The following is a 69,520-nucleotide window of genomic DNA, read 5'->3' as shown; positions in this document are numbered from 1 at the left end:
GAATTTTTCTGGAGGAATTGTAGTGAGAGTAGCAAATTTTAGTCATTTGACTGAATTTGTAATGTTGAGATCGAACTACAAGAGCCATTGACACCTGAAACTTCAAAGTAACTCCTTAAGCAGGTTCGTGGGAAGCCATTTTCCTGTACTTTACCATGTCTGGATTAGCTGCGCTCCCAGGTCGAGTATACATTTCATTCCAAAAAAAGAAAGGAATGTGCATTGGGCGGAGTGTGAGGGAACGCACCCACTCTCATCACAAGTGGAATTTTGATTGATAGAGTAATTTCTGGCATTAATGACTTAGCAGGAGCAGAGTTGGATATAGACAATGATGGCTAAAGATAGAACTATTGATACTCTCCACGTTCCCAAATAAATTAATTCCTAAAATCTATACAACTTAAATCATTTTAAGTTTGACTAACTTTACAAGAAAAAGTAAACAACATCTATAATATAAAATAAGCATATTTATGAAAATAATATATTTTATGGTATATATTAATTATACTAATTTAATGTCATAAATTTTAATGTGTTTTTTTTAGAAATTTGACTAAGATAACCCTAAGAATCTATTTATTTATGAACACAGGTTCTTTTTTATACAAAGCTAGAGGCTCTAATTTTATCTCATGTCTAATGAAATAAGTAGTTGTTATGACAGAAAAAATTCTAGCTATCCACGACCAATTTTAATTGGACCTAGGGGAACAGGAGAGGAGTCAAAATCGAGCGGTCTATGGCTCTACGCTTGAAGTTTTTTGAAACAGTCTATGCTTGAAGTTGGAAGCCTTAGGTCTTGTTTAATTTCCACCTACAAACTTTTTATCGGATCCCATCAAATGTTCAGACATATGCACGGAGCATTAAATATAGATAAAAAATAAGTAATTATACACTTTGCGTGTATTTTGCAAGATGAATGTTTTAAGTCTAATTGGACATTAATTGTTATAGTTACAAATATGCTACAGTACCTGATTTTTTTCCCCACGAACTAAACAAGGCCTTAGATGAAAGATTATAAACTCTATTACTGCAAAATAAAGTTTATGAACTTTTGTAGAGAAGGTAGAGGGAGGTTCCTTATGAAAGTGCATTTAAGTCCTAATAACACGTAATGCTAAGTGTACACAGGTCACATATGAAATATCATACGTGTTTGCCATTCAATTATAGCTTTAATTCATAGTGCTTTACTCAATAATCCATATCATAAATGTACATGATAGTAGCAATACCTGCTCTACACTTATTGCAAGAATATATTTGAAAGATGATGGGCTTACCACGACTTAGCAAATATGGTAGCCATTTAGTTGTGTTTCCATTTCAATTCACCAAAACCACTAAAATAGCTAATGCACTTTCCATTTACATAGAAAGTCAAGTTTTTTTAGTTGTGAGGTACAAAGTATTTTTCATATAAGTCATTTTTTTAATTTCACATGCACGTCAAATGAAATAGGCATAGATGGTACATAATTTTCATCAAGGTATTAATGTTTGTTAACCTGATAAACCCCCCGTCGGACACATAGGAAGGCATGATGCCGATTTAATCAAGCCGGCCACGGTTGAATTTGATTTTTCTACTATACAGGAACAGACACACGCAAATAAACATGTATACTCACATTATATGAACACAAACATAAAACTATCTCTATGAGCATTCTAAAAAGAGTCTCTAGGTCTTGAAGTTGACGAAATTTTTAGATCAAAGGTTATGTTTTTATAATGTAGATACTCCCTCTATCATGTAATGTACCACATTCGAACTTCAAAATTCGCAGTGAAGTATAATGAATTCTAGGAGAAAAACAATTTTACATTGAGCACTTTTTGTTTTATTAATTAATTACTATTAACAATGCTGAGATGACATCTGATTAGGAAATAAAGTGAAGAGGCTTGCATCTTTTATGTTCTCTATTAATATGTCATAATTTTTTTAGAATGCACTGTAAATATTATAGATATAGAATAGATGGAGTATTTTTTTCTACAATCTCACAAGGATGAGTACTTATTGGACCATCCTAGGTATCAATGGCCTACGATACTCTTCATTATCAAATCTTCTCTTTAATGAAAATAATCAATATGAGCAGCGTTATTGCATGACCTAGGAGCACGCGAAGCACGTGACGGTAAAGTCTTCATTATAAAATGGTTTCTTTGTTGAAAGTAATCAATACTGATAGAGTTATTGTGCGCTTTGGGAGCACGTGAAGCGCGTGACTTGGCTCCACGCGTCTTCTCCTTTGTGACGTGTCTTCTTCCACCGTCTGACACTTCCTGCCTCCATCTCCTTCTTTGTTACCGTCTCCTCCTTTCTCATCGTTGACTTTGGTTGCCTCGCCACCGGCCACATCGTGCACCCCACGTCCCCACCCTCCTTTGTCACCATCTCCTCCTTTATCATCGTTGACTTCGGCTGCCTCGCCACCGACCACACCGCGCACCCCACCCTCATTTGTCACCGCCTCCTCCTTTATCATCGTTGACTCTGGCTGCCTCGCCACCGACCCCCCCCCACACCTCATCCTCTCCTGACCTCTGCCACGACCTTCCTCGGGCGTGTCCCTGCCCTCCATACCTACTACCGATGGCCGTGGGTATGCCACCTCGCCGTGCCACCCGCAACCCGTCCCCCGTCCACCCTAATTACAACACCTTGCCACTACCGTGACACTCACCCTAACAGCCCCGTCCATCCGGCTGTCCTCCGCTGCCTTGCTCGCCGTCCTTCGATATGCCACCACCATCGTGTCCCGACCGTCGTTTGTGTCTGCGTATCATTATTCCAATCAATTTGGGTGAGTGGATACGGGGCGGGGGGCACACGGCCACGGCCACGGCCACGGCCAGCCCGCTGGACACACGGCATAGAAAAAGCGTTGGAAAATTTGTTCCGTTTCGCGGCATCAAATGCTGCTGCGCCCCCACTCTCCAGCCCGCTGGTCACGGTTCCCGACGGCTGAGGTGCCGAGCCGAATCAGCCGCCGTAACCCACGCCTCCCCCTTCCACTTCCACCCCACCCCGTCTGCCAGGTAGGTCCACCCAGCAGGTTTCCCCACTACTCAGTGGGCCAGTCACGCAGGTGCGCGCACCACCCTTCGTCACCTGCTCACCGCGCCTCTCCTTTTGTGACCGAGCACCGGTGCGCCTCGGCCTCGGCTGACCCGTCGTCCCTCTCCCTTCCACGGCCTCCGCCTCCCCTGTCCCCTCCCCTCTCTCTCTCTCACACACACACACACACACGCGCGCGCGCACAGTGTCCGTCTCCTCCTCGTGTTCTCCGAGGCGGAGCAAAAACCCTCCCTCCCCCACGCGCGCGCTAGGGTTTTAGCGCGGCCGCGACGGGGAGCGTCACGGCGGCCAAGGAGACGACCGAGACAGGGGGGGTGGGTCGTCGCCGGTGCGTACTGGTAAGTGGCGGGTTTGATTGGGCCCACGGAAAAAAAGGGCTGCGGCCGTGTCCGTGCAATGCGGGTGGGGCTCCGGGTTCCGGTGATCGGGGATTGACGCGAGCCGTCCGTCCCTGGGAATGGGGGTTCTGGTGGCGCCGCGGGCCGCGGTGGTGTGGCTTTTGCCCCCCTTTGTCGAGGGTTTTCATGGGTTTTTTTTTCTCGGGGGGAAAATGATTATCTAGGGCGGTGCAGCGCATGTTTGTGGCGCTGGGAGATTGATCGCTTTGATCTGAAGGCGTTTCGCCTGAGTTTAGTGGGACGCTTCCTTTGTTTGATTATTTATCGATTTGTGTGACCGCAGCTGTGAATACTATCAGCCCTTTCTACTACAACCGCATAATCCTGCACCGGGAGCAGCTCTTTGCCGGCAAGCGCCACGCTTGCCCCGCCTGATCTCCCGCTCGCGGCGGGTCCAGGGAGGAGGCCGGGAGATGGCGGGATCCGCGTGACGAGACCCCGCTTGATTTCCAGCTCGGGTTGGCTCAGGAGCGGGGAGCGAGAGTTTTGTGCATCCGGCGAGGTCAGTTGTGCTGATAAGTGATAACCTCCTGCACCTCCTGGCACAAGCGATTTGTGTGTTTAGTAGTCGTCTTGTTGTTTGAATGACAGTACAGTGCCACTCATTGTGAAGTTTCATTTGTGTGTGTAGCATCTCAACGTCAATAGGTCTCAATACACCGGGTTTTGCTGGATGTGCCTTGGCACTGGTTTATCTTGGCAGTCAATGCCTATTTGTGTGTATACATGTGCATGCTCAATCCGTGGTTGCTTTGCCTGTTTGTTTTCTCCATGACTGTGATTTATGATTTCTCTTAGTACACTGTTATTGTGGCTTTTAGGTAAGTAAGTATACTTACTGTTTGTGTATAGAGTACGGAGTAGCAGAGATAGACTGGACTCACCCTCTGAAGAGGCTCTTAGTTTTTATGTTTATTTCTGCTTAAACCAAATGAATCTGCCATACTCTGTTATATACAGTCAGCTGTTACAACATTGATTAACAAATTGCTATTTCTTCTCAACTTAAACAATGAGATCAAACAAACTTGAACAAACTCTCAACTAGGACAAGGTTCGCCACTGGTGGGCGCCTGCTATTGCTTCTTGTGATGTGAGTAGATCTTGCCGATGATGTTGTAACCAACATATAAATTATCCATGCCAGTTGTTATTGTATAGCATAAGCTCCAAAGGACCTGACAAATCACTTTGTAGCAATGACTACATTAACTTGAAAAGATGTGAAGTGATTGATACTCGACTTCCATGTCAAGTCCTTTGAAATCAAATTTAGTGTCTTGTTACATGCTATCAGGTTCAGCTAACACCAATTTCAGTACTCTTACATCTCATGTGAATGTGATATGTTTTGTTTTTTCCTTTATGTTTTAATCTCTTGTACACTCATCCTCTAAAATAGCCAGCTGGTTGTTTGACTGTCTTTCTTTTCACCCTATCTCGTGAAGTCACCTCATTCTCTTACATAACTGAGTAACCTTAAGCGCTGTTTTCTTGTAAAAGAGAGCTTTGGTATTACATGGAAGCCTGTGACTGAAAGTCTAGCATACTTATTTAGTTTTGGGCTTTTGGCATCTCACAGGACATTCCTGATAGCAGTCTTGATAAACAGGTTGTAGATGTCATTTAATTTTCTTGGTTTTATATCTCAAAATGTTGTCTTTGAAATCATGCACCTTTGAATTTACAATACTTTCCATTCCATGCATATGCTACATAGATAGGTTAGTTATGAGTATTTTTGCAGTTTATTATGTGTTTCTCAGCAAATTGTTTGGAGAATGTTAGTTGTGAGCTAATGCTTTATTTACAATTTAAGGCTTTAGGGTATTCATATGACTCTTTGTAAGTAGAGAAGTGAGCATCTTTACTTTGAACTGTATGGTAAACATCACTTCTGTGTTTATGCCTTCATGTTTGTTGGGTATACTATACTTGTTTTACAATATATTCTCCCAAGAGCAGTGAAATGGGTCATCTGTCATATCATTTTACTTCACTGTCTTTGTTTTTAATTGTTTACCCTCATGTATGCAGTACTAGATCATATGCATGACATTATTTAAGTTAGCAGATGAGCTTTAAGAGTCACTGCCCTCAAAAGAAAATATTTAAGAACCACTATGGTACATGGTTGGCCAGCACTTTTTTTGTACCTGCTCCTCAGCCCTGGGGAGGAGCATGGAGGTGGTGGGTTTCGCACGGGAGGCGTCTGTGGCGGCGAGGGAGGTGGCTATGTGGTGACTGCTGAGGGAGTGAGGGAGCTCGGGTATAGGAGCGGCGAGGGAGCGAGGATCTGGGAGCAGCGGAAAGTTGCCGAACAACAGAGAATAGGGGGAATACAACGAATGGTGGTTTGAGAAAGAGGGTACAAAGGTCTTTTTACACTTAAAATCAACATAATAATCCGGATTGCCAAACACTTTGATTTTATGTACTGTAGATTTTTTTGGACCGCAGATTATCTGAAATTTAGATTAGATTTTAATCAATTTTATATAAGCGGTTCCAAACAGGCTGTTACCTGTTAGTTTGTTCATTTGTTGGTATTCTTGCTACCTTTTTCTCTCACGAACAGTGTACCTGATACCTTTTCTCCATTCGTTGGTTGCAGAGAAATGGAGGAGGATCACTCAGCGACACTAGTCTCTGAAGGTGCTATTAAAAGCATCAAACTTAGCCTCTCTACCGGAGAAGAAGTAGTAAGTTCTACAAATCTGATGCTTTTACCAGTAATTCTAGCATACTGAGATGCTGTTTGTCTAATGATGACTCTTTTTTTGGTTTCTGAAGTGCACTTACTCCGTAAATGAGTGCCCAGTGACCCACCCTAGCCAGCTTGGAAATCCATTCCTTGGGTTGCCCCTTGAAGCTGGGAAATGTGAATCATGTGGGGCGTCTGAAAATGACAAATGCGAAGGTACATGCTGTTTTTTTGTTCGTAACACTTTCATACATTGTGCTCTAGAGAGCAACTTGGCGAGGACACCTTTTTCCTTTGTTAACAATTAAGTTTCTCTGCATATGTAGGGCATTTTGGGTACATTGAGCTACCTGTACCCATATTCCATCCCTGCCATGTCAGTGAACTGAGGCAACTATTGAGCTTGATATGTCTGAAATGCCTTCGAATCAAGAAAGGGAAGGTACTTGTAAACCAGAACTGCATAACCTTACTTTGTTGTTTTCCTATACTGGTTTTCCTGAACCTTATGTGTTTATATATTGATGCTTCACCTTGGGTTACTAGTTATGAAATCTTTTTTACCTTTGCAGGTGAAGCAAAGTAATGGAAAAGGAAATTTGTCAGCAACATTGTGCTCTTATTGCCGGGTACATGCTAGCATTCTTCTTTTTTCTTCTGGCTTGAAGAGTAGATAGATACATTGGACTATTTACTGGTATATGTAGGGATATGGAAGTAAAGCTAAAATAAAGTATACCAGTTTTTCAAATTCAACCACCTTCCTCTGCTGTCTGAATGATTCATGAGTTGTTATTTAAGAGAAGACATAACAGGATATACTAAGTCAGTGCTTTAGGGAGGTGTCATTTCACACTGAAATTTATTGAAATGCAGCTAATCTATATCCTTCATAAGTGACTTCAATATAGCTGACAAATATAGCATTAGCATTGAAGTCAGTCATATGCCCTTGTTGGCGCCTAGGCGGACACCCTCTGACTAGAGACTAGTCGCGCCTAAGGCGTCGCCATTTTGAACCTTGGGTTAGTGGATGACTTCCTAATTTCCAACCTTGCTTGCTGCTGGTCTGGTGACAGTGCTGACACTAAACCTGTGTTGGCTAGATGAGTGTCCGCTCATGTTTCCTGATCATCCCAGAACTTGTTGTTTATAGGATATTCCAGCTCTGTCTGTCAAGGAAGTCAAGACAGCAGATGGTGCGATTCGATTAGAGTTGAGCGCACCTCATAAGAGACACATGACAGAACGTTCATGGAACTTTCTTGATAAATATGGATTTCATCATGGTGGATGTTCTCAATTTAGGTCACTGCTTCCAGAAGAGGTGATATTCTCACGAGTCATTAGTTATGTTTTCAAGAGATTTGTTTTGGTAGCTTTGATGAATTCCAGGTTGTTTGAATAACCTACGGATTCCTTCCTTCATTATTTATTAGGCTCTGAATATATTGAAGAAGGTTCCTGATGATACTAGGAGAAAGCTAGCTGCACGTGGATACATTGTTCAGACTGGGTATGTGATGAAGTACCTTCCAGTACCTCCGAACTGTCTATATATTCCAGAGTTCACCGACGGGCAGAGCATCATGTCATATGTGAGTTTTCTAGTACACGTATCTGGTAGTTTCTTCTACTTCTTGTTGGGTCCTATCTGATGTCCGGATTTACTTGCTTCTCATATCAGGACATTTCAATAGCTTTGTTGAAGAAGGTTCTTCAGAAAATAGAACAAATCAAAAGATCAAGATCTGGTTCACCAAACTTCGATTCACATGATGCTGAATCATGCGATTTGCAGCTTGCGATTGGCCAGTACATACGTCTAAGGGGCACTACAAGGGTATGTGGAAAACTAGATAATTTAAACCTGTTTACATGGTGCACGGAAAACACAGTCACAATTTGTTTAAAACCACTAGAATTACTGGAATCCCTGCACCTCTGCAGTACCTTATTGTGCTTTATTCTGTTTTATAGTGCACACTGGCATTTATTTCTGATCAACCTTTTTATTTCTAACTGAATTTTTGTATTCTCCACGATAACTTTTGCATCTTATTTTGAAGGGCCCTCAAGACAACACCAAGCGGTTTACTGTTGGCAGTGCTGATTCAGCTGCATTGTCAACAAAACAGTGGTTAGAAAAGATGCGGACACTGTTTATCAGCAAAGGGTCAGGTTTTTCATCTCGCAGCGTTCTGACAGGTGACCCATACATTGGGTTAGGTGTAGTAGGGCTTCCTTCTGAAGTAGCTAAGCGGATGACCTTTGAAGAACAGGTCACGGACATAAACATTAACAGACTGCAGGAGGTGGTAGACAAGGGACTCTGCTTGACCTACAGAGATGGTCAAGCAACTTATGCTATAACTGTTGGATCAAAAGGGCACACAACACTTAAAGTTGGTCAAACTATCAGTAGGAGAATTGTTGATGGGGATGTTGTGTTCCTCAATAGGCCGCCCAGCACACATAAGCATTCTCTTCAAGCTTTCTACGCATATGTGCATGATGATCATACAGTAAAAATCAATCCTCTCATGTGCGGCCCCTTTTCTGCTGACTTCGATGGTGATTGTGTGCATATATATTATCCGCAATCGCTTGCTGCAAAAGCTGAAGCCTTGGAGCTTTTTAGTGTTGAAAGACAACTAATCAGTTCCCACAGTGGGAAGGTTAACCTCCAGCTAGGTAACGACTGTTTGGTAGCTATGAAGGCTATGTCTGACAGAACAGTGTTACACAAGGAACTAGCAAACCAGCTGGCAATGTTTGTGCCATTCTCACTTCTGGCCCCTGCTGTAATGAAGCCAATTCCGTCTTGGACAATCACACAGATAGTGCAAGGTGCATTACCAGCTAAATTGACTTGCCAAGGGGACACACACTTGGTTAGGGACAGCACAATCATAAAGCTGGATCTTGACAAAGAATCTGTTCAGGACTCATTCCCAGATTTGGTGTCCTCCATCCTTCGTGAGAAGGGTCCAAGAGAGGCTCTGCAATTTCTGAATGTGCTGGAGCCATTGTTGATGGAGTTTTTAGTTCTCGGCGGTTTGAGTATAAGTCTGCGGGATTTTAATGTTCCCAAGGCTCTATTGGAGGAAGCACAAAAGAACATTCAGAATCAGTCCCTTGTTCTTGAGCAGTCAAGGTGTTCTACGAGTCAATTCGTAGAATTACGAGTCGAAAACAATTTAAAAAGTGTCAAACAGCAGATTTCAGATTATGTTGGGAAATTCTCTGGCCTTGGGTTGCTTATTGATCCAAAAAAGGAAGCCTCAATGGCAAAAGTAGTACAACAAGTTGGTTTTGTTGGCTTGCAACTGTACCGTGAAGGTAAATTGTACTCGAGGCGCTTGGTAGAGGACTGCTTTTCAAGCTTTGTGAATAAACACTCAGCCATTGGAGATGAGTATTCACCAGAAGCTTTTGGTCTGGTGCAAAGTTCATATTTTCATGGTCTGAATCCGTATGAAGAACTGGTGCATGCTATATGTACTAGAGAAACTATGATCCGCTCCTCTAGAGGGCTGTCAGAACCTGGAACTTTGTTTAAGAATTTAATGGCCATCTTGAGGGATGTAGTTATATGTTATGATGGAACTGTGAGAAACATTTGTAGCAATTCCATCATTCAACTTAAGTATGGGGAAGATGATGAAGCTGATTCTTCAAGTGCTGTACCTCCTGGTGAACCTGTGGGTGTCTTAGCTGCCACAGCTATCTCAAACCCTGCATACAAGGCCGTCTTGGATTCCTCCCAAAGTAACAATGCTTCTTGGGAGTCAATGAAGGTAGTAAAGTTATAAATATTTCTTGGCATTTAATCTAGGGGCCTTATTGTTACTGTTTAACAAGTTTATTTTATTATTACCATAACAGGAAATTCTTCAGACAAGAACTTCATATAAAAATGATGCAAAAGATAGGAAAGTTGTCCTGTTCCTGAGTGACTGCTCTTGTGCTAAGAAGTTCTGCAAGGAAAGGGCTGCACTTGCAGTACAGAGTTGTCTTAAGAGAGTCACACTTGGGGATTGTGCTACTGATATCTGCATTGAGTAAGTTACCATAAACGAAATCCTCAAATATCGCTGCTACCTTGCCCCCTTCTTTTTGTGGATTGCTCTGAGATCCCGTCTTAAGGCTAGTAAAAGCCAGTTAACCAGTTTTTCTCTACATAAACTCTGACCATTCTTAAATGCATGGCCTGACCATTCTTAAAGTGAGAATAGATGCAGGATGCTTTTGTGCAAATCTTGTTCTTATTTCTTTGGGGTTAACCACAAATATGTTGTTTGCATTTTCAGGCATCAGAAGCAAATAAATTTAGATGGAACATCTGAAGCTGCCCCAACTCTTGTAGGCCATATTCATCTGGACAAGGTATAATGGATTAATGGTATATGATTTATACTGCCTTTTTTTGCATAAACTGTTTCTGTAAAAAAATATGCGTTACTTTTTTTTGCAGGGACAATTAGAAAGAATAAACATTAGTATTCAAGACATTCTCCAAAAATGCCAAGAAGTTTCTGGGAGATATGGAAAGAAGAAAGGACACCTTTGCCACCTCTTAAAAAAAATTACTTTTGCTACTTGGTAACCTTTTCTTAGTTTCCTACTATAATCCTGTGAGCTTTCATTTGTTCAACCCTAAATGTCACATACATGATTTGTTTAGATATGCCTCCGGTTATAGTGTTAGTACCAGGCTACCTGCTATCGATGTTGGCTATGCTGCACAGCTGCAGTGCTACCAAATTTTGTCAGATTAATCTTCTGGGAAAACTTTTTAGTCCATGAAACCCATTGGGGGTATCATAGTCAAGGGTCCTGAGTTGGGGAGGGAGGGAGTGGATATGTTCTTGATGAGAGGTGTGATCCTACTTCAGATTTGTTACTATGTCCCACATGAAGGCCTAAATTCAAAATTTTGGTGTTGTAGAATGGAGATATAATCAAAAGCTAGAAAGGTATGCTGTTATAGTACACGAGATAAAAATAATTTCAGGTTGCCTTGAAAACTAGAGCCATCTCATTTTTGGACAAGCTGACAAAGAAGATCAAAACTCCAATGGATTTGCTAGACTACAGCTGACATGAAAGAAAGGGGAAGTGATACAATAGCAACTTAGTGTTAGCAGCATGAAAATTGGACATTTCCTTTGCCTTTTGTTAGTTGGGTGTGAGTTTGTCCATTTAGCATTACAAGGGCATGCTTAACAGCTTAAGTTATGCTTAAATTTGGAAGGGATCATCTTTTGCTAGTTGCATTATATGTTTTCTAATGTTATTTGCTTCCTAATACGTTTAATGAGTGGGTTTGATGTTGTTTGTATCAAAGAGTTAATACTAAGAAGCGAGGCAGTGTTAGTTAATGTATTGTCAGGGTTTTTGTCTGAATGTCTGGGGACATGTGCATTGAGAATCAATATATTTTTATATCTATAAGTATTACTGTCTTTTCACTGTAATTTTTTTTGTGACTCATTGCTGTTTATCTGACATGGTCCTTACATTATTAACATTAGTTATAGTTGATCTAAAAGGTTTCAATTTAATCCTTTGCAGTGATTGTTCATTCACTCAGATGCCAATCAGTGGAAAGCTACATAAGGTTCCATGTGTGCAGTTCTCTTTCTCCGATGAAAGCACTGTATTATCTGAGTCTGTTGAGAGAGCGGTGAATGTGATAGCTGACTCTGTCTGCTCAGTGCTATTAGATACAATTATTAAAGGTATAGTGAGCTGTACAAACTAAATTTATTTCTTTATAATTTCATTTACTGGATAGTTTCAAATTTCACTTAATCCATTCAAATAAAAGTTACTGTTCCTATCTTATTGAGAGGACTGCTGTGGGCCTATTTTTTATTTCACAATAGTGGCACATATGTGAGTAGAGATGTTGTACAGCGGATACTGGATACCTGTGATGGCAAGACATTAAGCTTATCTTGGTTGAATTCATCATTCCCAATGGACCATGGTTCCTTATTTCTGCTGATGCTGGATCATTGGTGGAACATCAGCTTGGTCTTGTATCTCCATAAATAACTATCTTGGCTGAAGGGAAATTGTTTCCAATAGATAGGATCTTTATTTCTATTCCTGTGGCCCCGATTTCTATCGTTTAGAACTTTGGCTTTTATCCTTAGTCCCAGTTCAGGTTTATGACTTATGGGGTATACAGGCAGCAGGCAGAATCAACAAACTGGACAGAATTTGTCTAGAGTATTATGCAGCAGAAACACTTGTTTTTTCTTGTCCGAACGTAGTACTATGAGTTCTGATCTCAGCAGAACTTTGGCTTCTGATGCCTACTCTGTATCTATCAACTCAGGTGCAGTAACATACTTCAGTATTCTTATGAGATATATATGCACCCATCTACCAAATAGATGTTTTCCATTTTGCTGATATAATAGTTAATCTTTCTCTATGTGAAAATTAATATAGTGAATGTGGATGATACACATTTGGACTTATATCAAAATATGTACTTCCTGGCACCTTCGAGTTTAACAGGAAAAATATTACATTCACTATCTGCAATGCTAGCTGTGACTAAAATGTTACACTATTCTGGTTTTACTATTTTTACGCTTGAGGTCATACGTGTTCTTTTGTCAACTCATGGATGATCCTAAATTCACCATTAGGTGTTCCCTAATGAAGGGAATTGACCTTCATCTTAATGGTTTGGTGTTCATTATCATTTGTTCTGCAGGTGATCCTCGAATTCAAGCGGCAAAAGTTATCTGGGTTGAATCAGATGCAACCGCTTGGGTAAAGAACACACGGAAGGTATCAAAGGGTGAGCCGGCGTTGGAAATCATTGTTGAAAAAGATCATGCTGTTAGCAATGGTGATGCCTGGAGAACAACAATTGATGCCTGCTTACCTGTACTTGACCTCATTGACACGCGGAGGTCTATTCCATATGGCATTCAGCAAGTGAAGGAACTTATTGGCATCTCATGTGCCTTCGATCAAGTTGTGCAGGTTTGTCAACCAAGCATGTTTTAATGTTAATGGTTAAGTCAGCAGTTTTGACTGCAGCAACACTAGGGATGAAAACAGATCGGATACGGACGGATATCACCGATATCATATTTGTTTTCATATTTTTGGTCGGATTCGAATTCGAATACGGATAATATCAACCATGTCGGATAAAATATGATTGGATGTCGACATCATAAATATATGATTTAAGTATTCGGATACGGTATCGGATGTTAAATATTCGGACTCGAATACAGACAGATCTGAACCTCTCTAAACGAATTCGGTCTCGAATACGGTCGGAAAATATCCGTACCGTTTTCATCCCTAAGCAACACCACAGGGACATTTATTCCCCACCCAAGGACTTCTGGGGATTGGTAGATCTTGCCTTGTTTAGATCAGTTGGCTTGTGTTGTATAATACTTATTATAGTGAGAGCACTTATCCATCTTGCATCATTTGCATTGATGTTGTTATGCTTGCTTATTTGTTCAGCGGCTTTCATCGACTGTAAAAATGGTTAATAAAGGAGTTCTCAAGGACCATTTGATACTTGTGGCAAACAGCATGACGTGCACTGGAAGTTTGATTGGGTTCAACATTGCTGGCTACAAGGCAACTTTCCGTTCGTTAAAAGTTCAAGTGCCGTTTACCGAGTCCACTTTGTTTGTAAGTTTGTACTTGAAATATCTTGTCCATAATTTCTTACATGTAACTGGTGCTTCGTACTCAAATTACATATTTTGTTTTGTAGACCCCTATGAAATGCTTTGAGAAGGCTGCCGAAAAATGTGATTCTGATTCATTGGGATGTGTGGTCTCATCATCTTCATGGGGCAAGCATGCAGCAGTTGGTACTGGGTCATCTTTTCAAATTCTCTGGAATGAAAATCAGGTATGCTTATCTTATCAACCAGAGCTTATTGCTTTTGTATCACTATATCAGTAGCAAATGTTGATCCTATATCTTATCAGGCCAGACTATTGGTGTCACCGAAAGCTCTTCTATTGGTTGATATGATCTAACCATATGGATTTTTCACTAAAATGTTAATTTCTTTGTTGCAGCTGAAAAGCAACAAGGACTATGGTGATGGGCTGTATGATTTCTTAGCGTTGGTCAGAACCGACCAAGAAAAGACAGGTTACATGTTCTTGGATGATGTTGACTACCTTCTAGAAGAGAATGCAATAGATGACATGTGCTTATCTCCTGAGCCTGATGGGACCGTTGGTAAGCCCACCTTTGAGGATAATTTCGAAGAGCAAAATATTCAGAAAGGCAGCTCATGGGAAAATGGCATAACAATGAAGTCAAGTTGGGAACAAGATGCTAGTGCTGCGAATGATTCTGGTGACTGGGGAGGCTGGAGTAGTGGAGGTGGAGCTTCTGCAAAGCCAGCAGATCAAGATAATTCATGGGAAGTGCATGCTAAGGTGCAGGACAATTCCACTGATTGGGGAGGCTGGAGTAGTGGAGTTGGAGCTGCCGCAAAGCCAGCAGATCAAGATAATTCATGGGAAGTGCATGCTAAGGCGCAGGACAATTGCACTGATTGGGGAGGCTGGAGCACTGATAAGCCAACAGGCGAGGCAACTGTATCTGGACAACCAGCTGAAATGGATACTTGGGCTGATAAGGGCACTAAAATGGAATCAGGTGCAGGTGATGCTAATTGGGAGAAGAAGTCCAGCACTCCTGAGGCATCAAATAAAAATGACCCATGGGGCAAATCAGAAAATACATGGGACAAAAGAAAAGGAGATGGAGGAGATGGAGGTGATGGTGCCTGGGAGAAGAAGTCTGTTGATGGCCATGGCAATTGGGATCATCCTGGCAACTGGAATGGGCAGAGTTTGAATGTAGATCAGGACACGTGGGGAAATGCCAGGGGCAAAAAGAAGGCAGATGGTAACTGTCAATGGGAGGAGCAGCCAAGCACTTACAGACGGAAGAAGACAAATGCTGATCATAATTCCTCCTATAATAATGTGATGCCATCATCAGACAATGCTTGGAATGCTGGAGAGCGATTTGGAAGATCAAATGCCAAGTCTAATGCAGGATCCAGTTGGGGTGAGAAAGATAAGATGGAGTCTGATGAGCATCCGAAAGTCCCAAAAGAATCAGACACATGGAATACAGGGAAATCAAATGAAAGTCCATGGGATAACACTGATGCACTACAGGATTCCTGGGGTGTTAACAGTGCAACTCACGATAACAACACTGAGGATGGTTCATGGGACAAAGTAGTAGCCATAAAGGATCCTGTTTCACAGCAAGATTCATGGAGTAATGTGGCAATCCAGAAGAATGATGCACAGAATGATTCTTGGGACAATGTAGCAGAAAAGGCCCTGAATTCTGCCTCTCAAGACTCCTGGGGTCATCTGGCTGCAACACCAGTGAGCAATTCAGATGCTAAGCAATCAGATTCTTGGGATGGCTGGAATGCTGTGCCTGCTGAGAACTCACAAGGTACTGCTCAATGGAAAGAGAGAACTGATTCTGGTAACAAGGACTGGAAATCAGATGGATGGGGTGCCAAATCTGGTAACTGGAGCAGCCAAAGAAATAATCCGGGGAGACCCCCAAGGAGGCCAGATGAGAGGGGTCCACCCCCACCAAGACAACGGTTTGAACTAACAATAGAGGAGAAGAAAATTCTTCTAGAAGTTGAACCCCTTATATTCCGTGTGAGAAGAATCTTCCGTGAAGCATGGTAAATTTACTCACAATTGCTTGCTGATTTTATGTGTTTCATAGTACTTGAGGTTTCTTTAATTAAACAATGAAAAGTGTGACTGATGTTTTACATGAAAGAATGCGATATGCAAGACACCTATATTGTTTTATGCAATGATAATTTGAATTCTAATTTTATCTATCTTAAATTTCTCAGTGATGGTGTGAGACTTAAGCCAGAAGATGAAAAGTTTATCCAGGAGAAAATTCTCGAGCACCACCCGGAAAAGCAATCCAAAGTGTCTAGTGAAATTGACCATATAATGGTATGATTTTACATTTTACTTTTGGGTTCTGCATCTCTTCACGTGATCATCAATCAAAGATTTCATGTTGAAAATAAGTCTTATTTTGGGCCTTGGTTTGTAATTGCTTGCTTTGACAGGTCAACAAGCATCATACTTTCGAGGACACTCGATGCTTTTTCGTGGTCTCCACAGATGGATCCCAAGCAGATTTCTCCTACTTGAAGTGCCTGGAGAATTTTGTGAGGAAGAACTACACGGAGGATGTTGACTCATTCTGCATGAAATACTTAAGGCCTCGTCGCAGGCAAGCACCACCACCAGATGTTGGGACAGCACCAGGCACTCCGGCTGAGGTTCCACCATCTACCGCAGCTGAGACCGAGCAAGGCACTCCAGCCCCTCCAGCAGAGGTTCCACAAGAGACTCTGGGTTCTCCTGCAGTGGCTCTAGAAGGAACTCACAATCCCAGGACAGACCCAACCGACGATACCGAGCTTCTAGGAAAGGATTCTGATCTGACTCCAGCTTCACCAGCTGTGGCACCGCAAGAGGCTCCCAAGCCAGACCCAACCGATGATACTGAGCTTCTAGGAAATGAGAAGCCTGATCTGACTCCATCTTCTCCAGGTGAGGCTCTGCAAGCGACTGCGGACCCAGATTCGACGCTGACTGATATTTAGGCTGTGTGAAGCTGTGGCATGTAAACGCCAGACCTGTACTCTGAGCAAGTGAGCATTCACCTTGCTAGTCGTCGGTTACTTTCCCCTGGCTTCATCTGGAGAGGCTGTAGTGGCAAACATTAGTCCTTAGTGGCCACTTTCTCGTCTTTTTGCCTCGTCCTGATGGGAACTATGTAAATCCTTGAGAACAATGTTATCCCGTCTCCCGTAGCCGCATCTAGTTGATTAGTTGACCCCCTCGTTTTGGTATCAGTTGCTCCATCTCTGCTGCGAACCCTTGTGATCGTTTCTGGGCTGTGGTTTGCTTGGGTTGATGCAAAACTCAGGAAACCTCGGGCTGTCAGGTGGATCATCAAATCAGCCCTGCCCTATGTCCTCCGGAGATGTGCTTGTTGAGCTAGTAGATAGTGTTATGTTACGTGCCATGTTGAAGCAGGGATGACGAGCTTGAGATGTTTCTGCTTTCGTGTTGCTTTCATTACTGGAGCACGTGTTTGGAAATACTCCTATGAACGAAATAACAAGTGTAAAAAAATTACGACCGCATATTCAAGTAAGGTCTCGTTTGGCATAACAGATGAAGTTTTTTTTTTAAGAAAAAAGCTTCATGAACAACTTTCTAAGTAAAGCTGAGTTATTTTGAAAAAATTGTTTGATAAAAAACTTTATCAGAAACTTCATAAATAGATTTAATTTATAAGAAATAGGAGAAAGAGTTAGGATAAGCTATTTTTTCTCGATTTATCTTTAATTTATGTTTTTTTAGAAGAGAAGAAAAATAGTTTGCTGCTTACCGGGCAAACATGACTCAAACTCACTATCAGCATTCGCGGGCAAACATGCTTTATATATATAATAATAAGAAAAACTAGCTTAGCAACCTCATCTTGCCCTGCGATCCTCATCTAACGGTCCATATGCGCTTGCCGGGCCACCCACGGCCCAACCCGCGCCGCTTGGGCCGCCAAACGAAAGCCGTTCTGTCTCGACTCTCCCCCCACTTTGAGTGTCTGACTCACCTCCGCCTCCGCCTCCAAGTCTCAGTGCGCTCCGCCTCGCCAGTCGCCACCACCGCCCCCACGCCGCCGCCTCCCGCCGTCCCGCGCGGTGCCCCCTGCTGCTCCTACTCCCACCTCGCCGAGCCGCGCCGCCGCGATGCAGGCCCGCGTCTTCGTCTTCCCCGTCAAGGGCCGCGCCTGGTGTTTCGCCCTCCCGCGCGCCTCGGCCGCAGCGTCCGCTGCCGATGGCGCCCTCCCGCCGCCGCCACCGACTCTGAGGGACCTCTGGCGCGGCATCTCCTCCGGGGGCCGCACGGCGCCGGAGAAGGCCGAGGCTGTCGTCGACTTCGTCGCTGACAAGGTGCCCGGCCCCCCACCCCACAGCCACGCTCGCGCGGGTCGGGTCCCCGTGGCGTCGCCCGCATTTGGATTTTCTGAGGGATTGCTTTGGATGCGCAGATGAACAGAGCGTGGATCGGGTTCGGGAGCGCGCCGGAAGGGTCGATGAAGAGCCGGATCCATAGGTGAGTTTAAGGCTCGGCCGGGATTGATTTGGAGATGGCGAAATGAGGCTGGATCGTTAGGCTTATGCGCTGTCTGTTTTTTGTTTTGTTGCAGCTTCGGGCTGAAGCTGCTCTCCCGGGTGAGGCCGTCGGAGGTGCTCCTAAAGTCCGTCACCAAGGACGTGAGCGCGCTCGAGATCGTGCATCCGGCGAGGTCAGTTGCGCTGATGTGATAATCTCTGCATTTCCATTTCTCTTGGCAGAAGCAATCCGTGTGTATTTAGTAGACGTCTCTTGTTTTTATGTTGTTGTTTGAATGGGAAGAAGGTGCTAGTCCTTGTGACTTCCCTTGTTGCATTAATACGTCCTGTCAAAATGTCCTCAGGTTCTGGGGATTTCATTACCCAATATTAGTTGTTAGAGCAATTGCTGTTGCCATAAGTTTAGCGTATGTACATTGTCAGCAATGAATAACACTACCGAAGTAACATAACAGGGTAAAAGAAACCATACCGACGTGACCCTGTTTCCTAGTGTGGGTTTCCTACTTCTGTAGGATGACCTTGTGCTTTAACTACCTTAGAATCTCAACCATCTTTCCACCGGATCTCAAGAGTTGTGACACACACTGGGTTTTGCTGGATGTGCCTTGGCGTTGGTTTTATGTTGGCGATCAATGGCTGTTTGTGTGTAAGCATGTGCATGCTCAGTCAGTGGCTGCTTGTCTATTTGTTTTCTCCATGATTGTAATTGTAATCTGTGTTTTTTCTTACTACATTGTTATTAACTTATTATGACTTTTAGGTATGCTACTGTGCTTGATTGAGGATAGATTTGTGGAATGTGTATTGATTATGGAGTAGTAAGGCAGAGAGAGACTGGGCTCACCCTCCAAAGAGGCTCGTTTATTTCTCCTTAAACCAAATGAATCTGCCCTATTCTGTTATATAGAGTCAGCCTAACACAGCTTACTAACATACTGCTGTTTCTTCTCCTCTCAAATAACTTAAGCAATGAATTCAAACAAACTTGAACAGACTCTCAACTAGGATAAGCTTAGCCACTGGTGGACACCTGCTGCTTGTGTTGTGAGTAGGTCTTGCTGATGGAGGTATCGACAACATATATGTTGTCCATGCCAGTGGTTATTGCACATAGCATAAGCTCCATAGGACCTGGAAAATCACTTTGTAGCAATGACTGCAGTAACTTTAAATGATGTGATGTGATTGATACTTGATTTCTGTGTCAAGTCCTTTAAAATCAAATTTAGTGTCTGTTACAACTTATAAGCCATCCTGTTCAAAACTTCAAATAACACCAATTTCAGTACTTTTATGTGAATGTGACATGCATTATTTTTCCTTTACATTTTAATCCCTCATACACGTGTCCTGCAAAATAGCCAGCTATTAGTTTGGCTGTCTTTATTTTCACCCTATCTCATGAAGTTGCCTCATTCTTTTACATAACAGAGTACCCTTAAGGGCTTTTTTTGTGTGTAAAAGATGGCTTCAGTAATACGTGTCAACAAGTGTATGGGAACCTGCAACTGAAAGTCTAGCATACTCATTTGGTGTTGGCATCTCACATGACATGCCTGATAGCATCTTGATAAACAGGTCGTAGATGTCATTAAATTTTCTTGGTTTTATATCTCAAATTGTTGTCGTTGAATTTACAAGACAGGTCATAGATGCATTATATACAATCTATGTGTTTATCTGCAAATTGTTTGGAGAATGTTAGTTGTGAGTTAATACTTTATTTACTTAAGGCTTTAGGGTATTCATATGACTCTTTGTAAGCAGATGAGCATCTTTACTTTGCTAAATAGAGTAACTGTGTGGTAAACATTACTTCTGTGCTTATGCTTTCTTATTTGTTGTGTATACTATGCTCGTTTACAGTATACTACCCCAAGAGCAGAGAAATGAGTCAATTGTCATATCGTTTTCGTCTTTGTTTGTAATTGTGTACCCTCATGTATGCAGTACTAATCATATGCTTGACGTGATTTAGATGTTAGCATATGAGCTTTAAGAGTTGTTGCCCTCAAAAGAAAATCCTTAAAAACCACTATAGTACTACCAAGCATCACTTGCCAAAGTCTTCTGGCTGCCAGTTGCCAACATGGTTGGCCAGCACTTTTTTGTACTCGCACACCTTCATTTATATTTATATATGCTTGTTAAATTCTAAATTGCAATCTCTTATGCAGCATAAATTCTCGTCTTGTGCGTCGACGGTTGCGGCATATTGCTGTTAGGTGAGTGCTTGGTGCCCTTAAATGCATACATTGTGCAATTTTTAGTTTAATTAGTATATTTTCTGACCCTTTTGCTTGTGCATTGTTTCTGACAACCAGGGGTGCATCAGTTCACAAGAAATTTCTGTATGGCTCAGTTTGTTTGCTTCCAGTTACTAGTGTTTTCACGGTACGTTTACAATCATTTTTCAGGTGGTGGTTTCAACTAGTAATTCAAAACAATTCTGTCAGTTGGAGGATTTAATGTTCTCTTCAGATATTATCATTTTAGATTTATTGCTAATTTTACTGTGTCAAGTTTTGGCTAAAGGTCAAAGGATGTGACTGTACTCTTCATTATTGCACAGTTTTCAAGTTTACATACTTGTACAAGTGGTGTTGACTTTATGGGCTATAACATGATGCAATTGTCTTCTACTTGAATTTTTTTTTCCGATTGCAGGTACTACCGTTACCAAACATACCATTCTTTTGGGTGCTATTTCGTGCTTATTCTCATTGGAGAGCTCTACAGGTTTGTGAAACCATCCAGTTAGTCTTAGAAGATTTTGGCTCCACTTGTAAATAAATTCTGTGTGCACTGTTTTTCATTGTCGTTGTTATGGTACTCATTGATTTAACTATGCACCATGTTTTCTTAATTTCTGCCTTTTGAGTTCATGTGGTTTATACACTCAGTTTTGTGAAGTGAAAGGCCGCTAAACTGCGCAAATGTTTTCTGTTTAATACAAGTTCTTCAATTTACCAGTCTAATATGTTAGGTACTAGCCAAAAGGGTGCCTAGCCCAGTGGTTAGGCACGTTCCGGCGGCACCCCAGGTCCCAGGTTCGAACCCCCGGTGGGGCGGATTTTGGGAAACTTGGGTAAAAAAATCCCCTCGCTGGCCCCGTGTCCAAAGCACTGGTAATGAGATCGGCCCAGGTTGGCCTGAGGACCGTGTGTGGCCCAGGCAGGTAATCTCACAGGTAACGTCTCCCAGTGTATGCGGGGCCAGGGTTCGGGGGTTTTCTGGGCCTGTGTGAGAAGGTCCTTCTTCTTAGTTCAAAGCCCGGGGGGCGGCTTGCCCCTCGCAGGTCCAATTTTTTTATATATGTTAGGTACTATAAAGACGTCCAGATGATGACACAATTGGTATTTCTTTGTTGTTTCTTCTTAGGTTTGCCTGATGTTTATTTTGGTACAGGGAAGTGAGAGGCTCCAGTTACTAGTTTCTGACTGCTCAGATCAGTGGAAAGTCCTTGAGAAGGAGAAGAGTAATTCAGTAAAGGATGATAACCCCAGTGAAAATGGACGGTATTCTCCTTGGGTAGGTTGCCGCAACTTTACATATGAGTAAGACTTTCATTTTGTTGTATCCTTGGGGCAGCTTTGCGATGAGGCAATGCAATGGGCAACTGGAATTATGATCATCTTTTGAAACTTCACCTGCTAATTGAACTAACATGGTTTCTGCTCCCTACACATCTTAAAGCTCATATGATGGAACATAATAACCACAGTGTTTCCTTAATTGTGTTATTTCTGATCAAATATAAAATCTTGCATTATAGATGGAACATAATAACCATATAAGTTAGATACTTCAACACTGTTGGTAAACTGAATGTTAGAATGGCATTGTCCTAGCCTTTACTGGTCTTCCTATCTCAGTCATTACTGGCACTAATAGCAGATCATGTCAGCATGTACTTTTATAGACTGTATTAATTACTCTAGATTAGAGGACATTAGGAGGATAGCTTTGATTCTTTCCTTGCATGTACACTCACTGTTGTATACACAGCCTACAGCAATAGAGAATTCATTCCACCTAATCTCCTATCTTCTTTCACTGAGGTCCTTTCACTTAACGCAATGCAATCGTGTCGGGCAGGCCTGGATGAAATCTCAACGAAGCATTTATCAAATTATGCCATGGGAGCATCTTAGGCTGTTGCATTGATTTGGCTGTAGTTGTTTATTCAAATGTTCCCAATGAGCCAACTTTTTAAATGTGTTCATGCCTCTTAGAATATGCACAAATGAGTGAACATACTACCTTGCTGGGAGGTAGCACAAATAAGTAGCATACTACTGTGCTGTACTCGAACTACTATAAATTTGCCTTTCTGGTATAAGGTAAGATTACATGGAGCACATCAGCTTCCAATCTTTTATGAAATGATTGCAAAGCCAATGGCAAACAAACCTGCATAGATCCATGTTTTGTATTATATGTTAAATCATATTGTGTGTGCAATACATATTCTCTTTAGAGAGATGGCGGAAGAGGGCTGTTCGGGTGTGGGCGTGTTTTAAATGAAATCGTTAGATTTCAATTACTTCTATTCCCTGCATTTCTACTTAGTTAATGTGTTTTTTTTTTCATGAACAGAAGCTGCGGCCATCAGAAAAGCTTGACAGGTTTCTTGAGAGTAAAAACTTGGATGAAGGTTTGGACTGTGAAACCATTTTGAGTATATGCCAGGAGTATGATTTGGACAAGATTGATGTCCTCAAGTACAGGGATCTTCCGTAACCACATCCAGATTGTTTCTCTGAGGTTTATAGGGTAAAATTCTTCTGCTAGTGAGATCAAGATTAAGGGTACAAGAGTTGCATGGACCCACTAACAATTGGTGGTCAAATGAGTTCTTTTAAATTGCTTCAGTTTTTCTTGTTACGTATCGAACCAGTCCGCCACTGCAATGATCTCAGAAACTAAGAGGACATACGAAACTGTTGAAGCCCAGGGCAGGTGTTCCCACCGTGTAAATAGAGATGCAGTTGTCATTTTGCTAGGTGCCTACCTTTTCCTCTCCAACCCCCATCAGAATTTTTAGCTGGGATCAATGAACGAGAAATAGACTAGGGTTGAGAATTGAGATTGACCATCCGTACGTTTTTTTGGGGGTTATGGCTCTCAATCTATCCTTTGGTTGTATTTGATCTTGTATTGGGATACAATACATAATCTTCTCGTTTTAAAGGGATTATAAAGCTTTGATCTCTGAGGTGCCTTTTCTGCACAAATGCTTGTCTAGCTTTATATCTGGATTTATGTAGCTCCTGATTGATTTCTACCTGCACCAGAACGTTGTATTCTATATTTTTCTTATCGACTGAAGTGTGACGATTTTGGCGAGATTTGATCAATTCAGGATAGAAGATGGGCTAACCACCATCTCCTGCCAAGATTGTCTACAGTATCCTGAAACCACCAAAGAAACTACTACGCCATGGATCCTGAAAAGTTCATGCTGGAAACAAAGCGCGGCAAAAACCATGAAGTTAGCCAAAGCCATGCTTCAATCATCCAAGCATAGTTCTTACTCTTGGTCGAATAATTACTTGACAATGCTTGTAAGTTAGTTCGGTTGTAGCCATAATGTTATTTTAAAATAATGAGATATTACACAAATATACTGTTCCCTTGTGCCACGTCTGGCCGTTACTAGTGTTTTACCCTGTTTTTGGACCTGAATCTCACTTCGGCCCTTTAGGGGAAAAAAAAACATAGGTCAGTTGATTGATTAGATGGCGCATTCTGGGCCAGGCCTGGTCAGTTGACTGTTGCTGGCCCACCAAGCCCATTGGTCCGAGATGCTATAATAATCTCCTTCCCCGATTGCTACAACTTGTACTGCTGCCCATTGCCGGCCGTTGTACTTCGACAAAGTCAAACCTGACGAAGAAAACTATTGTGAAAGTACTTCCCCGCCCTAAAATATAATGTATTATGACTTTTAAAATTTATGAAAAGACTCTCTCTATCCTTAAAAAAATGATGTTCTAGGATTTTTCAGATAAATTAGTGGAGAAGAAAAATGTCCATAATGTCCTTGGTTTGTTGCACTTGATTCCCTTAAAAAGGGGATGTCCGGTGCTTTACTTGCCTAATTAACATGCGCTACATGAAAGCAACAAGAATGCAGACTCTCGAGGCGGATACGTTCGATTAATAAGGAAATTAAAGGCCAAAGTTATTGCACAAGCAGATTTTCCTGTGTGCCAAAAACGTGTCTACAGAGCTCAGAATATTTTTTTTCTAGGAAAAATTTCAAATCATAAAGCATTTTTTTTTTGCGGGACGGAGGGAGTACATTCTACATGATGTCAATGTCTATATTTGGCAAAGTTTGTTAAAAAAGAAATCATAATTTAGGAAGAAACACCTTAATTAGATTTAATCTATGAGTACATGCATCATTTAATGATGTCCTTCAATTGTTTTTTTTTGAATGCACTATATTGCATGATGGAGGGAGCAAGCATCAAAGTTTTGCATACATTCAAAAAAAAAGTTTTGCATGCAGGTGTATCACGGTAGCAGATATTTTATTCTTCATGTAAACTGCTGAAGTGGGCTGTGGGGGAACACATACTTTCACGGTCGCTTTCTATTGCCTGCTCTAGCGTTTACCTCCATATTTCAGCTGGCGAACCAGGGCCTTATTTAGTTCACCCAAAAACCAAAAAAAATTTCAAGATTTCTCGTCACATCAAATCTTGCTGCACATACATGGAGCATTAAATATAGATAAAAATAAAAACTAATTGCACAATTTACGCGAGATAAATCTTTTAAACCTAGTTACTCTATAATTAGACAATATTTATCAAATAAAAATAAAAGTGCTACAGTCTCGAAAACTAAAAATTTTTCGGAACTAAACAAGGCCCAGGTCGAGGGACTGAATGGATGGAATTTCGTATAAAAAAAAGAAAAAAAAATGGATGGAATTTGAATCTTGGCGCCACCATCGTCCTGGGAAGGAGGCCCGGGAGGGAATGTCAACAGACCCGGCTGTCCCGCAATCCCGCATGCGTTTGCCAGGCCGGCCCAGCAAGCACAGGTGACGAGTGACGCACGACGACAACACAGGGCCTGCCATCTAGGACTAAGCATCTCCAATAAACTAGATAAAATTATATTCTAAATTACAAAATTTAGCCATTATGTAAAATAAAAAACTCACTCAAAGCATAGAGTTTTAGAGCAACTCCAAGAGCCTGGCTAAAATTAGTAGCCAAATTTTATTGTTTAGCCATTTTGCAAAATAGAAATCTTCTTAGAAAAGAAGAGATCCACAACAGTCTTGCTATTTTGCAAAATCATATAGCTTGTGTCACTGGTTGGCTATATATGGCTAGCGAAAATCAAGGAATAACCGACTTTCTATTTTACAAAACTAGATAGCATATCTGTTGGACTCTATCCTTTATTATGTAAATTTTAAAATAACATCTATAACAAGAATAGCCAAGCTGTTGGAGTTGCTCTTACAACAGCCTTTGTATAGGATAGCCAGTGAGAACGACATGTTATATATGACAAGCAAAAGTTTAGGAATAGCAAACTTGCTATTTTAGCAAACCAGATAGCATAGCTGTTAGACTTTAATTTTTTGCTTTGAAAATGTAAAAATAGCCTAAATAACATGGATAGCATATCTATTGGAGTTGCTCTAAGAGTACTCCAAATGTTTAATTTAGACACTGCATGCAAATGCCACGGTAAAAAAGGAAATAAAGAAAAACAAATTGAACAACGTTTGCGTCATCTCATTTCATCTCATCTCATGGTGTGGCGCATTAGAGCATCTCCGATATTTCCAAAAAAAAAAATGAATTGATCAATCAAGTTCCCAAGTGGCTAAAAAAATTAGGAGTATATTTGTTGAGCTTCTCTAACAGTTTGCATAAAACACAATTTTGCATTAGTAATCCTAGACTACTTTCAACTCACTCGAACTAGTTGACCAAGTTTATAATTAACAATAGTGTTAACATTTGTATCTTCCATATAGGTCAATATGAGAATATATTTCATAATTAATCAATCTAGTGATATTTGTTTTGTATCATAAATGTCGGTATATTTTTATATAACTTTAGTTATGGGATCCGTGCTGATCAAATTAGCTCAATTTTGACCAAATTTATAGCAAACAATATTGGCGTTTATATCTCAAAACAAAACCATTATGAAAATGTTTATAGTACATAATTAGTATCATTAGATATTGTTAAACCTATTTTCGTAATAAACTAATTTGAAGACATAAATGTTGATAATATTTACTACAAAACCTAATAAAACCTATAAATTTTTTACCATCATAAATACCACAGCGACACTTGGTTTGGGATGAAGAGAGTACCACTAGTACAGGGGCATATTATACAGGCGGCTGATAACATATTTCTACTGGCGTTTTTCAGTATCGCCTGCGCTGGAGGCCAATAGAAATGAGCCAATTCCATAGGCGGGTAACTCCGCCTGTAAAAATCTTTTAAAATTTAATTACAGGAAAGGCTCATTGGCCTCATTTTTGGCTAGTGGGATTTGAACCTGAGACCTCACCCTCGCGCGCTCCACCTATCACTCAAATGTGTTTATATTAGAGTTTAGTTCATGACATATTATCCTATACCGAGCATACATTGATTATTTGAGGCCCTAAACAGATTCAAATGGAAAAGTTGTCAACAACAAAGTTTCATAACTTTTCAAGATCTACAACTTTTATATTGGTAGTTTCTCCATCCGAGGCCATTTACAAAATTTGAATTTCAAATTTGAGAAATTCAAACGTGTTTTCGACGACAAGATGATCTCAAATGAAAAAATTATCAACTACAAAATTTCATAACTTTTCGAGATCTACAACTTTCATTTTTACAGTTTTTTCAAACGAGGTCATTTGAAAAGCTCAAAAAATTCAATTTCAAATTATTTTTACACGCGGTTTTCTTAAGCAACCGCCTGTAGAAATATAATTTTTAGTGGCGGTTCCTTAGGAAAACCGTCTGTAGAAATACATAATTTCTACAAGCGATTTTCTTAAGCAACCGTATGTAGAAATATGATTTTTAGTGGTGGTTCCTTAGGACAAACACCTGTAGAAATGCATGATTTCTACAGGCGGTTTTGTTAGGAAAACCGTCCGGTTGGTAGTTCTGACACCGCTCTTTTTATACCACAGGCACGTGATAACTAGGCGTCGGCATTGTACTCTTTCTACTAGTGTATACCGCCATTTTTATTCTTCTTTTTTTCTTTCCTTTTCTTTCTTTGTTTTCTTTCCTTGTTTTCTCCCATGTTGGCGCGTGAGCGAGGGATCGGAGGTGGACCGCAACACATGTTGGTCGCGGGGCATCGGCGTCCAGTCGAACGTAAGAGCTCGTGCGAAGCTTTATTTTTCAGCTCCTCCAACTGCAATATAGGCCTCTTAACCGTGATTTTCAAGAATTCATGGTGTGTGAATCGGCTCCCGGAGGAGTTGAAGAAACGCTACCAACGCGCGCCAAGTCAAATACACTTTAGGGTAAGAATGTAACTTTAGGGTTTGTTCCGATTAAATAAGTTCAATTTTTAAAAAATCAATAATAGATAGCATTAACATTTGTGTACTCGATATCGTTTACAACGAGAATATATTGCATAGTTAATGTGATATCAGAGTTTAGATTTTTTAACGCTTCAAAAATGATAAGTATATCGCGTGAACGGGATAAGAGGGTGTTTGATATGGCTCCTCACGATGGACTCATTTAGAAGAGCGAGAGTGTGGTTTCACCAAAACGACTCCGGCTCGTTTACTTTTTACTCAAAAAATGGATTTTTCATAAAAAACATTTTGTAGAGCTCCTCTAAAGAAGTCGGAGACGGAAAGAAACTGCCAAACAGGCCCTAAGTAATTAAGAAATGAGTAGCCATGTTTGGCATGTGATACGTATTCTAAGACATATACTACACTACATAGTACGTAGGAAATTCCTGAGGTGCATGACGGAGACGGGATGGCCGGGGTCAACGTTTTGTGCGGCGTGGTTGAAGTACTCTACTCGTCGTCTACTTCCTCTCCTCTGTCCTAAAATAAGTATTATTTGTGTTTCTAAAAAATAACTTTAACTAAATATATAGTAAAAATATTAATATTTATAGTATATAATTAGTATTATTGAAAAAAATTTAAGTTTAATTTTTTAACAAATATATTTAAAAATACAAATATTGTATGTATTTTTTACAAAATTAAGTTAAATTTATGGTACGAAAATCTAAAACGACACTGATTTAGACTCTACGTTCCTTTTTCTTGACGAGGGTAAACCTGTGAGACCGTACGTGCGTACTCCACGTCCACGCACTGGTGGCATCACTTTTCCATTGACGTCACTAGTAGGCTAGTAGCAGGCTACCGAACTAAAAATGGGCCGCCGGCCCATCAACACTAGCACGCCCGCGCTAGCGCTCCGCTCCCATTGCCTGTTGCACGCCCTTAGTTTAGTGCCACATCGAGAAATCTTACTTCGTTCACGCTACTTAAAACTGGAAAACGTGCCAGGTAAAGCGAACTTCTCTTGTATACGTGCTACTAGTCCCGTGCTGCTCATCTAGGCTAGTCGTCCCCGATGGTTCTGCTGGTTGTCTTTGGGGTAACTGGCGGAGCCTCGTCTTTGGGGTAACTGGCGGAGCCTCGTCAGTGACTCGCTTGGGGTACAATTTTTTTTTTCAAAGGTAATTGCGATCTTAAATTTCAAATTATGAATTCGTCTTTGTAGTAGCATTCCAAATACTTGTATTTTTCGATAATATACTTATTTAGAGAGAAAAAAATTGCTAATGGTTACTACAAACCTAGGTCTTGTTTAGTCCACCCAAAAACTAAAAAGTTTTTAAGATTTTCCGTCACATCGAATCTTACGGTATATGCATTAAGTATTAAATATAGACGAAAACAAAACTAATTACACAGTTTGACTGTAAATCACGCGCCGAATCTTTTAACCCTAGTTAGTATATTATTGGACAATATTTGTCACAAACAAACAAAAATGCTACAGTAGCGAAATCCAAAATCTTTTCGGAACTAAACAAGGCCCTAGTAAAACAGCATTCCAAATATACTGTGGGTGCAGGCACGGACACAGTGTGGCGATAGATGAGCGGCGCTGGCGAGCAGGCGACGCCGGCCGCGGCTGGTGCACAGCTCAGCTCACCGACACACAGGACGAGGACCAGCACCAGCTGGCTAGCTGCTTCTCTCGGAGCTCGAGGGCCCCACGACATCCAGGATCCGACTCGGAGCGCACTGCAAGCCCAGCAGCAGCAGCAGAGCTTGCCGTGGTGGCCGACGCACCATGCAGGGCGGCGCCGGCGTTCCACCTGAGGCCTTGTTTAGTTTCAAAAAAATTTTGAAAAATCGACGCCGTAACACTTTCGTTTGTATTTGACAAATATTATCTAATTATAGACTAATTAGGCTTAAAAGATTTGTCTCGTCAATTTCTACCAAATTGTGCAATTAGTTTTTATTTTCGTCTATATTTAATACTCCATACATACGTCTAAAAATTCGATGTGACGGAGAATCTGAAAAATTTTGCAAAATTTGTTGGGAACTAAACAAGGCCTGAACAAGATGTCGCTGCTCAACTCAACTGAACCTGACTGAGCCGCGCGCGCGTTCGTTTTTTTTTTTTGAGCAAGGCGCGTTCGTGAACCGGTCGATCGCTGCCGGCGCTGGGCTTCCGTTCCGGGTGTGGCCGCTTGCGCTTGAGCCCACGGGGTTCCGCCTCAGCAGCAACCTCGCCCAGCCGGCAGCCCAGCTAGCGCAGCCAATTTTTGGATTTAGTAAATAACCGCCCGCCCGCCGCCTAATTGCAACGGCAAGTCGGCAACCCATTCAATTCAATTCGTTTTCTCCCCCCCAATCCGGGATCCCCAAATCCTTGCCAACCGCCGCCGCCCGCCGGTCGCCTCGATCCCCGCCGCCCGCCCGCCCGCCGGTCGCCTCGATCCCCGCCGCCTCGCAGCGCATCCACCCCGCCCACCCGGAAGCATGATGACAACGACGGTACAGAAGCGGACCATGTCCAGCCTGCTCCGCCGCGCTCTGGAGGCGGCCCTCCCACCTCCCACCAAGAAGTCGACGGGGAGTCGGGCCTTGGTGGATGTGGTCGCCGATCGACTGTTCAAGGCGCTACCGCGGCCCCACGACGCCACGCTCACGTTGACGAAGACCGAGGCGGAGCGGGAGGACTTCGTCCGCGACCGCCGGTCACGGTACTTCAACCCATATGAGCAACTCTTCGTCTTCAGACGCGTGGCCACCCAGCCGTGGGACGAGGCGTGGAGGAAGAACCCCCTCGTCCTCCACGATGTAGATCTGGTACACGCTTTCCACTTCCCGCCCTATGTGGAGGCGGAGCCCCATGATCAAGTCGAGAATGTCACGAAGATCTTGACCAACCACCCGGGGCCCGTCGACTGCCTCCGGGTGGATGCGTCCATCTTCCCGCCGCCGGAGCTCCTAGGGCAGTGGATGGATATGCTGTCACTCAAAGGTGTGAGGGAGCTGGTGATGCTGGATGTGTATTCCCCTTCCTCGTCAGTGGCCGCTCCCTTGGAGTTTCCATTGACGCGTCTGCGGAGCCCAGCCCTCAGTACACTATCACTGGGATTTGTCACGGTGAGATTCGGCACCTGTTTTGGGTTTTCTGAGTTGAAGAAGATTTTCTTGGTGTGTTGCCAGTGCTCCGCAAGAGATTTGTCCGAGTCAGTGGAGAAGCTTGAAAAACTGACAAGTCTCTTGATCTGTGGCACTGATCTTGGGGATGGGGGAGCCGGCGCCGGCGCAAGAGAAGGGAATCTTGAGATTGTCTCCGAGTCCCTGACAAGGTTAGAGTTAATTGAATGCAAAGCTTGTGCCCTCACCATTCGCCACGCACCCAGCGTGGAGTTGTTGTCGGCCGGGGTGTCGTCGTCGCAGATGAAGAACCCAAGGGTGAGGTGGCCGAGGATGGAGAGGGCCACCACACCAGTGCGGATCAAATTGATCCAGGCCGAGTCTCTCGAGGTCATTGAGGGTCTCATGCTATCTGAGCAGAGGGTTTCGTTCCCGGGTGGCCAGCTTTTCAAGGTGCACACCCTGAAGGCGACCCTGAAAATGCAAGTGTTGCAGCAGTGGAAACACTTGTTCGACGTGGTAGCACATCTACCTGTCCTTAGGAGCTTGGAATTGACAGTAAGTCTCTCTGTTTGATTGGGAATTTTTCTTTTTGTGACATCATACATTAATTAAATTAAATGAAATCAATCTGCTTGTTACAGTAAATTAAATGAAATCAATCTGCTTGTTACAGAGAGACGACGACTTCTGCGCTGATGAGGAGGTGGAGCTGCCCATGCCGGCCTGCTTCGGGGACTCCCTCCGGCACCTGCGTCTGAACGGCTACAGAGCCAGCGGTGCATAGGTGGCTCTGGTGACAAAGATTCTAGCCACTGCTGCGCAACTCCTCTCCGTGAGCCTTTACCCACATGATAGCATAGAGGACCGGGCCTTCGCACATTACAAATTTCTAGGCTCCCCGCGCCTGTCCTCTGCTGCTCGGCTACAATCATGCCAATCGTTCGAGTAGCTCCGATGCTCATTTGCTACTGACCATGCATTTTGTGAGTTAATACTTTATTTATTTAAGCTTTAGGGTATTCAGTTGTCTTTACTTTGCTAAATAGAGTAACTGTGTGGTAAACATTACTTCTGTGCTTATGCTTTCTTATTTGTTGTGTATACTATGCTCGTTTACAGTATACTACCCAAAGAGCAGAGAAATGAGTCAATTGTCATATCATTTTCGTCTTTGTTTGTAATTGTGTACCCTCATGTATGCAGTACTAATCATATGCTTGACGTGATTTAGATGTTAGCATATGAGCTTTAAGAGTTGTTTCCCTCATAAGAAAATCCTTAAAAACCACTATGGTACTACCAAGCATCACTTGCCAAAGTCTTCTGGCTGCAGTTGCCAACATGGTTGGCCAGCACTTTTTTGTACTCGCACACCTTCATTTTATATTTATATATGCTTGTTAAATTCTAAATTGCCATCTCTTATGCAGCATAAATTCTCGTCTTGTGCGTCGACGGTTGCGGCATATTGCTGTTAGGTGAATGCTTGGTGCCCTTAAATGCATACATTGTGCATTGTCTAGTTCAATTAGTATATTTTCTGACCCTTTTGCTTGTGCATTGTTTCTGACAACCAGGGGTGCATCAGTTCACAAGAAATTTCTGTATGGCTCAGTTTGTTTGCTTCCAGTTACTAGTGTTTTCACGGTACGTTTACAATCATTTTTCAGGTGGTGGTTTCAACTAGTAATTCAAAACAATTCTGTCAGTTGGAGGATTTAATGTTCTCTTCAGATATTATCATTTTAGATTTATTGCTAATTTTACTGTGTCAAGTTTTGGCTAAAGGTCAAAGGATGTGACTGTACTCTTCATTATTGCACAGTTTTCAAGTTTACATACTTGTACAAGTTGTGTTGACTTTATGGGCTATAACATGATGCAATTGTCTTCTACTTGATCTTTTTTTCCGATTGCAGGTACTACCATTACCAAACATACCATTCTTTTGAGTGCTATTTCGTGCTTATTCTCATTGGAGAGCTCTACAGGTTTGTGAAACCATCCAATTAGTCTTACAAGATTTCGGCTCCACTTGTAAATAAATTCTGTGTGCACTGTTTTTCATTGTCGTTGTTATGGTACTCATTGATTTAACTATGCACCATGTTTTCTTAATTTCTGCCTTTTGAGTTAATGTGGTTTATACACTCAGTTTTGTGAAGTGAAAGGCCCCTAAACTGCGCAAATGTTTTCTGTTTAATACAAGTTCTTCAATTTACCAGTCTAATATGTTAGGTACTATACAGACGTCCAGATGATGACACAATTGGTATTTCTTTATTGTTTCTTCTTAGGTTTGCCTGATGTTTATTTTGGTATAGGGAAGTGAGAGGCTCCAGTTACTAGTTTCTGACTGCTCAGATCAGTGGAAAGTCCTTGAGAAGGAGAAGAGTAATTCAGTAAAGGATGATAACCCCAGTGAAAATGGACGGTATTCTCCTTGGGTAGGTTGCCGCAACTTTACATATGAGTAAGACTTTCATTTTGTTGCATCCTTGGGGCAGCTTTGCAATGAGGCAATGCAATGGGCAACTGGAATTTTGATCATCTTTTGAAACTTCACCTGCTAATTGAACTAACATGGTTTCTGCTCCCTACACATCTTAAAGCTCATATGATGGAACATAATAATCACAGTGTTTCCTTAATGGTGTCATTTCTGATCAAATATAAAATCTTGCATTATAGATGGAACATATAGCCATATAAGTTAGATACTTCAACACTGTTGGTAAACTGAGTGTTAGAATGGCATTGTCCTAGCCTTTACTGGTCTTCCTATCTCAGTCATTACTGGCACTAATAGCAGATCATGTCAGCATGTACTTTTATAGAGTGTATTAATTAGGCTAGATTAGAGGACATTAGGAGGATAGCTTTGATTCTTTCCTTGCATGTACACTCACTGTTGTATACACGCCTACAGCAATATAGAATTCATTCCACCTAATCTCCTATCTTCTTTCACTGAGGTCCTTTCACTTAACACAATGCAATCGTGTTGGGCAGGCCTGGATGAAATCTCAACGAAGCATTTGTCAAATTATGCCATGGGAGCATCTTAGGCTGTTGCATTGATTTGGCTGTAGTTCTGTATTCAAATGTTCCCAATGAGCCACCTTTTTAAATGTGTTCATGCCTCTTAGAATATGCACAAATGAGTGAACATACTACCTTGCTGGGAGGTAGCACAAATAAGTAGCATACTACTGTGCTGTACTCGAACTACTATAAATTTGCCTTTCTGGTATAAGGTAAGATTACATGGGGCAATCAGCTTCCAATCTTTTATGAAATGATTGCAAAGCCAATGGCAAACAAACCTGCATAGATCCATGTTTTGTATTATATGGTAAATCATATTGCGTGTGCAATACATATTCTCTTTAGAGAGATGGCGGAAGAGGGCTGTTCGGGTGGGGGCGTGTTTTAAATGAAATCGTTAGATTTCAATTACTTCTGTTCCCTGCATTTCTACTTAGTTAATGTGTTTTTTTTTTTCATGAACAGAAGCTGCGGCCGTCAGAAAAGCTTGACAGGTTTCTTGAGAGTAAAAACTTGGATGAAGGTTTGGACTGTGATACCATTTTGAGTATATGCCAGGAGTATGATTTGGACAAGATTGATGTCCTCAAGTACAGGGATCTTCCGTAACCACATCCAGATTGTTTCTCTGAGGTTTATAGGGTAAAATTGTTCTGCTAGTGAGATCAAGATTAAGGGTACAAGAGTTGCATGGACCCACTAACAATTGGTGGTCAAATGAGTTCTTTTAAATAGCTTCAGTTTTTCTTGTTATGTATCGAACCAGTCTGCCACTGCAATGATCTCAGAAACTAAGAGGACATACGAAACTGTTGAAGCCCAGGGCAGGTGTTCCCACCGTGTAAATAGAGATGCAGTTGTCATTTCGCTAGGTGCCTACCTTTTCCTCTCCAACCCCCATCAGAATTTTTAGCTGGGATCAATGAACGGGAAAGACTAGGGTTGAGAATTGAGATTGACCATCCGTACGTTTTTTTTTTTGGGGGGGGGGGGGGGGGTTATGGCTCTCAATCTATCCTTTGGTTGTATTTGATCTTGTATTGGGATCCAATACATAAGCTTCTCATTTTAAAGGGATTATAAAGCTTTGATCTCTGAGGTGCCTTTTCTGCACAAATGGGTGTCTAGCTTTATATCTGGATTTATGTAGCTCCTGATTGATTTCTACCTGCACCAGAACGTTGTATTCTATATGTTTCTTATCGACTTAAGTTGAAGTGCGACGATTTTGGCGAGATTTGATCAATTCAGGATAGAAGATGGGGGCTAACCACCATCTCTTGCCAAGATTGTCTACAGTACTGGCTTCGTTCGCTTTTTTTATCAGCCGTACTTTTTCTGCTTGCCAGCAGTGTTTTTCTTTCACAATAACATTATGGCTACAATCATCCAAGCAACTACTACGCTATGGATGTCCACCTGGAAAGTTCCTCAATGCTAGAAACAAAGCGCGCCATGCCGGTCGCGCGACGAAGGCATGGCCGGAGAAGACGGCCGACGACGCCACGGCCGCGGCCGCGTCGATGGCGGCGGCTGTGATGGCCGCCGCGTCCGGTGGAGTTCGGCGGGCAGTGTCTTCGAGGAAGCTGCTGTGCGCGTGAACGTGTCCAGTGGACCTGTACGGTTCCTCTACGAATACATGCCTGGCAATAGGCCCATATACACTTTGAGGTGTAGAAAAGGAACAAGTCCACTTTAGATCCCTCAACTTTTGCGAAAGTCTGTTTTTTTATCTCTAAACTTTAAAACTGGATAAAATACATTTCTCAATTTTTTAAACCGTGCATATTACTACAACTCACTCAAGCATAGAATAATTAGCCTACCATATAAATTTCATCACAATTGCACAATAGAAACTGTAGCTATAATTAGTCTAATTAATTATAGAAAAGCATATATATAAAGTTGTATCAAAAAATTTATACTAAAAACATACTATATCATATATATTCAATGTGTAGATCTACTCATCTGAAGTCTAACAAAATTGAGTTTTCTATTTTATATTTTTTATGTGATTTACTGTGATTTTTCAAAAAAACTGCCAAAATAAATAAAAAGAAAAAGACAAAACCGCTTTGAAAACCAGGTCAGGGATGTAATATGCACGGTTTTAAAAGTTGAGGGATGTATTTTGTCTGGTTTTAGAGTTCAAGGATGAAAATTAGGGACCTAAAGTGGATTTTTTTCATGTAGAAAATGGCATAGATGAGTGAGAGATAAAATCACAATGGTAGATCTCTAAATAGGTTAGGCCTTGTTCAGCTCCCAAAATTTTGGGTTTTTGGCACTGTAGCACTTTCATTTTTATTTGACAAATATTATCCAATCATAGACTAACTAAGTTCAAAAGATTCATCTCGCGATTTACAGACAAACTATGCAATTAGTTTTTGTTTTTATCTATATTTAATGTTCCATACATGGGCGGAGCTAAGGCCCGGCCAACCTGGGCCAGTGGCCGGGCTCCTCCGTTGGCTGCTGCAGATACAAATAGAGCTTCGAACAAAAAACAAAAAATGAAGCTGAGATCCTACTAAAAAACAAAAGCTGCTTCTAATAAATAAAACTAAAAAAAGAAGCTACATACAGAGATGAGGTAGGGAGCAGACGTGCTAAAGACTCAGTGATTATTTTAGTTTAAAATTTAAAACTTGGTTGTCTAATTTTGCTTGTATATTATATAATTATTATATGTCCTATTTTATGTAGCTTTGTTAGGCACTAACAATGCAATATTAAAAACCGTTGGAATATATTTTCATAAAATTTATTTGGTAATCTAAATATTGCTAATATTTTGTATAAAGCTAGCTAAATTTAAGAAAGTTTGGCCAACATGCATCTCCTAGCGTCTTTCTTTTCGTGACGGAGGTAGTATTCTATTGGTTTCTGCACAATAATTTTTTTTAATAATATATCTTTTCTCTTACTCGTCAATTTATCATATCTCTTCATGTTTTAGTTCACATGTAGACATTATTTTTATTTAAAAATAATTTTATTATTTTTTAATTGCAGTTTTTTTAATTAATTGATAGCCTAATCGATGAACATAGAACCATGTGTTTTGTACGTTAGGAGTGACCTTAGTACTAGCATAATGTTTTATCTCGCCCAGGCTCTATGAATTTCCTGGCTCCGCCACTGGTTCCATACATGTGCCGCAAGATTCGATGTGATGGGGAATCTTGAAAATTTTTTTGAAACTAAACAAGGCCTTAGAGGTTAGAGCATCTCCAAGAGATTAGCCAAAATGACTATCTAAATTTAGTGATTTAGCTATTTTGTAAAATAGCTCCTACTTAAAAAAACTAGACCACTCCAATAGACTATCTAAATTAAGACTCTCCATATTCAAAACCCTGCCACGTCACCTAATCTCCCGTCTTATCGGATCACGGCGACGTTTGCGTCTCGTAAGCCGCCGTCTGGGAATCATCTTCGTCAATTTGAAGTCACGATCTGCTAGCTAGCCAAGTCACGATCTTAGCACGAATGGCATTTTTGAGAACTTCATAGTACTGCTGTTAGTCAGTGCACAAGTGACTTGTGTCGATATTCATAATTCTCTCTTCTTCTAGGTAGAACTCAAATTGGTCCCTTTGTAACTCAAGTTTTTCTTTCTCCAGTCTGATCCTTTCTTCCTGCAATGTGAAGGCTTTCTTGTACCGTTCCTCTTTCTTCAACTCCTTCTCTGCATCAGCTTCTTTCTTTTTTGCCAAAAGATAATCCAATTCTTCGATGCTAGAATGTTGCCGTAATTTATGCTTCTCCTTCTTTTGCCCTTGAGGTCTCTGAAGTGCACTATCAGAATGTTGATTCTCATCAACAGTAGGAGCAGGCAGCAAAGGAGTAGCTGATGTATGACTTGAATTGGCTGAAACCTTCTGCTTTTTATTGTTTGGCTTCTGAGTTTCCATCTGTTTTTGCCTATCTGCCCACTTAGCTTGACCTTTTAATAATTTCCAGCAATGCTTGTAAGGAATTTGCCTATGCTGCTTGTCTTCTCTGATAAACATTTTCAATGCATCTGCTTGCTACATAGTGGACAAAGATGAATGTGTGACATGCATCAAAATCATTTACAATTGGAAAGGGAAAGATGTGATGTCAAACCTTGCCATCGATGGTCACTCCACTTTGATTTCTGCCCTCAATCTTAGAAAGACAACCCGCAAAGAGGTTCACATCGTGCTGTATACCAGACCAACGGTTCATCAGAGAGCCTTGCGAGCGGTCAGATGAGAAATCCTTGTGCGTATGAAAATGTTCATGTATTCGTTTCCAATATGTGGTACGTGATTGGTCCACACCTTTCACTGGATCCAAGCTCACGTTTAGCCACGATTTGACAAGTTGTTCATCCTCATGAATTGTGAAATTTTTTGTTCTTTTCGGATTTCTTGCTTGAACCTCATCTTGTGCAACTAATTCCTGAGCAGGAGGTGCATTTTCAGAATGACCAGCAACAAAGCCGTTTGTAATCAGGTCAGTGAAATATCCCCCTGAATCCATGGCACCTATGATAACAAATAATAAAGAACATTAATGATATAAATTATACTGCTCACTGTTTGGTAATACGACTAACAAACACCATAATTTTAGACCTTGCAGTAACAATAAGACACTAAAAGTAAGACTTCAGGAAATGCAGTGACAATCAGACTACAAGTAGGAATTCACATAAACTAGCACACTACAAGACTGCATGATTTCACAACAACTAACACACTAATTGACTGATGCATATCCCTAGTCTATTGACCTCAAGCATCTCGTACAGAGCAGGAAAAATTAATATTAGGTACACTATAACTAAGTTCATCCTTGCTGTGACAATCAGACTTGACTGATGTATACCCATGCTGCCTCAAGTGACCTCAGCCTGTCCTACGAAGTGTAGAAAATATCAATAGCATGACGAACTGCATCTGGGTCTTTCAAGCAAAGGTTAATCGTTTGGTTTTCAAAATTAAAATTATGCATGCACTGTGAAGGAAATACCATGGGCAGAGAGCACAAGTGCAACAGCTGCAAAGCAGCAAGAATAATGTTGAAAAAAACTAACCTTGCCCATTGCCTTGCATCGATGCTGCAAAACAAATATTAATATTAATTTCTAATCTAAATGTCACTCTACAACTAGAGAAAATATATCAGTTCAGTCTCAAACAAATTGCTATTTCTGGTGACAGAGCCAAACACCACATTCTCAAATTACTACATAAACTCAACAGGGCATCACTTCTGAGTGCAATTATTTCCAAACACGAGGTCATTCATAATTCAGCCCTCGGCTACAGAATATACAAAAATTCATCCGTACAAGAGAGGAGCAAGATATGGAAAAAATTGATGACAATTCATTTCTAGATTTTATTTCCTGAATTAAATCGATTTTGCTCAGAGCAAAACACCGCTATGAACAAATTGAGAAATAAAATAAAATTAACAAGGCCTCACCAGAAAAATCCTCCACGCCGTCGACCTGGTTTGCACCTAGGAAGGGAAACTGCGATGGTTGCCCACTGGCTGGGAAAGATAACTGCTGGGCACCGAAGCCGGTGGGAGGCACCACCCGCCGGCGCAGCAGTCCGACTCTTTCGTTTTTCATCCAATCTAGATTCATGAGCTCCTCACAACGACTGGAATCTTGGCTACCTTGACTCATGGAACTACCAGGCAAGTGAAGCATCGGAGAAGACCGGGCGCCATACCCCCTGCGCGCAGTTGCCAAAAACAGGAGGACGCGGCGGCAGGGACATGGGGGGTGCTTGCAGGGGGCGACGAGCAGCAGATTGGTGAGGGAGTTGGGCGGAAGCAGCAGGGGACGCACTTTGTTCGCGGGAAACTGCAGGAGAAGACGCGGGAAGAGGGAAACGCTGAGCGCGCCAACAGCCGGATGGCGAGCGATGTGGGCTCTCCAGGAATAGAGAGCGGAGGGGGAGGGATGGAGAGCGATTAGATAGTCACTTAGAGAGACTATTGGAGAACAGTTTTTTCTACTAATAGCTAAATTTAGCTTTACAAAACGTTTTAGAACATCTCTTGGAGATGCTCTTAATCGTAGCAAATCTCCATACAATAGCGTAAATAAAAAAAAACCATATATGATGATGCCTCCGTGCGTACGTCTTCCGCATGCTCCTCTCTCCGGTGCGTACGATCGTCCTAGTCATCGTTGTCGTCGTCGTCGTAGTCGTCGTCGTCGTCATCATCATCATCATCCGTGGTGGGCAGCTGGCGGCGGCAGAGAGGGCAGGCGGCGCTGCGTCGGAGCCACTCGAAGATGCAGTGCTGGTGGAAGGTGTGGAAGCAGGGCATGGCGCGGAGCTTTGTGATGTTGTCTACATCAGCTGCTGTTGGCTCCTCCTTGTCATGATCTGCAGGATCAGCCAAAGGCTTAAGGCAGATGGCACAGTTGTCGTCGTCGTCGTCGTCCGTGGTGCCGGCGGTGGTGGTGGTGAGCAGCACCACCTCCTTGAGCCCCAGGATAGCCTTGCTGGAGGCAGGGATGCGAGCACGCTTACTGATGGTGGGATCGATGCTCTGCTGGCGCCGGCTAGCAGCAGCAGCAGGACCAGCAGCAGAGATTGCGGCGGCGGTTTGGCGGGACGACGATGGGGGTGGCGGCGACGACGATGGATATCCACGTGGAAATCGGACTTGTAGTAGAGGAAAAATTTCCCTCCTACTCCCAGTTGCTGCATCGTAATATGTAATATCAGGACGATAGGGGGCCAAGGCCAAGTCCACGGGATCAATGCTGTCTGGATCTTCTCCAGACCATAACCATCTGTAATGGTAATAGTGCGACATCGATCTCCCCAATAATGCAACTCTCTCTCTCTCTCTCTCTCTCTCTCTGTCTCCGGCTGGCAATTAGCAAGCTAGCTAGGCAAATACGGAGCAGCAATATATGCAAAGGGGGACCGGCCGGCCGCCTGGGCTGCTCAATACTGTATGTTAATGGCTCGATCGATCAATATATATAATGGAACACAAGAAGGGCAGGGGTTGTTGGAAGAGGATGAGTGATGAGTCCAACTCTGGATCGAACAAGGCATGCATGAGATTGAGATCGAGTTCGAGTCGGATCAAATCAGAACGTACCGATCGATATGGATCGGAGTCGGAGTCGGAGCCATCACGTACGATTCACACGACGCCTGGTTGTTGCATGCAGACCCGATCGACTTGCTCTTGCCCGGCGCCAGCTGGCCTCCTATATATATATATATATATATATACACGTCGTCTATCTCTAATGACGACATGCATGCATGCACAATGCACCCATGACACGTACATATGTACTCCCAATAATTAACCTTGTTTTCGATCGACCACTGCAAATGATTTTCTGTTTTCATTATTCCTCCCAACAAAGGATCATCATTCTTCGCTAGCCTAACAGCATGCATCACCAAACCGTAACGAGAAAAAAAATGTAATCCCATCTCCTTGTAAAGGAAATTAATTAATGAAAATTAACACCTACCGTCTCCTCACCAGCTGTTTCCAATAAACTATTGCTCCTAATTAAAAAATAATTAAAGCAGGCGTACCACCTGCCGCCGCCGCCAGCTGCCCCCACAGCAAGCCATCACCGGCACGCCATCAAGTTAGAGTCTCCATTTGCCCGCTCTACATTTCCAAGTGCTCACAGATCCAAAGGGAACCTCTTAGCTTAATTAGGTGGCAGCAGGTGGCGACCATGATCACCAACCTTGACACCCTAACTCATAGCCAAAACCTACAAAACGAAATTTATCTTCATTCCCTACTCTACTTTCTCAATATCCTTGGAGCTTGGATCTGAAATAGTCGCCGGAGATCCGAGTCCGATGAACTTCTAGGTAGGGTCGATGGAGTGTCGAAGAAAAAAATAATCGCCGCCATCCGATCCCATGATAGGGAGTAGCATTCATCCACATATTTTTGCACATGGATACCTCCGTTTTTCATGTACAAAAAGATAGGGATTTAGGATAAAGGGAGCTATTGGAGAAGTGTATGGTATATGTTACAAGTTGACATGCAGTTATGATTCAACTTAGAACAAACTTAATAGCTTACCTAACCAATTTATCTGTAGAAGCAGGGACGAAGCTAGAAAATATTTTAGGAGGGGCTGAACAAAATTGCTACATCGACTTAACTTTACTATAATCTTTCATAATGAAAAAATATATTAACTTAAAGTAGTCTTATATTAATTCATAAAATATATCTAAAAATAAAGGTCTCAGCCCACCCTATGTTATAAATTTGTGTCTAAAATTAAAAGAAAAACATTAGGAGCTCCATTAAATCAGCAGCAGTAGGGGGGCTAGAGCCCCTAGCCCCACGCTAGCTTCGTCCCCGTGTAGAAGGCATTAGTTTTTAAACAAAAATGAACTATTTCAGGTTCCGGCCCCACATCCTTGCCCATCATCGTCAGTTCTTGAAGACGCGGACAGTGATGCATTTGGAAGAGTCCATGACTGAGGAGCCACACCAAAGCTTTTTGTTACCCCATCTCGCTGTTATATTTCTTAGCATCATTTTATACTGTGCTCTGGGCAGCCTGACCGTGAGACAAAAGTTTATCCCACGGATAAATATAGTTTATTTGCATCTCCTGTGACTGCTACTGCTACTGTGCTCTGGGCAGCCTGAGCTTTGCTACTGCTATCGTGATTATCCTACTATCGTGCTTTTGTCGTGCTGCCGCCGTCGAGCACAAGATGCACACCACATGTATGATCAAATCACTCAATGTGGGTAAACTTACCAGCACAAAGAAGAGGTGACCAAACACGTTATTTCTAGCCAGACTTAGATAATACAGGAAACCAAACAACTAGCTATTGGCTTGCTGAGGATAGGCTAAAACTTCCCAGGTCAGAATTCTAGCCAGATTAGAAAATAGGTCATCCAACCAAAAATACCCAAAGAGATTTTTGGGAGACAACAAGCCAAGCAGTGGGGGCAGTGACGTCGTTAGGAGTGGGTGGCGACGGCTAGTCCAAGTTAGGAAGGGGGTGGCCATGGCCATGACGGTGGCAGGGGGGAGGAAGAGGTCATCGTGGGCGTGGTAGGGTCTCGTTGAAACTCCACAGCCACAAAGCTTCGGCGGGACCCTACCATACCGTGGTAGAGTGGTGGGTGACGAGACGTCCAGGGGGAGGAGAGAAGGTGTGAACAAAAAAAAGAGAAATTGAATGTTCAACCCCCTAAAATTAGGGATGGCAAAAGGTTGGGTATGATGTATGATGCGGGTGTAGTAAAAACCCACCCTTGATGATACCATAATATTTCGCTACATCTACCTTCATTAAAACATGGGGGGGGGGGGGGTTCAATGTCACACCCTCAATACGACCTGCGGGTTACGGGTCACCCATTTGTGTTAATAAGAAGCTAACTATAACTAAACCATTATAAATTTTGAGAGAAACTAACACATAATTATTAATTTATCATCACCTATGAATCTAAAGTTGGCACCAACTTAAATCTAGTCTTGTACATACTATATAGACAACAAAGTCTATATAAATCATCCTAAGATTTATATAGGAGGATGATTTATATAGGAATGTGCCAAATATAAACCTCCCATCGGAGGCAAAAAAAAAAAACATAGGTTATAGACCCCGTGGGTTAAGACGTCCTCGACAGCTAGCTAGTATTTGACTAACTACTATGACGTAAACAGTGAAAAGTAGGAAAAAGAGTAGTTATTGGCGATGAACACATAGTTGATCTATTTTACATAGTTCAAGATTCTATAAAAGGAATACGTAAATTTGATAATATATTGAAAAATAAAAATATATAAACTAATCATGAGCTGATGCCCCTTACTCGCTTACCGGCCGGTGAAACGTGACATCCGCCCTCGAGGCCTCGACCGTACACAACTGCTCCTACTGCACACGAAATAGTCCTTGTTTAGTTTATTCAAAATTTATCAATATTTTCTATCATATCGAATCTTTAGACGTATGTATAGAGCATTAAATATAGATGAAAACAAAAACTCATTGCATATTTTATCTGTAATTTGTGAGATAAATTTTTGAGTATAGTTGGTCTATGATTAGACAATATTTATGAAATACAAATAAAAATACTACGGCCAAAACAAAAAAAAAAATTGGCCTTGTGTGAGGCTTTGTTCAGTTGGCAAAATTTTAGGATTTTGGGTACTGTAGCACTTTCGTTTGTATTTAACAAATATTGTCCAATCATAGACTAACTAGGCTCAAAAAATTCCGCTCACAAATTACAGGTAAATTGTGCAATTAGTTTTATTTTCATCTGTATTTAATACTATGGCCTTGTTTAGTTCCAAAAAAATTTGCAAAAAAATTTAGATTCTCCGTCACATCGAATCTTACGACGTATGCATGAAGTAATAAATATAGATAAAAATAATAACTAATTACACAATTTGTCTGTAATTTATGAGACAGATTTTTTGAGACTAGTTAGTCCATGATTGGACATAATTGTCAAATATAAACGAAAGTGTTACAATGTCTATTTTATAATTTTTTTGAACTAAACAAGGCCTATATGTATGTGTGTGCCGCAAGATTTGATATGATGAATAATCTTGTTTAGTTCCCCCAAAAACCAAAAACATTTCAAGATTACCCGTCACATCGAAACTTGCGATATATGCATAGAGGATTAAATATATATAAAAACAAAAACTAATTGTACAGTTTGCCTTTAAATCGTGAGATAAAATCTTTTAAACCTAGTTACTTTATGATTGAACAATGTTAAATAAAAACAAAAGTGCTACAGTGTCAAAATTTAAAAACTTTTTGTATGTCAAGGCCTAAATTTTTTGGCAAAACTTTTCTAGCAAGCCTCGCTTTCGCGGGCACCCGGAAACACTCGGCAATTGCGTTCCCGTACGGCCGTAACTGATGAATCGACCCGGCGAAGCGTTCGACGAACGCCATCCCGTCCGCGCCCCACCGAGCCTGCCCTCGTCGATCCAGCCGCCGTCGCCCGAGATCTAGCCCGCCCTCGTCTTCTCTTCTTCCTCTGCCGGGTTGGGAGCTGGAGCCGTCGTGTGAGCTCTACCATACAGCGTCCTAACATTGCCGAATCTCTTGCCGGAACTGCCCCGAATTCCCGATGCACCGCCTCATTCCTACTTCGAGATCTCTCCTCTCTATGGCATCTGCTCCGCTTCGCTGGTGGCGGCTCCCACTCATGGCGGCTTCCAATCCCCCCGTCCGTCGTGTTTCCCGGTGTGTTTTCTTCTTCTGATGCTAAAGTTTGCGCCTTTAGGATTCGTTTATACTTTCGGATTTAGGTTGTGCTCAACTTTGAGTACTGTATGCCTTTGCCGTTCTTATGTTTTCTGAAGCAAATGGGAGAAAACCTTTCCCAGATTGAAAAGGACGAAAACTGAATCGATTTCAGGCTTACTACATAACATCCCGTTGCAATTTCAGCCTTGAGTCCTTGATTGATGATGCCATCTTATTTATGTTGATGCTAAGATTGGTATTTCATACTACAGATTTTGTTATGGATCTCAGAACAAGGCCAGCAGCAGTGGAGTAAGAGGCGAGGAGAAGTCTGGTAAACCAGACAACAGACAGCTCATACCTTCTGCCAGGGATATTATGAAAAATGTTTAGAATAGTGACACAACCAAGGAGTTCATCGACCGCCATGGGAGTGTCAAGTGTCTATGTAATACTGGGAGGAGGTCAAGCGTGGATATCATTTATGGTGATGAAGAAACTCGGAGGAAAACTACGGATGTCACAGATGGTGAACAAGAAACATGGGGGGAATTCCGGGAGGCTCTGCTAGAAGCGGATGCCAATAAGGGGGCAGCCAACATGCGCCAGGCAGCAGCAGCAGCACATCAATCCTCTGTTGACCGTGTAGTCCATCTTAATAGGCTTCCAGATAGCAGTCACCGTGATGGTTCAATTTACAGGGACACATATCAATGGCAAAAAGACTACCGTATTGCCGACCGCACTGAGAGTAAGTGATCAATATCTCTTTTCCTATTTTGTTTGTTATTGAGACATTTTTAAATCATAGGGTCAATTGATTTATCCATGTGTTGAAATTGTTAGAGATGTTTTCTCCTCTCCTTATGCATGCTTAATGTATTGCTTTATTGTATAGTTGGCTTGTTGCTTGGAATATGCTTAAACCATAGGGTCAACTCGTGCTGTCCGGGCTCCTGGGTTCTGCTTCTTTATTTCCTAATCCTAGTTCTCCCCTATATGTACTTTGTAATCAGTTAATCACTCTCTCTATAACTAGGAATATAGATGGATATTCATCCTCCTTCAGAAATCTTGAGGTTATAGATAGCATCATGCCATATACTGTGGAATATGTTCATAACATTTTGTTATTATTTTAAGGTTTTAGCACATATCATGACCTTATATGTTATTTCTGCCTAGTCTCTACATATGTCCGGTATTGTATCGAATTCTGCTTTCTTAAATGCTGAGGCTTTGCCTTTTATAAAAAAGAAAGTCTCTACATATGCAAATATTATTGAAAATTATGAAAATATTCTGTAATGTAGGGTCTGATGTTATATATCATCAGAAAACTTAAAAGGATGACTTCTAGAAGAGAAACAGAAGAAGAAAAATTTCAGGGAGGGGTGAAATGACCTGAAGCAGTTCATAGGTGAATGTTAGCTGGCCAGGTGCAGACCCTCACCCTCAGCCACGCGCACACACAAACTTGAGAGTGATAGTGCAGAAGGGAGAACAGAGCGCAAAAGTCACTCAGAGTGCTGATGCCCTACTTCGGAGTGCTACTGCTGCTGAACTACTTCACATCAAACCATGGTAGCATATATATACAAAGATTCTACTGTCCTATGGGGCAGGATAGCTGAGGGACACTAGCAGTCTAACAAAAGTCTAGTGTTCTCACTAAAGCTTGGCTTCTATTCGGCCCTGCGAAGTCTGCTGCTGCAGTTGCAGACTTTCATGCGCAAGAAGACCAGCAAATTATCTAATAGGGAACCTAGAAACAGTTTAGGGGTTCTGAAATACATTGGGGTAGAAAATGTGGAAGTTTTCCTTTCAGAGGTGATTAGACTCTTTCTTTTTCTTAATGCAATGATATGCAGCTCTCCTGCGTGCTTGAGAAAAAAAACTCTTTTTCTTTGGTTTGGCCTGGATGACATTTTGTGAGAAAGAAAGTCTTGGTACAAAGAACATAAATAGTTTCCACTTAGATGAAAAGGAAATTTTCAAGTGGCATATTCCCTTTTTTCGCATGGCAAACATTTAGGGATGGATGGAGTGTGTTGTTTGCTGTATCAATTTCTGGTCACAATATAATTTTTATTTTTCTGAAGCTCTGTTGGAGGCAATGATGTTATCAAACCTTAGGGATGGAAGGGTATGTTGTTTGCTGTATTAATTTCCAGTTACAATATAATTTTTATTTTTGTGAAGCTCGGTTGGAGGCAATGATGTATTCAAACCCCACGGATTGCAGCATGGTCAATGGAATTTGTTTGCGCCATTATCCTCGTCACATGTTGCAAATTTTCTCATTAAAGTTGGCTAAGATTCCTGTGGGTGCTGGCAAAGTAGAGTTGTATGGCTACATAGCAGCACGGGATGAGCTGGAACCATTTCTTAACTATGTCGTCAATATTAGTAGGGATGATCCCTTCACAGTGGAGCAGGTGCACATCCATACTTATCTGCAATTCTTTCAAGGGATAAGTTTAGCTAATAGGCCCAAGTATTGAGGTTCATTGACCCCCTCAAGTACAAAACTAGGTATTCGGACCCTTTACATATTCAACACCATCTTAATAACCTTCTAGGGCAATTTTGGAGTGGTTCTAGGCTAGCAACCATTTTGCATGCCATGAGAGCAAAACCACCTCCAAAACCTCTCCTAGGGATTTATTTAGACTGGAATACTTATGGGTCAAATATCCAATTTTGTACTTGAGGGTTTAAGTAGATGAACTTCAACGCTTGATGGAGTTAAGTAAACTTGATCCATATTTTGAATTACTTCATTTATTTTTCTAAATATAAAGCCAAATTTGAGCATGCATAATGCATAGAATATAACCGTTGAGGTGTATGACATAGCATAGTATTGGCTGTGCATGTGCTCTTGAATTATTTAATAGACGTAGGCTCAGTTTGCATTTTGCGGTCTTGATTACTAAGTTACTGAAACCAGAATAAGCTATGGTCTATGTGCCATAGTCAATTTTCTGTTATAGCTGGTCCCCATGTATATTTTTTCTCTCTTGAAAGTAGATGTTTCTTTCTTTTAACTGTAATTTTGTAGGGTTCTCTTATCAACATGGCCCCGAAGCGCGGGATCCGTTTGGATTACGGTACTCTAATTGAATATGATATGAAGATCAAGACGGGTGAACAGGAGAAGGATGATCTACAGCTGATTGATGGTGTGTCTGTGATAGGCCTCATGGGCACAGTGGATCGTTCTGTATTCACAAGTCGCATCATTGGCGATTATGGTGCCATTGACATAAGTGCATCACGTCTCGACCGTGCAGTTGAGGTGACTGTAGAAGTTACCGTGTCAGAAGTGCAAGACATCTTCCATTTGTGTCTCGGCTGTTTCATCAGCGGGTTACACGAAGAAATCCGGCTCTTTGATGGCACCATTGGTGAGCCCCGTGGCTTGAAGAGGTATGTGGTTGCGGTAGTGATGGGTACTCAGATGGATTTGAAGTTCAAGGTAGACGCAGAGTCCTCTGGTTGCTCAGAACATTGTTGCTCCTTCACGGCACACCAACATGGGCATGCCGATCAATTGATCAAGACTGATTTTGCGTCATTCTTGGTGAAGGTGACACGGTCTGTTTTACCTAATAAGAAAAACCTTTTCGGCGCGCCAGCTAAAAGAGTAGAGTGATGGCAGCAGCATTGGAACACTAGTGTAATAAAAAATCAGGCTTTCCCAACTAGTAGTTGTAATAAAAGTGTTCGTACTGTCTACCTACATTTTTTTTTTTGCAACGAAAATCTAGTTCATGGGCTTATGTTTAACGTATGGAGGAATTTTCCAGCAGACATCCATGGCGTGGTTTGGTTTCTCTGGTGATTTCTGGGTACTCTGAACAATCTTGGCAGGAGATGGTGGTTAGCCTCATCCTGAATTGATCCAATCTCATCACTGATCAGTCATCACCAATTGTCACACTTCAAGTCAAGTCGATAGCAAACATATTGAATACAACTTGATGCCAGTAGAAATCAATCAGAAAAAGTTTTTTTTTTTTAAAAAAAAACAATCAGAAACTACATCAATCCAAATATAAAAAAGAAAGTGTCCTATTTAACACTAGGAAAACTTCTTTTCTATTTGACACCTAAATTTAAAATCTTTCTTTTTTTGTTACCTCTTTTATTTTTACGTTTCTATTTGTCGCTTTCGTCAGCTTAGAACTCTAACGGTGTTGAGTCCTAGACGAATAGACCGTTTTGCCCCTATTGTTTATTTCTAGCCACGAGGTCTTCTTTTGCTAACTATTGCTATTTTCTATTTTCTTAAATATAAAACTCAAAACTAAAAAGTTATAGATATCATCGAGAGATATAACTTTCGTGTAAAAATATATTTATCCAACACCATACAATAAAAGCGTAATCTATACTATAATTGACCACTTCAAATAATTTTAAATCCACCAAAGAAAATGTTCCCCGCTGAGTAGTCTAACTATTGTGTACCCAGAAAATTGCACACAAGAATTTCACTCCATCAAAATCAAAGGCTCACGAAACAACTACGTCAAATCCAAGGGCTGACACACAAAGTTTGATGCAAGACTTCTCAACCCTCTCATACCTACGCCCTCACCCTCACACCTGCGGTCTCCCACTCTTACCATAGCCGCAGGTTCGATTCCTTAGCCCGACAAAAAAATAAACATATGTACTGCCGAGGATGAGGAAAAAAAACAAAGGGTTGCCGCCACGATCTCTACGGCGTCGTTCACCCACCAAAATCGTATAGCCTGGGCTACTCCAAGCATGCGTCCGCCACGCCGCCAGCGAGACCACTTCTCTGGTCGGCAACAGAGTAGGCGCCCGCGTCGAACGTCGTCGGCTGCAGCTTGGGCCTGCTCGAGTACATCCTCTGACGAGATCCAGGTCTATTTGGCCGCTATGTTTGCCATCACCGTCCAAACTGGTTGATGATCTATGAACGTACATGGCGCACCTCTCTCTCCCTTGGCACAGGCAGAATCGTGGACAAGGCGTGCGAGAACGAAGACGCTGCAGTGCTGCAGGCAATGTATTCGACAATATGCTTGTCAAGTATGCCTTACCACTTGTTAATAAAGATTTTATTTTTTGGATACTATTGATGCTTTCATAATGCGAGTACAAAAAAGCGTTAATATGAGGTAGTCTCTAGAAACTTTTTTTAAGAAAAAAAAATATTAGAAATATCCCCGCCTTGATATTGATAAGATTGATCGCACCTCTAGTCTAGCAATTTTGTCAAACAACTATTGCCGGCATGTCTTAGTATCATTTTGTCTGTCAGGAGCATAGGATACGATGGCTTGTAATTAGGAGTTACAGCTCACCGACACTCATCATATTGGTGTTATTTTTTCTGTACGAATTTGCAGCTACGGTGCCTGGTTGTAGTTGAGGCTTATTACCATCTGCTTATATAATTATTATAGGCAAAAAGTTAAAGTTAATTATATGATTTGATGTTTCAGTAATATGAGATCACAAAATACGTACTGTATAACTTTTACTACGAGATATATCAAGTGATAGACTCTGAAATTGTAGCTTGACATGTGATTATTCTATTCTAAACTCAGTGCTTTGATTGATGGTTACTTGGTTAATTATTTGCTACTTGAAGTTGGGAAAAGACAGGTCACAACCCATTTATTTGGATATGACTTCCGTACCAGCCTTGCCACAATGTGCATCCAGTAATATGGAATAAAAAAATGTGGCTTTTGCTACAGTAGATCCTAATTTGACATTTACAGAGTATTACACTTATACCAAAGGTTATAAGAGCTCCTGCAATGATACTATTGGAAAGCCTGAAGTATAAGTACTAGGTTGATAGGTATTTCCAGCTCATGTACAGTTCTTTGGTTGTACTGAAGTTTACTGCTTAGTTTGTTTATTAACTCTTTTCTCCAAATTCCTGACCATTTTCAACATCACATGTCAGATATGCAACACAATCAGAGATTAGGAAGTTTTTTCATATGATTGGGCTACTGTGTCAAACTTGTGGATCCATCTGCCTTCCCACTAAAGAGAATGTGCTGATTAGCAGCAAAAAAAGGAACAAATGATAGACACTGGCTCACTCTCTTAAGCACCTATTTTTTACCTCAAAATATTAACACGGTCCATATTATTTTTTTATATATATAGAAAAGAAAAAATACAGCAAAAGAAAGGAAAATACAACAGAAGCAAAGAAAAGCATGTAGAACTTTAGAACCAGATAAGCTATCAATTACAACTTCAAATCATATGCATCCATTGCCCCAGGTGCCTAATTTTTATGGAAATGGTTCCAGAGACGACTATGAGATCCGATGAGTATCAGCCAGGATCAATAATCGCCGTCTCTCGGGTGATTTCATCACCTTGCAAAAATATATATAAATGCATTTTGTTTGTGCACCATAGGTTGCCTGTCCACTCACTTTGTCATGTAAGATTCTTACGTTGTTGAAACAAACAGTGCTAAATATTCTTCGGATCTTTGGGTCATAGGGTACTGATTAGCCATTTCAAGATGTTGCCTGATGGTTTTTTCCTTGTATCTTTGCAACCCATAGTTTTAGAGACAATTTTAGTTTCTTTTTTGGCTAATGTAAATTCTCGATGCTTGCAAAACTATATTTGGTGTATGTAAATAACTGAAAAGTTGCATGTGTCACTATATTATGATATTATTATTATCATTCAAGTAATCTTTATTTGGTATATACAGGTTGTCATCAAAATCATATTTTTTATTCTAATATTATAACATGTGATTGATGATTTTTCAAAATCACTAATGCATATATACTATTTTGGTTTTTGTTATTTTAAATATCACCGTAGCGTTAGCACGGGCAGTATACTAGTTTTTCTAGGATGACAAGCTCTGGTACGTGCACGATTTATATGACACTGAAAATTCATATCATATTTTTTAGCATCTTAATGAACTTAAATGAAAAAAAAAGAAAAACTGAAAAGTTATAGATCTAAGTGAAAACTACAATTTTTATATAAATAGTATCATTATATGACGCAATACAGAAAGATATCCATTTTTCTAAGAAGACAAACTTGTTACAAGATTAATACGCTACTATAACTTTATATTACATATTTCTAGTTTAGAAGTCAAATAGAAAATATAAATTTTTTCTAGTGTCAAATAGAAAATTTACTTGATATAATGCTAGTCGTACATGTGTGCAGAAAAAAGCACCTCAAAGATCAAAGCTTTAGAATCCCTCCAAAACGAGAAGATTATGCATTGGATCCCAGTGCAGAAAAAACTCTTATGATCGAAGTGATGGCCTGATGTTGTAATGCGAGTAGAAATGAATCAGAAGCTACATCAGTCCAAATATAAAGGATAAAATTTCCTATTTAACATTAAAAAAACTTCTACTTTTATATTGGACACCCAAATTTAAATTCTTTCTTTTTTGTTACCTCTTTTATTTTTTATTTTCTATTTGACACTTCCACAAGTTTAGAACTCTAACGGTTTGCCCCTGTTGTTTATTTCCAATCATGAGGTCCCTTTTGCTGACTATTGATATTTTTTATTTTCTATTTCCTTAAATAAAAACCCAAAACTAAAAAGTCATAGATCACCATTGAGAGATATAACTTCCATATAAAAATATCTTTATCTAACGCCGTATAATATTGGCAAGCTCTGGTATGTGATTTATATGGTCCTAGAAATTTATATTATATTTTTGAGCATCTTAATGATCTCAAATGGGAAAAAAAATGAAAACTAAATGGTCGTAGATCTCACCAAAAGCTACAATACCTTTATATGACGCCATACAAAAAGATTTCATTTTTCTAAGGAGACAAGCCCTGTTACAAGATTAATATGCTGATAATATTTTATATTAAATATTTTAAGTTTAGACGTCAAATAGAAAAATATAAGTTTGTCTAGTGTCAAATAGAAAATTTTGCTCGATATAAAGCTAGTCACACATTTTGTGCAGAAAAGGCACCTCGGAGATCAAAGCTTTAGAATCCCTCAAAACGAGAAGATTATGCATTCGAGCGCAGTGCAGAAAAAACTCTTTATGATCGAAGTGATGGCCTGACATTGGGCACACGAACAATAGCTAACAGCATCATCAGAACTTCAGAAGAAAAGACGAAAAGTACCCGTTCTAGCAATCGGGGATCGGGTAGAATTATAACCAAACAACTTTAACTTCGCTAAATTGGACTTGACTACATACTTTAACTTTGCTAAAACTGTTCGCAAAATTGAACACTGAACTAGTCTAAGCGCTCCACCAGACTAGTTCAGTGTTTAAGGGTAAATTGGACTTGAGTCTTGTTTACCGATTTTTTTTTGTCTCCATCGTAATGTTGATAAACAACTCGGTCACTGTGCTAACACGTTGAACATGACTAAGCAAGTGCGCACACCACGATCCACGAATGCAAATTTTCCGTCTTCATCAAAGACATGCATATGTTCTCATATTATGTGTGTTCACGTCAAGAGGTGAAGAGGGAAGATGGCAGGGGCGGATTTTACTTTCTCCGCACACACCATCGACGTCGCCCACTGATCATCCTTCGCCGACCGGCTACCCTTGCAACGACACGACCGACCCGTCCGTCCCTTGACGCGACCTCCGCAGGCACAAGTGGCCGGCGGGTACACGCCGAGGACGCCGTCGCGGAGATGGACTGGGAAGGCACCTGATGTTCGATTCGACCTGGGCCTGGGTGGGCTACTACGGGGGTGATTGGTTGCCCCAACGATGGCATCCTAAGGCATGTCCGGTATAACTTTATACACTTGGCCCGTGTTTGGTTCCTCAAACTCGTATCGTTTTGGTGTATCTTCTCATTCTCCTCACCCCCTCCGTCCCCGATTGAGGCCGTCTTCTCGAGGCGAGCTTCCCTCGCCATCTCGGACGGTGCGCTCCTTGGCGGGAAGGGGAGGCACGAGCGCGGGAGATTGGAGCGTCCCAGCGATAAAATCGTGCGCGCGGGTGGGCGTTAGGGTTACCTCCCCCATTTGGCGCCTCTCCTTCCTCTCCTCTCCCGGTGCGGTGAATCCTCTTCAACCTTCTCGGCCTCCCTCCGCCATCACCATCGTCGATCTCTGACGGACCCTTGGCGGTCCTCCCTAGGTTGCATCGGTATACAAGTCACCTCCCCCTCCCCCTGTATGAGCTTTGATGTGTGCGGTGATTTTGTTTGCGGTTTGGAGCTAGGGTTCTTGATGTTACCCGGTTAGATCTGTGCGGTGCTTGTGCAGATCTACTAGTCAACTTGTGATTTCACATGTTTTACATTCAGATCTGTGATGGTTGAACCCTTTTTTTGAGCTTTGGACATGTGGTCTGCTCTTGCACTTACACATGATGATGCTTTGATTTATTACAAACTGAGCAAAGTGCCTAGGTTGATGATGTGAATGTAACTGTAGGCGCTGGAGGAGCACCTTTGAGTGTGGCAGTCGTGCCTTGTTTATCTTGTGATGGCTGAACTTTTGCTTGCATCCTCTAATCTGTACTGATAAGTAGCATTGGTGAATTTCTAGGGCAACCAGTCACCCCTGTAATAAGCACTGAGACCTATGGCACTTTGCAATGATTTGTTGTTTATTCTCTTACATTTTTGTGCGGTTAATGGAACTTTGGTGCTGTCGAATTGGCAATGGTAATATCTTATTTGCATGTCAACTGTGTTACCAAAAACTGATGACCTTGAGCTTGTGTTGAGGTACTGAAACTTTGTTTCTTATGCTCCAAGATCAAGGTCAACCGAGGAGCATCTGATATTTGAGACCAATCTATTCAATACTACATCATTTATTGCTATGGTTCAGTCTTTGTTCTTGTTGGTGACTAGAGTGGTAACCTCACCAAAACCATACATGTGTGCTCACACCTTCTGTCATGCACCAAACCAAACACAGCTGGTCACACCAAGTCATACCACAAAACTATCCAGACAAGCAACCAAACATGATTCTTATGATCCCGTATGCTATACTCATTTGCAACCAAATAGGCGAAGGTGCATGGTCTCATCTGGAATAGTTTGAGCCTGCACAGGCCCTCCATCCCGGATGGCAGACCAAGGAGCAACCAATCACCCCCTACCAGCCTGCTCCGCTGCACCGTCGTGAACTGAACATTGTGAATAAAATCATATTTTGTTCAAAAAATAGTCTAAACTGTGATTTCCTTCTTACACACTTGGGACAATTACTATGTTCAAAAAATAGTCTCATATTTTGCTCATATTTTGCAAGCGAAACAAATAGTCTCATATTTTGCTCCTCGTCACTATTATTGGTAGTGAACTCTAAACTGTGATTTCCCTCTTACACACTTGGGACAATTACTATGTTCAAAAAATTTACATTTATATAAAAAATACCTATGTTCAAAATTTTGTTTCGCTTGTATATATGTTGTTAATAGCATTAGTACTTTTTTTAGGAAAAGTGAGGCCATCAGTGGCGGTTTTTTTAGCACTTTTTTTAAACATATTTCAAATTTAATATCCATTTTTTTAAATTTAATTCTTTTGGTCGCGCCATTAAATATGGTGCGTCACCTCAACTCTGTGAGGTTGTTGCACGGCACCGGATTGATCACAATCGGTTGTCTTCCTCTCTATCTTATCCAAACGATTAGTAAGCAAGTCACAGACATGCTAAATAGTAGCACTTGTCATCGTAGTTTGCATGAGTTGGATAAGAATCAATATTTATCACTTCATCATATTTAGTTTTTCTGTCGCCGTTTTCCTCGGCGCCAGAAGATGTGGAAGCAGTAATAATATCGCCGTAGGTGGGATCACAGAATTGAGTAACCTTGTCATGCCAATTCTTAGTACAACTCTTCAAGAAAGCCTCGACATCGGCATCGAGCTTGGCTTGTATCTTCTGGTGTGACTCATCTGGAAGCTCATCCATGGATTGAGGAAACACCCTTTGCCGCTACCCAGCTACGCTCCTGCTGTGGCAACGGCGGCGGACTGGGCCGCATGCATCGTCCGTTGTTTGCTGGGCCGCCAAACGTACTGAACGGCGAACTTGCATTTGGAATTGGAATTGGAATTGGACGTCCGTCCTTGTTCTATCGATCGGAATCGGAGGAGGGAGAGGATCTGCCCTGCTTTTCCCCTTTCCCCGCGCCGCCGGCCGCGCAATCGCGATCGGCGGCTCAGGAGTAGCGGAGATGCAAATCCTCCCGCGACCATCCATGTTCTCTCTCCTCCGTCTCCGTAGCAGCGTCGTCGCTACGGCTACGACTACGACTACGACGACGACGACGACGACGACCTCCTCCACTGCCCAATACTACGCCGCCTCCGCACTACCTCGTCGCCTCCCCGCTGTTTTATGGCGGCCACCAGCGCCTGCGCGACGAGCATCTCCACATCCACTGCCTCCCGATCCACCTGCACCTCGTCTTTTCAGGTGTCTTACAGCTTTTGGTTTGAAGATGGTTTTGGCCCAGGCCCCGCGTCGTCCGTTTGGGCGACTCGCCGTTCCGCCACCCTCCCTCGCCGCTGCCTGAGCTTGCCAGCGGGCTCTGCGGGCAGCGGCGGCGGCGGGTCCCCTTCCCTGGCTATCTATTCTCGCCCCTTGTTTTCCTAACTTTTGAGATGCACATGTTACATACACTTCCAAACCCACATCTCATCTTATTTGAGATTGAATCGTTCATCCGATGTTAATTAATTAAGATGGTTGGCTTTTATTTTAATTTGCTTCATGCTTTTTAATGGTGACACAGAAGATATCCAAATGGATCTCGCGGTATGGCCACCACCAGTGGAAGTGGAATCAAAGGCGGCGGCGACGACACGATGGCTGAAGCAGACAATGGCGAACGAGATGGGAGGAGGACGGCTGCGCACAACGGCGACGGCGACAAACATACAAGGAAGAAGAAGATTGTTCTTCTATGTGGCGATGGCCCTCCCGGTGAGTTCAGCGATGACGAAGAATTCATTCGTCTAGAAGCTCAGCAGCTCGAGCCTCAACAGCTCGAGCAGTACTACAATAGCTACCCGCCTGACCAAGATGTGGACCATATGCATATATTTCCATATAGCACGCACCGATGGTTCTGTATACAGGGGCATCTTTTTGTGGAAAAAAACGTATCGCATTGCGAACCGCAATGAAAGTAAGTGATCAACCATGGCTCTTTCCCCCTATTTCTTCTATTTTTTCCTGCAAAAATTTCAGGCTATAAATGCAGTAGGACCAAGGTCGATCAACCAATTAATTCTTCACAGAAATCTTAGGGTTTTTCCATTACTTCCACTAGTTGAATGATGGTATATACGCATTGCCACATGTATACATAGCCTGCCATGGACCCCCATAAGCAGACGGTAGCTTGTGCCTATAAATTGTCCACTGTTGTACTATATGGAAATATAGTATTGGTTTGAGCCCCTAACACGCCTCATATATATAGGAAAACATAACTTTATTACATATAGTTTCTCTGTTTTTTATTAGATGTCATAGCTTTGTCATAAGTCAAACATTTGTATCTTTGACCATTGATTTCAAAAAATTTACATGGATTCATATCATAACATTTATGTTTTTAGATTCACCATGAGAAATACATTCATAGATGTAATCCATATGCTGTGAAACTATAATGATCTTTCAAAATGGTTGGTCAAAAAGACTTGGGACAAAAATAATATGATATGTAGAAAAGAATGGAGAGAGTAATAAATTAACAATTCATTATATATCATATGACTTGTTGTTCTTCTACGTATCTACCTTTTCTAGTTTGAAATACCCCCAAAGAATGAGGCTACATGACATTTTGTTTGTAGGGCACTTAAAATTTTATTTTGTCCATACTACTTTATTTGTCTTTAGGCAAATAAATTCTTAACAGTGACCTATACAGGCATAGGTTGGTTTTCATAATTATTTGGAACTTTTGTATTCAAGGTGTTAAATAAGTTTCTAATAAGGTAGTTTGTTGGGGGGGTTTAATTGAAGCAAACTAGAATAACTGACGGCTTGTGAAAATGGATCCTCAAGGGTCATGTCTACTTAATTATCCTAGTATCGTAGGTCTAGCTAGTATCTGTTCCAGTATTAATATCCCATCCGTACTATAACGTACCATGTGATGTTTTATGAAGCTCGGATCGAGCCAATGCTGTTATCAGATCCCAAAGATTGCATGTTCATTACGGGTAGGCAAACCTGTGGGATGCATTATCCACGACACATGTTGCAAATTTTGTCCTTAAAGTTGGCTAAGATTGATGTGGATGGTGGCCCCATAGAGTTGTATGGATATATGGCTGCGCGGGATGTTCTTGAACCATTGCTTAATTATGTCCTCAATGTTAGCAGGAATGATCCCATCGTCGTGGAGCAGGTGCACACCCATACTTCTGTGCAGTTATTTCAAATTCGGTATTCATTAATTTTTCAACACTAGGCAAAACTTATTACCACATGCATTTTTAGAATAGATGGGATTGGATCATACATAATTTTGATGGCATACTACAACCACTTAATCTCTTATACCGACAAGCTGGGATCTTGGGACAGGAAGGATAATAATTTTGTATGAACTATGTCTTATTTATTCAACGAACGTTATTTATTTCAAATTATAAGTCATTCCAACTTTCTTGGAGAGTCAAAGCATGTCAAGCTTAACCAAAATTATAGAGATAATTATAAATATTTATTACATCAAATAGTTATACTATGAAAATATTAATGAAGAATATAATGATACTTATTGTGTCGTAAATACTATTATTTTATTATATAAATTTGGTTAAACATGAGATGCTTTGACTCTCTAAGAAAGTTGGAATGACATATAATTTGGGATGGAGAGAGTACTTGTGAGATCCTAAGTTGTTGTTGTGTGCCATATATATTTATCTTGTGATCTATTTTATTATTTAGTAATATTTGATGATACAACTGCAAAAGGATGCTACTTTGTGATTATTTGTTTAAAATGTTCAAAAGTTGTAAAATAGTTTTTAAGATTGCCAAGGGTTCTGTCACTGTGAATTATAATAAGACTTCACCTAGATTATTTATGAAACTAAGGGAGTGTAACATGCACCAAAGATATTGAAACAGAGAACTCTTGGTTTCTTGTACACTTCAAAATGTAGTTTTTTCTAAATTTTCTTTATAGGCGAATGGAGATGCATAAAAATTTCTGCCCTCTTTATTTCACCTAGGCATAAGTAATTAAATTTGCAATTTGAAATAAATAAGTTATGCAGGGGAGCTTTTCCCTCACTACGGAAAGCGTTAAACGTGCACTTCACAATTAACCACTTGGTTTGATATGTGAGAATCAACCATAAAAATATCACTTTTGCTAAGTACTCTTACAAGTGAAACCTCATAAGTGAAGTATTTGACATTTCTTACTTTTTTTTTTACCGGAAGAGCTACTGAATATATAATATATGATGTTTTTGTAGGGTTCTCTCATAGAAATGACTGGCCCTAAGCGAGGGATTGAGTTGTGTGACACTACTCTGATTGAATATGACATGAGGATCAAGATGGACGGAGAAGAGGAAGATGATTTACAGCTGATTGATGGTGTATCACTTGTAGACGAGAGAACCACAGCCAGTGCTTATGCATTCACAAAACGCATCCATGGCGATTGTGGAGCAGTTGACATAACTGTATCACGTCTTGACTTTGCAGTTGAGGCAACCATAGAAATTCGCATATCTGAGGTAGGAAGCAATTTCAACTTGTGTGTGGGCTGTTTTACCAGTGGGTTATGTGAAGAAATCCAGCTCTTTAAGGGCGCCATTAGTGAGCCGCGTGCCTTAAGGAGATGTGTTGTTGCTGCAGTGATAGATACTTGGATGGATGTGAAGTTGAAGGTAGGTTCAGGGCCTTCTTACAGCAGTGACAATACGGAGCATTGGTGTACCTTCAAAACGACCAATCATGGATGGAGCGGTCAACAGATAAAGGTTGAGTTTGCCTCCATATTGGTGAAGGTGACCTGGTCAACGTTGTCTTTCATGAGTGGCTTCTAGAATTTAACCAAGTCTGTTCTTATTCACACAGGCAAGATTATGCCTGCATGCGCTTCATCCATCCCTGGTTGCTGTTAAGCTTGTTCATTACTCTCGAAACTATCACGTTTGCTATTTGTGTTTAGTAGTTAGCATGTGTTAGTTTAAGGGTTCGTTTGGTATAGCTCTACTTCAATGAAATAGTTTTTTTTGTCTTTAGCTAGTGGAGCAGCTTTACTCGTGGAGCTGCCACTGTTTTTGTGGACCTTGTGCCAAAAGAGCTTCTCCTGGAACTAAATGGGTAAAAAGAGAAATGAGTGTTCTTTAATTACATCAAAAATTAATTTCAAATAGAATTTTGAAGCTGTAAATTGTTTCAAATAAAAAAGTTGTCAACTACAAAGTTGCATAACTTTTTGAGATCTAAAACTTTTATTTTGGTAGTTTCTCCGTCTGAGGTCATATGAAAAATTCAAATTTTAAATTTTAAATATTTGGACCTCTAAATGATCTCAAATTTAAAAAGTTTGAACTATAGAGTTGCAGATCTTGTTGAGTACTATAAATTTGATATAAAAGTCATCATCGAATATTGTATGAGAAGGTTATAAAGTTTTCTTACATATGACTGTCGATGCAAGCCACCAACCGAGTTTTTTGGCTAAAACTGGCAGTGATGACCCCACATCACTGTCAATTTTGGATTAAATCGATAATGATATGAACCGATAGTGAAGACCCAATTTTCACCATCGGTTAGCCTTATCAATGCTGGTTTAAACCAAAAAAAACCGACAGTAATGTAGCCGGCAGTGAAGACCAAATCTTTAGTAGTGCAGACTCACCAACACCGCTAACCACACGGGGCTTGAGTTGTAAATTTCAATGGCCTTAATCTTTTTTTTTGTCCATGACCCTCGTATCTCAAATATGCGCTTACTGAGACCAGTCCCTGATTTGCCAATCATGACACGGACAAGTGGTAACTACGTACCACATACACATTTTCATAAACCGATTCTGTGATATAAATCTCCACCTCTCCGGGAGTCTAGTATTTATAAATCCAACTCATTACAGACGTATTTTGTCTAGACGAGTCTATGATCACACATCACATACGTGTTTTGTTTCATGTCACTAAATTGGGTGTCTTGTTTCTCCTGTTTTATTTGACATAGTGAAATAAAATGTGTTTGCATTTGATGCCATAACAAGTCGAAGCCGCAACGCATGTGCCATCTCGCTTGTGTCTGTGTGTGCCTCAACTTCCATGGTGAAATAGTCGTGAATTTTTCTGGCGACTCACTAGCACCGCGACCTATAAAAACTTACGGTCTTGTTTAGTTCACCCTGAAAACCAAAAAGTTTTCAAGATTTCCCGTCACATCTAATCTTGTGGCATATATGTATGAAACATTAAATATAGACGAAAACAAAAACTAATTATACAGTTTAGCTGTAAATCACGAGACGAATCTTTTGATCCTAGTTAGTCTATGATTGGATAATATTTGTCACAAACAAACGAAAGTGCTACAGTACCAGAAACTTTTCACTTCTCGGAACTAAACAAGGCCTACATATACGACACAAATCATGAGTCTTCCTATATACTTCCTCAGTTCCAAATTATAAGTTATTTCAAAAATCTTGAAGAGTCAAAATATTTTTAAGTTTTTGACCAAAATTATTTAGAGAAATACTAAGATTTGTAATATAAAGTGAGTATACTTTGAAATTATAATTGAGGAAAAATCTAATGATACTTAGTTAGTATCATAATAATAATTATTTTATCACATAAATTTGGTCAAATCTAGAATAATTTGACTCTCCAAGATTCTTAGAATGACTTATAATTTAGGATGGAGGGAGTAGTACATAAAAAAGAGAGATGCTATAATTCAAACGCCCTGAAAATTGATTTTCGTTCAGTGTAGGACAAATAATCGTGTGTGACTGAAATTTGAAGTAACAAAAGGCGCGATGGTAGACACATTGTTTTGCCAACGCTCAACGGCCAGCGTGATGGTAGGGCCCACATAGCAACCGCCTTTCGAAACCAGCAGCATCGCAACCGGGCCAACGGCTGCGATCTCCTCCGCGCCCTGCTTCCCTCACAAGCAACTTCATCTGGCCCGTTCGACCGCGGCCGGGCCGGTCTGGCAGTCTCTCTCTCTCTCTCTCTCTCTCTCTCTCTCTTATATATATATATATATATATATATATATATATATATATATATATATATATATATATATATCACCCGTCTTCCTCCTCTCAACTCCCACGTCCTCCTTGGTTTGTTTCGATTTCTGAACACGGCGAGCCGGCCGGGCCGACCCGCGGCGGAGGCAGAAGAGGCTTCGCCTCTGGGCCGGGTTTGTTCCCTCGCTCTCCCTCTGTCCGCCCGAATTGAAATAATCCCACGCAATCTGTATCGCTGTTCGCTAACCTTGCTAAGCCCAAAGCAGGAAGAAGAGAACCGACGCGGGGTGGTGGGTGGTGGTTCGTTGGAGAAGACGATGAGTCCGGGAAAAGGCAGGGACGATGCTCCTCCTCCGCCGCCGCCGCCACCGTCGGCTAGTGAAGAAGAGCACCTGTCGGGGGACGAGCTGGTGACGCCGACGCCCTCGCTCGCGTCGTCCATCTTCGGCGTCTTTCGGGAACTAAACACGGCGTACAGGAGAGATGCCAACACAGATCGTCATTTTAAAGCGCCTACAGCTTAAGACAGATGCAATTGATCTTGAGATTTCACATCAAGCTAAGCCCAATGAGTAGCTCCACATGTTCTTAATAAAGTTACAAGTAGCTAGGAACCAGGTACCAAGCAAGTGTCTTCGCCTGTACCACAGCGCCGCATCTAACCTGTTAGAATGTGATCTCAGACCAACATATTAGATTGCCAACAATTATTAGGTTCACCAAAGCTTTTTTATTGACCATAAGCACTGATTGAATATCAATTGGATTAAGAAAAGATCGTTTGATGCATGATTAGTCTAAGGCTCTGTTTGGATTCTTTGGACTAACAACCTAGTTAGCTAAACTTTAGCCCTTGAGGATTCAAACAATAGGATTAATGGATGGACTAAGGTTTTTAGCCAAAGCCCTAACTAGTTGTTAGTTCACACTAATCTAGGCCTGGTCTTGTTTAGTTCCAAAAAGTACCTCAAAAATTTCAAGATTTCCCGTCACACCGAATCTTACAACACATGCATGGAGCATTAAATATAGACGAAAATAAAAAATAATTATACAGTTTGCCTGTAACTTATAAAACGAATCTTTAAAGTCTAGTTAGTTAATGATTAGACAATATTTATCCAATACGTACCAAAACAGAAAAAAAAAGTTTGGCAACGAACAAGGCCTCACGGAGCTGTTTGGGCCGGATGACACAGCAGCAGGTAGGTAGAAAAAGTAAAGATAAAAATGCACATTTTGGGCCAGGCCTAGTCAGTTGACTGTTGGACGGGCCACCAAAAACCTATTGGTCCGAGAATTGAAGGCAATCCTTCTTTTCGGATTGCTACAAATGTGAGGAGCACCTTTTTCGTGCGCCCAAACGTCTGTCTGACAATCATCGCTTTGAATTGATCATTAAGTTTTATTTTTCCTGGACCTTATTACATACTAATCATCTTACTAGCACTACCTTTAAGTGCTATCATCTTAGGTACATGTACATCTGAATCTCATGCACTTTGGTCCTCCTAAGACGCTATCAGTGAAAAAAAAACGACTTGTTGGACTTTTGACCGGTGCACTTGTTGTAATGTACCGCTGCCCGTCGCCGTTGCACACTACAAGAAAAGGTCGGCAGTCAAACCTAACTTTTGACAACGAGCTTGGAAAAAGTTTTTCACTGTAGGACTAGGAAAGTTTGGCACGCAGCGCTGGTGTACGTACATACTAGCGGTAGCGGATATTTTTTTGTACGGAGAGTATTCTACAGTGTATTGTACGGTTGAAACCAGGTCGTGTTTTAATCGTGGTCATTATGGTGACAGGACATTGGTCACCGGGGGAGTGCGGCGGCAAGGTGGGGCCGGATGGCCGTCGACGTAGATCAGGCCTTGTTCAGTTCTAAAAACTTTTTTTTTACAATAGCATTTTTGTTTTATCTAATAATTATTATCTAATTATAGATTAAGTAGACTTAAAAAATTTATCTAAATGATTTACAGATAAACTGTATAATTAGTTTTTATTTTTTTTATATTTAATACTTTATATATATACCGTAAGATTTAATGTGATAAAAAATTATAATTTTTTTTTTGATTTTGGGAAACTAAACAAGGCCTTAGAAGCATAGGGAAGGCTGATGGAGCTGAAGCTTATCCACACAGTGCAGTGGACAGTGGCACTGGACGGACAGTGTGGCGCCCCGAAAGCGACGGCTCCTCCTGTAGCGATCCTGGGCGCAGACTGCTGCATCGTGTCGGATGCGGACGCCCGCCCGCCTTGCATTGCCTATTTGCATGCAACCTTTACCGACCACCAGCGGCCACCAGCACCGTACCAGGGGATGCATATATATATTTCCAGGGGTGTAGATGCAATGCAACCATACGATACGATCCTGTAGATGAATATGATGGAGGAGGTTGACGTGAGAACTAGGCCTTGTTTACTTCCAAAAAATTTTACAAAATAGGAATAGTATCATTTTCGTTTGTATTTGACAAATATTATCCAATTATGGACTAACTAGGCTCAAAAGATTCGTCTCGTCAATTCCGACCAAACTGTGTAATTAGTTTTTATTTTTATCTATATTTAATACTCCATGCATACGTTTAAAGATTCGATGTGACGAGGAATCTGAAAAATTTTGCAAATTTTTTGAAAAGGATCCGAGCAAACCCGACGTGGAACGACGCGAGACCAATAAAATTTTGCGATATATTCCCTCCGTCCAAACATCCTTTATAAATAAACCGTGCTAAGTTGGTACTCCCTTGAAGAATCTATATTTGAAAGAATTGAAGCTCCTCACCTTTTGAGGGTTAAGACTTACTCAGCAACTTTTGATTTATAGATCCAAAACCTATTGTAGCTTTTTTGCATTCCACTATTCACTTGAGTTTATCTACCGAATGTATCAGTAGTATTTTTTTCTCATAACAAATCAACAAACAGTACTTTCAACCATAACTTTTCAACCAATCGAACATGGTGGCTTCTTTTCATTCTTTATTTCCTGATTGTTTGTTTTTGTTTTTTTTTTGCTTTAGTTCCTATTTTTTATACTTATAACTATACTTGTCCTTAATAAAGTCCCTTTAGGGGCCTCTGGCCCCTCTAGTTTCATCAAAAGAAATCGATACTCTCATCATCCCAAATTATAAGTCATTCTGATGATCTTAATTAGAGAATCAAATTATATCAAATTTAACTAAAATTATAGAAAATTATAAAGATTCATGACATCAAATAGATCTATTATGAAAATATTATTAATAAAGAACCTAATGATACTTAGTTGGTATCATAAATGTTATTATCTTGTCATATAAATTTGACCAAACTTGATATGCCTTGATTCTCCAAGATTCTTTGAATGACTTATAATTTATAATGGAGGGAGTAGATTTCAAGTTTGACTGAAATTTTATACTATATATACTATTTATCATTATATTAAATAAGTATCATTAAATTTTTATAATAATATATCTATTCAAAGCCAAACATGTTAATAATATTCCTATAAAGTAAATCAAATTTAAGATAATTATTTTGCCATTGATCAGATCTAAAGTACATCTCTTTAGGATTGAGGTAGTACTAGCACAAAGTCAGAACGCGGAGGTCAAAACATGTACCCGCTCCGTTTTTAAAATAGATGGCGTGTGAGCTATAAATATTAGTAAAATAATATTTCAAAATCCTAATTATAAAACTCTCTTTGTCAGGGTTTCTCAAGTGGCTTCAGCCTTTAGCTTCTCTCACTTCTAAAATGAAGCTCTGCGAAGCATTATCTCATAAACGCCTCTACGAGAGAAAAATGCAGTGGACAGAAGCCGTTTTCTATACTAGAGGGTTGAAGTCATCTAAACGTGGTTTTTTCTGCTTCCGTGACCTTTTAGATGGATCCTTTTGCAAAGAAACATTGTTAAACAGGATCTAAGGAAGTCTTTTTTCACTAAAATCTAATAGCATTAAAGGGGACGTTTGGATCTCTTTATTTTGAAGTAATTGAAATCTACAAAATGGATTAGACTATTTAGCTTGGAATTTGACATTCTATAACTTTTTTCAAGCTCAAATAAATCCATCTCAAATTCATAGGCCGAGAGATGAAAATGGATTTAATATCTAACTTATAATATAATATACTCTTCAGCTCACTTCTACAATAAAATATGCAACATATAAGTATGTCCCTTGTATGCTTAACAATAAATATACAAATATATTTCATAGATAACTATATTAGCTTAATTAATCTATATCTAAATTATAATTATTAGAATGAATTCAATTCCAAGGATCCAGATCAGGAGATTTCCGTATTGTTTGATATCCATTTTCTAATTCCAAACGAAGGGTGTATTCTAAGAATCTAGACCTTCATCAAAAGTGAAAGGCAATATAAATAATGGAGCGCCAGCTAGATATACGGTCTATACGGATACATTGAAAGGGGCTAGTGATAAATTATGATAGTACGTGTGGTACCCAAAATGTTTGGCCTATAGGTCATGAATACGATGGATGTTGATGCGAACATCTTGATGACCACTAAATTTTAGTAGCGTACACTTCATTAATTTGTTTATTGTTTCCCCTAGGGCTCGAGCACGTAGTCGCTAGATTTATATATGCTTTGCAATTTAAGATCAGAGGAAATAGAAAATGTGGAAACAACTCTGAATTAGTTACTATACTTTGGTCATGTCAAAGTAATCAATTTTTAGAGTTATTCAAAGTTAAAATATCTTAAGCTTAATCGAAACTATAGAAAAAAACACCAATAGTTATAGCATCGAAATAATTTAACTAGAATGGTCATAATCTTTCTTTTTTTACTGAATCAGCAAGGGAATTCTCTACCTATTTTTTTGCCTTTTCAATTAAATGAAAGAATAGAGAGTACAAAGTACAGAATTACAACTTTACAAGGCATGCAAGCCCAGGAAAAAGGAAACTAAGGCCTTGTTTAGTTCCCAGAAAATTTTGCAAAATTTTTCAGATTTTCCGTCACATCGAATCTTTAGACGCATGCATGGAGTATTAAATATAGACGAAAATAAAAACTAACTGCATAGTTTGGTTGGAATTGATGGGACGGATCTTTTGAGCCTAGTTAATTCATGATTAGACAATATTTTTTACAAACAAACGAAAGTGCTACAGTACCTGTTTTGTAAAAATTTTTGGATCTAAACAAGGCCTAAGCAATACGTAGCTATCTCTCCGAAGATTGAGGGATGATCGTATAGCTGGCTTGGCCTTTGCAAACACACAATGAGTTTTTCCTTGAAATGTCTTTTATACATGTTTATGTTAACCTAACCATTATAAAAAAAACTATATTTCTTGTCGTCTAAATCACCCAGCATGGAGTGACGAAGATTTCTCTAAAAGATCTTCTGGCTTGAATAACCATGTTTAACGGTGGCAAGTCGAGGTCTCAAACAATGGGAATAGTGCTCCAGCAGTTCCTGGCTAAAAGAACACTCAAAAGAAAAGATGAAAACATGTTTCTTCACATCCTGCATTACATAACACACTTAGAGCAACTCCAACAGCTTTGCTATTCTTATTATAGAGGCTTTTTAGAACTTCTATATTAGAAAAATAGGCTCCAACAAATGTGCTATTTGGTTTTATAAAATAGAAAGTTTGTTATACCTTGAATTTCGTTGGCTATATATAGCCAACCACTGGCACTAGCTATCTGATAGCAAGACTGTTATGGACCTCTTTTTTTTTAAGAAATTATCTATTTTACAAAATGGCTAAACATTAGAATTTAGCTACTAATTTTAGCCAAACCCTTGGTATGACCATTAATCAAGGTGATAACTTAAGTAAAATGTTAATGTGGCATTAGAGAATTAAGAAAGAGAGTGCAAAATAGTTGTTGAGAAGAAGCCATGTCCACGAGACCTAAACTAGAAAAGGATGTAATAGGTAGTACATGACATAGGTGATTGGACAAACATATATTTTGAAGGAATCATCAATTGGCGATATGAATTCTTTTTGGTATAGGCCTTGTTTAGTTCCAAAAAGATTTCGGAATTTGGCACGGTAGCATTTTTGTTTATTTGTGGCAAATATTGTTCAATCATAAACTAACTAGGCTAAAAAAAATTGTCTCGTAAATTACAGATAAATTGTACAATTAGTTTTTATTTTCTTCTATATTTAGTGCTTCATACATGTGCCACAAGATTTGGGCCTTGTTTACTTCCCAACAAATTTTACAAAATTTTTCACATTCCCCATCACATCGAATCTTTAGACGCATGCATAGAGTATTAAATATAAACAAAAATAAAAACTAATTGCACAGTTTGGTCGGAATTGACAAGACGAATCTTTTAAGTCTAAGTCAATCTATGATTGAACAATATTTGTGAAATACAAACGAAAATGCTACAATGTCGATTTCCCAAAATTTTTTGGAACTAAACAAGGCCTTGATGTGATGGGGGAATCTTAATTTTTTTTTGTATTTCAGGGTGAACTAAACAAGGCCATAACTCGGTATGTTTGGATGAAATATACTTTTATATGTTGATGATATTGTTTTTCGATAGAGTTGGTCAAATTTATTAAGAACACTAATCTAGTAACTCGGAACAACTAAAAAATAGTTTATTTCCCTCGAAAAAAATTGGTTTATTTGGAACGGGTGACTAAATGCGAAATGTTTTTGGATTTCGCTACTGTAGCACTTTCGTTTGTTTGTGATAAATATTGTTCAATCATGGACTAACTAGAGTCAAAAAATTTGTCTCGTGATTTACAGACAAACTGTGTAAATATTTAATGCTTC

At 40.7% G+C, this 69,520-nt stretch overlaps 8 protein-coding genes across 16 annotated transcripts in view; 6 read left to right on the top strand and 2 right to left on the bottom strand.

The window, feature by feature from the left end:
* The window catches only part of LOC8069985 (transcription factor Sp8), a 2,457-nt gene extending 2,309 nt beyond the window's left edge, over positions 1-148 (top strand). Inside the window, exon 5 of the mRNA XM_002453271.2 lies at positions 1-148. This exon is cut by the window's left edge and continues 330 nt beyond it. The gene's annotated coding sequence lies outside the window, so the exon portion shown is untranslated.
* On the top strand, positions 3,190-17,445 carry LOC8069982 (DNA-directed RNA polymerase V subunit 1). 5 transcript variants are annotated; one of them, XM_021458466.1, is made up of 21 exons: positions 3,190-3,441; positions 3,785-4,003; positions 6,116-6,203; positions 6,295-6,421; positions 6,532-6,647; positions 6,778-6,834; positions 7,362-7,532; positions 7,645-7,803; positions 7,893-8,048; positions 8,275-10,005; positions 10,094-10,269; positions 10,519-10,594; positions 10,683-10,810; positions 11,783-11,949; positions 12,942-13,216; positions 13,718-13,891; positions 13,977-14,117; positions 14,291-14,659; positions 14,759-15,948; positions 16,129-16,237; positions 16,357-17,445. In XM_021458466.1, exons 3-21 carry the CDS (start codon positions 6,120-6,122, stop codon positions 16,897-16,899), a joined length of 5,949 nt encoding a protein of 1,982 aa, XP_021314141.1. In that variant the 5' UTR covers positions 3,190-3,441; positions 3,785-4,003; positions 6,116-6,119; the 3' UTR covers positions 16,900-17,445. The 5 variants fall into 5 exon arrangements, with proteins under 5 accessions (XP_021314141.1, XP_021314138.1, XP_021314139.1 ...); XM_021458463.1 differs by having other exon boundaries at positions 14,291-15,948; XM_021458464.1 differs by lacking the exon at positions 3,785-4,003 and having other exon boundaries at positions 14,291-15,948.
* Positions 17,925-23,681, top strand: LOC8069981 (uncharacterized protein C23H3.12c). Its single transcript, XM_002453267.2, has 8 exons — positions 17,925-18,258; positions 18,357-18,421; positions 18,516-18,614; positions 20,622-20,669; positions 20,769-20,838; positions 21,112-21,183; positions 21,853-21,975; positions 23,044-23,681. The coding sequence occupies exons 1-8, from the start codon at positions 18,055-18,057 to the stop codon at positions 23,185-23,187; spliced, it is 825 nt and encodes a 274-aa protein (XP_002453312.1). The 5' UTR covers positions 17,925-18,054; the 3' UTR covers positions 23,188-23,681.
* On the top strand, positions 30,228-33,120 carry LOC8069980. The gene is made up of 5 exons (XM_002453266.2): positions 30,228-31,684; positions 31,803-32,112; positions 32,560-32,607; positions 32,707-32,776; positions 33,049-33,120. The coding sequence occupies exons 1-2, from the start codon at positions 30,500-30,502 to the stop codon at positions 31,911-31,913; spliced, it is 1,296 nt and encodes a 431-aa protein (XP_002453311.2). The 5' UTR covers positions 30,228-30,499; the 3' UTR covers positions 31,914-32,112; positions 32,560-32,607; positions 32,707-32,776; positions 33,049-33,120.
* On the bottom strand, positions 37,487-39,516 carry LOC8069979 (glutathione S-transferase T3). The gene is made up of 3 exons (XM_002451514.2): positions 39,255-39,516; positions 38,300-38,703; positions 37,487-38,220 (listed from the first exon to the last, which is right to left on the bottom strand). Exons 1-3 carry the CDS (start codon positions 39,271-39,273, stop codon positions 37,711-37,713), a joined length of 933 nt encoding a protein of 310 aa, XP_002451559.1. The 5' UTR covers positions 39,274-39,516; the 3' UTR covers positions 37,487-37,710.
* LOC110435155 (E3 ubiquitin-protein ligase RLIM-like) lies at positions 40,261-41,260 on the bottom strand. The gene has a single exon (XM_021460593.1). It carries the CDS (start codon positions 41,003-41,005, stop codon positions 40,358-40,360), a length of 648 nt encoding a protein of 215 aa, XP_021316268.1. The 5' UTR covers positions 41,006-41,260; the 3' UTR covers positions 40,261-40,357.
* On the top strand, positions 45,080-49,373 carry LOC8069978. Of its 2 annotated transcripts, XM_002453264.2 has the most exons (4): positions 45,080-45,444; positions 45,720-46,198; positions 47,650-47,885; positions 48,512-49,373. In XM_002453264.2, the coding sequence occupies exons 2-4, from the start codon at positions 46,048-46,050 to the stop codon at positions 49,103-49,105; spliced, it is 981 nt and encodes a 326-aa protein (XP_002453309.2). In that variant the 5' UTR covers positions 45,080-45,444; positions 45,720-46,047; the 3' UTR covers positions 49,106-49,373. The 2 variants fall into 2 exon arrangements, with proteins under 2 accessions (XP_002453309.2, XP_021314168.1); XM_021458493.1 differs by lacking the exon at positions 45,080-45,444 and having other exon boundaries at positions 46,071-46,198; positions 46,761-47,885.
* Positions 56,181-60,823, top strand: LOC8069977. 4 transcript variants are annotated; one of them, XM_021458501.1, is made up of 6 exons: positions 56,181-56,902; positions 57,222-57,412; positions 57,543-57,617; positions 58,612-58,853; positions 59,938-60,204; positions 60,326-60,428. In XM_021458501.1, exons 1-6 carry the CDS (start codon positions 56,661-56,663, stop codon positions 60,326-60,328), a joined length of 1,020 nt encoding a protein of 339 aa, XP_021314176.1. In that variant the 5' UTR covers positions 56,181-56,660; the 3' UTR covers positions 60,329-60,428. The 4 variants fall into 4 exon arrangements, with proteins under 4 accessions (XP_021314176.1, XP_021314173.1, XP_002453308.2 ...); XM_021458498.1 differs by having other exon boundaries at positions 56,182-56,902; positions 59,938-60,823; XM_021458500.1 differs by having other exon boundaries at positions 56,184-56,902; positions 57,225-57,412; positions 59,938-60,823.

The sequence above is a fragment of the Sorghum bicolor genome, chromosome 4 (assembly GCF_000003195.3).
Source record: "Sorghum bicolor cultivar BTx623 chromosome 4, Sorghum_bicolor_NCBIv3, whole genome shotgun sequence".
NCBI classification, from domain to species: Eukaryota; Viridiplantae; Streptophyta; class Magnoliopsida; order Poales; family Poaceae; genus Sorghum; species Sorghum bicolor.
The sequence above is the reverse complement of the archived record's forward strand: the minus strand, read 5'-3'. Positions and strand labels throughout refer to the sequence as shown.

Excerpts from the sequence above, each read along its gene's own strand:
- LOC8069982 (XM_021458464.1), top strand. The coding sequence starts at position 6,120 with ATGGAGGAGGATCACTCAGCGACACTAGTCTCTGAAGGTGCTATTAAA. Across the intron at positions 7,533-7,644 it reads GGTCACTGCTTCCAGAAGAG|GCTCTGAATATATTGAAGAA; the intron begins GTGATATTCTCA and ends ATTATTTATTAG. Across the intron at positions 10,811-11,782 it reads AAAATTACTTTTGCTACTTG|TGATTGTTCATTCACTCAGA; the intron begins GTAACCTTTTCT and ends AATCCTTTGCAG.
- LOC8069981 (XM_002453267.2), top strand. The coding sequence starts at position 18,055 with ATGCAGGCCCGCGTCTTCGTCTTCCCCGTCAAGGGCCGCGCCTGGTGT. Across the intron at positions 18,259-18,356 it reads TCGACTTCGTCGCTGACAAG|ATGAACAGAGCGTGGATCGG; the intron begins GTGCCCGGCCCC and ends TTGGATGCGCAG. Across the intron at positions 18,422-18,515 it reads ATGAAGAGCCGGATCCATAG|CTTCGGGCTGAAGCTGCTCT; the intron begins GTGAGTTTAAGG and ends GTTTTGTTGCAG.
- LOC8069980 (XM_002453266.2), top strand. The coding sequence starts at position 30,500 with ATGATGACAACGACGGTACAGAAGCGGACCATGTCCAGCCTGCTCCGC. Across the intron at positions 31,685-31,802 it reads TTAGGAGCTTGGAATTGACA|AGAGACGACGACTTCTGCGC; the intron begins GTAAGTCTCTCT and ends TGCTTGTTACAG.
- LOC8069979 (XM_002451514.2), bottom strand. Across the intron at positions 38,221-38,299 it reads GAGTGACCATCGATGGCAAG|CAAGCAGATGCATTGAAAAT; the intron begins GTTTGACATCAC and ends TCCACTATGTAG.
- LOC110435155 (XM_021460593.1), bottom strand. The coding sequence starts at position 41,005 with ATGTCGCACTATTACCATTACAGATGGTTATGGTCTGGAGAAGATCCA.
- LOC8069978 (XM_002453264.2), top strand. The coding sequence starts at position 46,048 with ATGCGCCAGGCAGCAGCAGCAGCACATCAATCCTCTGTTGACCGTGTA. Across the intron at positions 46,199-47,649 it reads TATTGCCGACCGCACTGAGA|CTCGGTTGGAGGCAATGATG; the intron begins GTAAGTGATCAA and ends ATTTTTGTGAAG. Across the intron at positions 47,886-48,511 it reads ATCCCTTCACAGTGGAGCAG|GGTTCTCTTATCAACATGGC; the intron begins GTGCACATCCAT and ends GTAATTTTGTAG.
- LOC8069977 (XM_021458498.1), top strand. The coding sequence starts at position 56,661 with ATGCAAATCCTCCCGCGACCATCCATGTTCTCTCTCCTCCGTCTCCGT. Across the intron at positions 56,903-57,221 it reads CCTGCACCTCGTCTTTTCAG|AAGATATCCAAATGGATCTC; the intron begins GTGTCTTACAGC and ends ATGGTGACACAG. Across the intron at positions 57,413-57,542 it reads ATGTGGCGATGGCCCTCCCG|CACGCACCGATGGTTCTGTA; the intron begins GTGAGTTCAGCG and ends ATTTCCATATAG.